Here is a 70,374-nt window from a genome sequence, read left to right as displayed (position 1 = left end):
TGTGGAAGAACGAGATAATCAACTGATAATTAATACCTTAGGCGCACCTAGCAAGAACATTTCTTTGGCTCTCGGGTGTGCATCGCTATCCCGGCAGCAAGCCAAAGAAACTTATTGTTACAACATAGCAAATACTTGTCTTAGCCAATTACACAGAGCAAAAGCATGTTGACAGTCATTCTAACCAATCAACATAAACACACGTAGCTTGGGTTAAAACAATGCTTGCTTGTTCATTTATAAGAAGACAATGCATAAAACCCTGTTCATAATTTTAACTTTTAATTTGTAGAAACTTTTTGCAACTTAGAAAGCTATTGTGAAACACTAAAACATAGATCTATTGTTCTATTCCTCATGTCTTCCCTACAGCTTACATGATGCATCAGCAATATTCATAACTCTGCTGCAACTGAGGCCTGTCTTTTTCCCACCAACCTGAAACCCTCTAGCTTTATGGATTCCCACATTTCCCCCTCTCTCTTGACTCAAAAAGAAACGTTCATAACTTTGTTGTTTACTGCTTGCGTTTCATAACTATACTATAATATTTTTGCTTACTATCTCCTTAAGGCTTGTTCTTGCTGCTTCTAAGCATTGCTATATTACAACACAGCAAATTAATGCTGTGAAGGCTTAGTTAGTGTAAAAGATAGAAATCACATCTGACAATGGGCGCCGCTGCAGCCCAAAGCCGCTGCGAGCCGGGCCGAGCCGGGAGAGAAAACAGCCCGAGGCTCCAGCGCCGCTGCTTCACCCGCCGGGCCCGTGCCCGCGGAGCCCGGCTGGGGAGGAGTTCAACGCCGGGCGAGCCCCGGGCTTTCATCTCCTTGGGACAGCCCCTGGTTGGCTTTGCCCTGGGGGAGAAGCCGGTGCCACCTGTACCCCGTGTCGTGAGCGGGGATTTCTCTGGCATTTTGGGTCTTTTGTCCCAGGGTGTGTGTGGGGGGTAAGGTCTGACAATTTAATATCTAGCAGTTATTTACTCTTATTTGAATTATTCTTGCCTTGTGGGCATTCTGTTTGTTAATAAACTGTTGGAGTTTTTTTCACTTTCATCTATTAACATTCATTTCCTGTTGGTGGAAAGGGATAATTGGAACCCTGTAGAGGGGACAACACTCACTCCAGAGTGTCCTCTTTTAAATCGTCTCTCAAGCTGAGACACCCTACAAGTGCTTGGAATGTGGAATGAGCTCCAGCCAGAGCTCCCACCTGGCCCAGGATCAGGAGATCCAAACCAAGGAACATCCCTGCTGGGGCTTGGAATGTGGGAAGAGCTTCATATGGAAGTCTGACCTGGTTAATCCTCGTAGGATCCACCTCAGGGAATGGCCCTACAAGTTCTTGGAATTCGGGCAGAGCTTCCAGTAAGAACTCCCACCGCATTAAGGTCAACAAGATCCACATCAGGCAATGGCGCTGCGAGTGTGGGGAGTGTGGGAAGGGCTTCAGCCCGAGCTCCAAGCTCATCACCCGCCAGTGCATCCACACCAGGGAGAGGCCCTGCAAGTGCCCCGAGTGCGGCATCCCCAGTGACCCCCTTTGGGCAGAGTCCTGGTGATCCGTGGTCCTGATGGTCCCCGTTGGGTGTGGGGAAGGTGTTGGAGAGATTTCTTTCTCTTCTCCTTGTCCTGCTGTGATTTGGTTGATAATAAATTTACTCCCTGTGCCCAGGCTGGGTCTGATGCGCCCGTGCCGGTTCTCGGAGCGGGATCTCTCCCGGTTTTTCTTCCAGCTCCTGGGCCTCTCCTCAGCCATTTAGAGAGCTAATCAGAGCGCGCGGCGCTGATGACTCCCCAGTTGCCAGGCGGTCCCACAGCGCCCAGAGCTCCTCACCCGGACTCCACCCGTGCTCCGCCTCGCCCCCAGGCTCTACCGCCAGGGCAATTTGTGCAGGGGAGAGGTGTCAGAGCCTGCCCGGCCCCGGCCATGGGGCGAGGGGCGGCAGCTGGGGCCCTGCTGGTGGCACTGGTGGTGCTGGGAGCGCCCCCGGCTGCGGGCGCGGAGCTCTCGGGTGGGGGGTGGGGGGGCGAAGGGAAGTGTTGGGAGTGGGAGAGTGGGAACGGTGGGGGGAGGGAAAAGGGGGAGGTGGGACCCTCGAATTGATGTGGGGGGTAGAGCTGGCGACTGAGGAGTTATGGAAAAGGGGGATGAAAATACGGAGAAGAGTGGAAAAGAGAAAGAGGGGCCGCGGGAAGAAAGGGCCTACAAGGGGTGGCACGTGGGGCACACGGGGTGCAGAGCGTGGATCCGGGGTTGCCTCTGAGATCTTCGTTTGCTGTGGGGTGCTGGGGGCTGCTGGAGGGGCACCCTCTGACCTGTGTCCTGCACTCATAGGAGTGTTCCAGGAGATGGTTCAGTCCGAGTGTCACTTCATTAACTGCACCGAGCGGGTGAGGTTTGTGAAGAGGTTCATCTACAACCGGGAGCAGTACGTGCACTTCGACAGCGATGTGGGGCACTTTGTGGGGGACACCCCGTATGGCGAAGAGGTTGCCAGGTACTGGAACAGCGACCCGGAATGGATGGAGCACAGACGGGGTGCGGTGGACAGGCACTGCCGACACAACTACGAGTTGTCCACCCCGTTCCTCATGGAGCGCCGAGGTGAGCGCGGGGCAAAGCGGGTCCCCCTCGGGCCCTGCCCTGGCAATGACCCCGGAGCCCCTCAAACCCTCCCTGGGAATAACCCCAGACATGTCAGCCCTTCCTGTGCCCATTCCCGTGGGCGCTTGCCCACCTCGCAGTGTCCCGGAGCTCTCCCTATCTCTCCCACTCCATCCCAGTCTCTCCCAGTGCTCCCCGCTTGTCCATCTCGACGGTGCGTGGAACTGCCCCAGCCAATCAGAGCGCGTGTCTCTGATGACTCATCAGTTGCCAGGCAGACCGGCAGCGCCGAGTGCCCCGGGCTAGACTCGGCCTCGCAATGCCGCGCACGCCATCCCCAGTTCCTCCCAGTGCCGCCCCAGGCCCTCCCAGTGCCACAGAAATCCCTCCCAGTGCCAGGCACTTCATTCTCAGTCCCTCTCAGTTCATTGAAATTCCATTCCCAGTCCTCGGTCCACCCTCAGACTTCCATCCTCTCTCCCAGTGCCCTCCCAGCATTCTCCAACCCCCTCCCAGTCTCTCCCCAGTCCCTCTCAGTGTTACCCGAGTCCTTCCCCGTGTCTCCCATTTTACCCGCATTTTAGCCCAGTGTCTCCCCAAACTCTCCCAGTGCCCCCCACCGTGTCCATCTCACTGGTGCCCCCCTCGAGCTCCCAGCCTGGCCCCGGCCGCCTGCTCTGCTCCGTGATGGATTTCTACCCTGCTGCCATCCAGGTGAGGTGGTTCCAGGGCCAGCAGGAGCTCTCGGAGCACGTGGTGGCCACCGACGTGGTTCCCAACGGGGACTGGACCTACCAGCTGCGGGTGCTGCTGGAAACCCCCCCACCGGCGTGGGCTCACCTGCAGCTGCCCGGTGGAGCACGTCAGCCTGGAGCAGCCCCTGAGCCGGCACTGGGGTGCGGCCCGGCCCCCACAGCACCGGGGGAGGGGGAGTGGGACTGGGGGGACTGAGAGGGGAGTTGGTGGTAGCTGGGAGTAATTGGGAGGGAGTTTGAGGGAGGCAGAGGGTAACTAGGAGAAGGGTTTGGATGGCCTGGGAGGGCAGAGAAGAGTTTTGGAGATGCTGGGGAGACTGGGATGCAGTTAAGGGTTTCTTGGTGGCTTCTGAGAGGGAACATCCTGGTGGTGCTGGATGTAACTGGAAGGGAGTCTGATGGAGCTGGAGGGGCTGGAAGCAGGTTTGGGATGTAAAAATGGGGCTGGGATGGGAGTTGAGTGTGCTTCAATCTACTGGCAGTGATGTTGGTGAGTCCTGGTGGGACTGGGAAAAGGTTTGGGGGATCATTGGAAGATGGGTGTCAACTGGGAGGGGGTTTGGGGTCTTGGAGGGACGGGGAGGGAACTTGGGTGGTACTAGGGAGGGTAGATGGGGATAGGAAAGAGGTCTTGTGGTCTTGGGTGGGCTGGAGGGGTATGAGGGTGCTTGGAGGGGTTCGGGGTGTCTGTGAGAGGTTTTGGGGGTGCTGAGCCCTGCGTACCCCCCCAGAGATGCCACCGGACACCGCCCGCAGCAAGATGCTGACGGGCATCGGGGGCTTCGTCTTGGGCTTCGTCTTCCTGGCGCTGGGGCTTGGCTTCCACCTGTCCAAGAAGGTGAGGGGGGGTTCCCAGGGGTCGTGTCCCCCGTCCCCCGGAGCGTGTGTGCTCCCCCCGGGCCCCCCAGCCCGGTGTCACCCCCTTTTCTGTGCCCACAGAGCTCCTGATCCGACGGCGGCCGCAGCCCCTCCCCGTGGGCTCGGGCCCGGCGGGGACCCCCCGCTCCATCCCCGCTCCGCTGATTTTGGGGGGGTCCCGTGTCCCCCCAGCCCAGCTGGAACTCTGTCCCTGTCCAGCTGCTCCCAGTGTTCCCAATAAAGCTTCCCAGTTCACCCTGATCCCATTTATGGGGGAGTTGTGTGGAGGAATTTTGGGGGAACCCACAGGGATAATGTGATGGGAGGGGGCAGAATCGGCCCCAAGATGGATCAGGAATGGGGACGCCTGTGAGTCCCCTGTGTGTCACCCCACACTGGGTGCTGGGAGCCCACCCTGGATTTGGGTGAGGAGCTCTTGGGTGAGAGGGGGAGCAGCACAGGGAAGATGGGAAAGGTGTTGGGGGGGGACTGCGGCAAAGGGGTTCCCCTGGGAGTCCCTTCCTGTCCCCATGACTGGATCTCTTGAGCTTTTCTTGGGGTTCTGGGGGGGTGTAAGCAGAACCTTGCTTGGGGGGGTCCCCAACCCCCCATACCTCCCTGGGGGGCTAACAGTGGGGTGACCCCACCCAGCAGTCAGTGCTGTGGTGACCATGGGGCAGAGGGGGGTGGGAATGGGGGATCCAGGGTGGTCCCTTGAGCCCCCAGCCTGCTGTAGGGTGATGGGGTCTGTTGGGGGATCAAGGGAGGCACCCCCTCACCTGTCTGGGTGAAGTTTGTGGACAAGAAACATCCACAACTGGGAGTAATTTGGGATCGGGAGATACCCCAAAATTTTGAGGTAGGATTGAGTTGTTTGGAGGTGGAGTTGAGCCATTTTCAGCGGGATGGAGTCGTTTAGAGGCACCACCTGTCCCTGTGGGCTTTTGGGGAGCAGAGCTGTGAGGGACTGAAATGTTCCGGGTTAATGGCTCGAACCATTGGCAAAAGCAGAGGAGGCTTTGCTGGCCATGGGCATGGGAAGTGCCCAGGGGCAGAGGGGGTGAACACCCAGCCCCGGACTGGACGAGCTGGGCTGGGAGCCAAGGAAGGGAAGAGGCCGATCAGAAGCAGACGCTGGCCAGGCGGGACAGGGTCGGCGATGGAGAGAGACAGGGAAGACTGATTCAGTGATCAGAATCCCATTTTATTGTGGGATTCAAACGCTCATATACTATTTCAGGGAGACTAGTAACGTGTACTGCAATGATTAGGTTAAAATCACATACACAAACTTATGCGTATAACAACATCTCTTGCCTGCAGAGTTTAATGGGATTTTCTTTTTCCGGTAAACCCGTTTGATTGAATCTTCTTGCAATCCAGGTCTAATTTCCAAAGTTCCATTTGTTTTTCCCAAGGCAGCCCAAGAGTTATCAAATCTCTTATGTTAACCAGGTCCAAAGTCCATCATCTGCCTTGTGTCCCCCAACATTCCAACAGGACAGGGCTTTGGACCAGGGCAATGCCCTCCCTGACACAACTGGTTCAGTTCTGGAAACTCCCCTGGGGAAGGCCGGGACATTCACACAGAGGGCTGGAGGTTTTCATCCCTTCCCATGGGCCATACCTGGCACAGCTGCGCTGCTGGGAGAGGCAGGGCTACATCTCAGAAGGGGCCATAAACCATCAGAGCCCTGGGATCCACAGTGTGACATCAGACAGTGTAAAACTCCCACCAGAGGAGATACCTGGGCATTCACCCAAACCTGAATCTGTACTGACTTACAGAACTTGGTGTTTCTGGGGCTTTCCCAACCCCCAAGGGATCCATCCTGGGGCCATCACTTAGACCAAGGACAAGGACACTGTAACAAACTATTTTTGTTGCAGGATCCAGGGCTGGTGACTGTGTGTCTTTCTACTCTTATACTTACTTTCTTTTCCTTTATAAGTTATTATAAGTGTTATTTTCATGCTCCTATATTGCTAGAGATGGTAACCAAAAAGAGTTCCAAACCTGCTTTACATGGCAAAGAAACTGTTCTAAAATAAACCCAACAGAGATATATTTATAACCCACAGATCAATCACTGTTGTCACTTTGATCTCTGCCAGGGATCCATGAACCAGAACCTGGGTTACCCTCGCCTTCGGGAGTGGATCAGAACAGGAGCCAAACATGGGGGAAGCTTCTGGAAGCTCCTCACAGAAGCCATCCCTGGAGCACCCCTGTTTCCAACACCTGATCACACAAACCCAATACAGTCCCAGCACGGATTACCAGGAACATGGGTCACTAGGTCTCTGCCCAACGGGGCTGACTGTGGATCATCCAGCATGGGTCTTCCAATGGGTAATGGAGTTGGAGCAGCTTTTGAAGCCCTTCCCATACTCGGGGTACTCACAGGGGTTCCCTTTCCAGTAAATCCATTGGTGTAAGGTCAAGGTAGAGCCCTGGGTGAAGCTTTTCCCACAGTCAGGACACTCCTAGGGCCAGTGCCCAGTGTGGATATTCTGGTGGTGAATCAGGCGGGAGCTCTGGCCAAAGCTCCTCCTGCACTCCCCACACTGGTAGAGCCATTCCCTGGAGTGCAGGCACTGGTGGCTGATGAGGTTAGAGTGGTCACTGAAGATCTTCACACATTCCCTACACCTGTAGGGCTGTTCTTCCATGTGAATTATCTGATGGTGGGTTGATGGGGTCTCTGGTGTCAAGATGACCCTGAGGTGTTAGGAAATCTCTTTTTCTTAGCTCTGAGACTGAAGAAGACAGGATTCCTTGGCTCTCATTCTCAAGGTTGTTTATTTTTTGTTATTTTAAAATTCTTTCTCTGACTTGCTAAGATCTGTTTAGCATGTTGGTTCATTGCACACTGACTGCTTTGGGGCGGTGTTATCTTTTATCATTTTATCCTAAAAACTATGTGTACATTATTTACAATAATTTTCTAATACTTATCACCTATGTTAGGCAGTTTGTCTCTAAACCAATCTAAAAGTGCTACTATCACAGCAGAAGATGGAGGCAAAGAAGGAGGAGAAAGACTGGACACACTCAGATTTTTCTATATCTTGCTTCCTGAACCCCCATTCTAAAAACCTCAAAATTCTACATTTTTCACTTGGTGATAAATTTAGTAACATTTTACTCAAATCTTTGTGGCTTGTAACTCCTCGCACGAATTTGTTAAGTGTTTCTATGGGTTAAAATCGGAGGCACAGGTGTCTTTGACTCTGTGCCAAGGTCTCTGAGCCTCCAGGGCAGTCAGAGGAATTTCTTGGGTTCCGACAGTGGATCAGACAGGAGCTCTGGCTAAAGCTCTTCCCACATTCCAAGCACTTCTAGGGCCGTTCCCCCATGTGGATCTTCTGGTGCCAGATCAGGTAGCAGCTCCATCTGAAGCTCTTGCCACTTTCCAAGCACCTGTAGCACATCTCCCCAATGTGAAACCATGCAAGGACCACCAGGTCCGAGCTCTGGATGAAGCTTTGGCCACCTTCCTGACACAGGATAGGCCTTTCCTCCTTGGAGCACTGTGGGCTGTGTTTGGAGACGCTCCTCATGGGATAACACTGTAGCTTCTCCTCCCCATTGTATTCTTGTGCCATGGAGTCACTCAAAATGGCCTTTCCACGAGGTTCTGATGGAGGGATTTGTCCTCCCTGGTCTCTGTCAGTGCCTGGGGAAGGAGAGAGAGGAGAGAAAGGAGAGGAATAAAGGAGGGAGGAGGGGATGGGATGGGATGGGATGGGATGGGATGGGATGGGATGGGATGGGATGGGATGGGATGGGATGGGATGGGATGGGATGGGATTTGCCTCCGTGCCAGAGGGAAGGGAAAGGATATCCCCCAAATCCATCCCTGGCAGGACAACGTTGGTTGTCCTGCAGCTGGGGGCAAAGCTGGGCTGGGAGATAGAGTAGAGGAGAGGAGGAAAGGGGCAGTGACTTCCTCCTCACCTGCCTGGGTGCCCCTGTCTGGTGTCTCCACTTTGGTTTCCCTCTGTCTGGCCTGCTGGGGGTCTCATGTACATTGGGGATCCTCCATCTCCAGGGTTCCTCACTTTCTAGACTGCTGGAGGCCCTTGGAATCCCTGGGTTCAGCCTTCTCCAGGATCTCTCCTTCTCCCAGATTACTCCTCACAGAGCTTTGCCCCTCTCTGGGCTGTCAGGGATCCCTCAGTTCCAGTATTGCCTTATTGTGGCAATGGTCCCCTGAACAGGGAATAATTAACGTTGGCTCCATGAATGCAGAAGGCTGATCAATTGCTTTATTAAATTATACTACATTATACTATACTCTTAAGAAACTTGTAACCCTTACTGAACTGTCCAATACAGCTTTAGCCTAATTGGTCAATCGATCCAAACACCATCCAGTGTCCAATTAAGAAATCACCCTTTGGTAAACAATCTCCATAACAGATTCCACACGTGCACAACAAAAAGTGCAGCAAATGGAGATAAGAATTGTTTCTCATTCTCTTCTCTGAACTTTCTCACAGCTTCTCACAGCTTCCCAGGAAAATCCTGGGAGAGAACTATGTCTCTCTCTGTTCACAGGATTTGTGATTACCACATTGCCTCTCTCCAGGGGTCCTGGCCCTCCCCCAACCCTGGCTCTCCTGAGGAGTCCCCAGAAAGGGAGTTCCTGGTCCCCCTGCCCTGCTAGTGGCTGATCACCACGCAGCTCCAGGGATTCCACATCCCCGCCATGGCTCGGCTGGCAGCAGCCACCAGGAGTCGCCAGACAAAGAACATCTCTGGAATCCCCTCAGTATCCCCCGAGGGGCATTTGCAGATCAGCTTTGGAGTTCTGCAAAATCCAGATATTGTCTCATAAAGAACAAATACTGAGAGACACGCCCCATTCCCCCTGGATATTTGAGGCAAGAGGGGGGATGATGCCCCCAGGCTGGGGACGGCTGCAGATATGGGGAGTGGTGGATCCATGAGCTTCCTGCTATTCCTCCTCCCCTTCCTCCTCCTCCCTAATTCCATCTCCTTTTCCTCCTATTTCAATTAGTACAATTACAACTCAATAATACAATTCCGCTTCTCCAAGGCCCCTGGGTGTCTTTCAGAGCGACGGACTGGAACGAAGACCAAGATTTCAGACACAATGGGGTGGAAACTCCTCAAAGAAATTCTCTTCCACCCACCCAACCCAACTCCATGGATATTCACACAATGCCAACATGTAAGTACTTTTGTTTGGCCTTAATTTTCTTTTGATTCCTCTTCATCCCTTTAAAACCCCTGAAAGTGGGGTAAAAATAAAGAAGTTGAGAAAAGACACGTAAAACCCTCCCATTTTACTGCTTTTTGGGGAGAATTTGGAGTTCAGGGGGATATTCCAGAGTATCTGGGGATTCTGTGGGGATGTAGGGGAGTCTTCTGCATCGGTGTGCACAGCAAAAGCCAGGAGGGATTGACCAATCATCTTAAAACAACACAATCACACTGAAAATGGCTCCATGCCCCCCCAGAATCTCTTGATACAAACCCCAAATGGCTTAATTCCACTTTCAAAAGATCTTAATTTGAGTGGAGCCTCTGGACAAAGTTTGGGCAGACACAGGGTTTCTCCCCAACATGGATCCTGCAGTGGGAGATCAAGTCCGTGCTCTGGCCAAAACTCTTCCCACAGGAGACCAGTCTCTTGCCATGATGAATCCTTGGGTGGGAGCTGAGGTTGGAGCGGTCACTGAATCTCCTCCAACACTCAGGTCACTCGTGGGTGGGTGATGGATCAGGCTGTGTAAGGACCCGAGGAGCAGAGCTGCCCATCTCAAACACTGCCAAGGCCACAGAAGGGCTTTGCCATGAGATGAGCACACAAAGGAGTAACAGGAAGGTGCTGACTCCAGGCCTGGCAGAGGTGACATCTGGGTGGCACATGCTGGGAAATGCATGCCCACAAAAATTCCCACTGTGGCAAAGTGTGTAAAGAAGCAACTGCTGATGTGCACATCACCGGTCAAACGAAGCTCACCCCAAGTTATGGACACAATGGCAGTTGCCACCTCCAATGACCACTGAATCCTCCCTCCCCCCTCTCCTCCTGACCTCCCCTGATATTCTGATATTCCTCAGTGGATACCTGGCACTTGGACTGTAGGTAAGATCAGGGTGGGACAATTGTCCAGGTGTTATCTCAGGCCTGGGGGAGGTTAACAAAGCTGGGGGAAGAGAATGGATCGCTGAGACTGGACACAAAGATTGCAGAATTTATAGGCCACAAGGAAAGCCCAATCCAGCAACTGCGTGAAATCAGTTCTGACTGGGTCAAAGGGAATTCTGGCAGGGGCAGACAGTGACCACTGACTCAGCACAAAAGACACAACTTTAAGAAATAAGCATAATTTTCTATAGTTCAAAAGAGCAAAGAATTAAAAAAGGATAAGTAATGCACCAAATAATTAGTCCAAAAGATTGCCTATAGTGATTAATAAAGATCCTTGAATGACTGACCCCATGGAAAGGTGACCCACATTGCAGCAGTTTGGGCAGGACTGTTGCCCCTGTGATGGACTCATGTTGCAGCAGTTTGCACACAGCTGTTGCCCATGGGATGGACTCACTCCAGAGAAGTTTATGGAGAACTGTCTCCTGTGGTAGGGACCCCACAGCGCAGCAGAGGAACAACTCCTCTCCCTGAGCAGGGGGAGAAGCCACAGATGATGAACTGACTGTAACCCCTATTCCCTGTCTCCTTGTGCTGCTGGGATAGAGCTGGGAAGGAGGGAAGGCTGGGGGGAAGGTGGTTTTAAGGGCTTACTTTATTTATTATCCTGCTCTGATTCTGTTAGTTCATTTCATATCTCAAAACTGAGCCTGTTTTACCTGTGATGGTGCTTGGTGAGGGATGACTCTCCCGGTGCTTATCTAAACCCATGAACCCTTTGTTACATATTTCCTCTCCCCTGTCCATCTGTGGAGGGGAGTGAGTAAGTGGCTTTTGTGGGTGCGTGGCATCTGGCCAGCATCAACCCACAACATTTGGGTTCCACCCAAAACCTGGTCAGGGCTCAAGAAGGAACCAAGGGAGCTGGCTTTGATGATGTACCTCCAAACAAGGCCACATATCTGATTTCATTGCTTTGACTGTCCCCTAAACATGGAAAGATAAATATACTTTTATCACATTACATATTTCACTAATGATCATTGATATTTCACTAATTAGCAGATGCAAGTATCATATAATATTTGGTTGGAAGGTTCATCTGGAGATCAACTTTGGTGCAGGGACTGCTGTTCAGGCCTCAATGCTTCAATTACCAATGTCAGTCCCCATCCTGATAGAAGTTTTCCCCTGCGTTCATCCAGGTGCCCAAAGACCACCAGCCAGGTGTCTTCCCAATGTGGATCATGTGGAACATAGGTCACCAGGTTTTCACCCAACATGGATCACCAGGAATGTGGATCACCATGTTTTTTCACAATATGGGTCACTGTGGATAATGCAGCTTGGGTCCTCTAGTGGGTGATGAAGTTGGAGCAGGAGATAAAACTCTTCCTGTAGTCAGGGCACTTGTAGGGCTTCCCCTACTCATGGGTCCATTGGGGTGAAATCAAGGCAGAGCTGTAGGAGAAGCTCTTCCCATGCTCAGGACACTCGTAGGGCCTCTCCCTGGTGTGGATGCGCTGGTGCGTGATGAGAGTGGAGCTGTGTTTGAAGCCCTTCCCACAGTCGGGGCAGCAGAAGGGCCTCTCCCCTGTGTGTGTTTGCTCACACCTGGCCAGATGGGAGCGCCTCTGAAAACTCTTCCCACACTCAGGACACTTGTAGGGCCATTCCTTACTGTGGATCTTCCGGTGGCAGATCAGATGGGATCTCTGGCTGAAGGTCTTTCCCACATTCCAAGCACCTGTAGTGCTTCTCACCCATATGATGCTGCTTGTAGACCACCAGGTCTGAGTTCTGGCTGAAGCTCCAGGTGCCTTCCTAGCACAGGGTGGGTTTTTCCTCCTTGGAGCACCCTGGGCTGGATTTGGAGCCCTTCCTCATGGGATATCTCTGAGGTTTTTCCTCCCCGTTGGACTCCTGTGCTGTGGAGGCGCTCAAAACAGCCTCTTCCACAATGTTTTGCCAGGGGGATTTCTCCACCCTGGTCTCTGCCTGCAGCTCAGTGCCTGAGGAGAGGAAGGACAAGGAGAGGATGGAATTTGCTTCTGTGCCAGAGGGAAGGGGAAGGACTTCCCCCAAATCCATCAGGATGGTGTCGGCAGCAAGGTTGTCCTGCAGCCAGGGGCAATACTGGGCTGGGAGATGGAGCAGAGGAGAGGGGGAAAGGGGCACTGGCTTCCTCCTCACCTGCCTCAGCGTCCTGGGGCATCTTCCTCTTTCTTACAGCGTCCTTCTCCATCCAGTCAAAGCTTAGAAATGACAAATCCTGGTTTTGGGGGAAAACAAGGTATGGGACTGTTGTGTAACAAGGTGTGACAGTGTTGGGTTGGGGTTTCCTCCTGTCCAAATCCATCTCCAGAACTCACCAGGCATCCTGTGCCAACAGAAACCTCCAAAACAAGATGCAGACCAAAAACCCCTCCTATAGGAAAAGGAGGGGCACCAGTGAGTTTTACAAGAAGCAAGAGCACACACAGCTGACTGTGCTTGTGAATGAGCAGCTGCTGGATTTTTGCAATTCCCTTCAGTGGGTACAAAAGCCCATTGCTCTGCTGCTTCATTCTTCGCCTTCTGTGATCTGCACAGGACTGAAGCTGAGCGAGGTTATTCAGCTTTGCCACTTTTCAGCATCTGTGCTACACGTATGCACTGTGACATCTCTCAGGGTCTTTTGCCTTTGCGAGGCTGTAATGTGCCCACTGGTACAAAGACCTTTCTATGGTCTCCTGACTTTGGGGTTCTGGGGGTGTCCCCTATACAGGATGCTGGGGGTCCTGCATGTATTTAAAATTAGATCTCTACAGGGTCCCCAGCCTCTTCAGACTGCGTGTGTTCCTGGCAATTTCAGGTGTCTTCCCTCTATGGTCTTCCCACTTTGGGGTTTTTGAGGTTCCCCTTCTCTGGGCTGCTTGGAGGTACAATGGGTCCAGGTGGTTCCCCTTCTCCAAGGTCCAGCTTATGAATGCCCAGGGTTTGGGGCATCCCAGGGGTTCTTTCTCTCCTGACTGTGTGCCAGGGATCCTCCTTCTCTGTGCTGTTGGGGATCCTGGCTTCCCTCCTACGTTGGTTATCTCTCCTATCAAGACTGTCTTGGGTCCTCCCTCTTAGGATTCTGGTTTCAGGGCCCTGGGGCTCCTCCCTCTTTCTCCTGCCCCTCCAACCTTCTGGGGGTCTCCCAGCACCAGTCTGGCCCCTCTCCCCATTCCAGAATTCCGCGTTTCCCCCTAGCCTGGCTCTCCCCAGGGTCTCCAATACTGCTGTCCTTGCCAGCACCCCTCAGTGCTTCCACATGGGCTCCGGGAACCCCGCACTGCACCACCCACCGCAGGGACTCTGCCGGGGAACCCCAGTATCCCATTAACGAGCATTTGCAGCTCAGCTTTGAAGTCCTGCAAGTTGAAAATATCCTATTCTGCCCAAAAAAGAGTCCCAGGGATGCCCCAAGATATTTGGGCTGAGCTCCTCTTACCCAGTTACCTGTGAAACACAGGGAGGGAAAAACACAGGGGCGAGCTGGGCTGCAGAAACAGCGACCACTGCAAGATGACTCCTTTTCCCTCTTCCTCCTCCTTGTCTCTCCCTACTCCTCCTCTTTCTCCTTCTTAATCATGCTTTTTTTTCTCCTTCTTTGTCCATCCTTTCTCTTGCTCCTTCTTCATCCCTCCTTCTCCATCCCTTCTCCTCCTCCCCCCACAACCAATACGACTGCTGCATGGAGCAGCTCCTGCCCCTCCTGCACTGCCTTGTATGTTTGCAGAGCTGTTCTCTTGGGCTCCAATGTTTTAAGGTCACTTAAAGAATCACTAGGAAGCCCATCAGCAAAAACAGACCTCATAAAAAAATGACCCTACAACAAAGTTCCTTGGCAAGGTTCGCTCTGCCACTTACTGGATGCTTAAAGCACTCTGAGAAACAGCAAAAATCAAAAATTAATCAATCCAAACTGAAATAAACCCAAAAAGATTTTACTGGATGCTGGAGGCGGGGCGGGGGGATGGGACAGAGGAGCGGGTGAGAGAAAAGGATAGAAAAAGGTAGGGATAAAAGGGAATATGGAAGACGCCACTGTTGAGTCACAAGGGTCAGAGTTGACACCTGTGCAGAACTGAGCCTGGATTTCAACAGTTTAGGCTTAAAAGCCAAATAGCACTTAACTTAAATTTAATAGCACTTAACTGAAACTTAATCACTAACTTCACATAGAATTTATTACACCACAACAGGAACATACCCACAGGCCCGATTGACTTACATATCCTAAGTACTCTGACTCCAGGAGAGCAGCATTCCCAGGACATTTGCTGTGGCATATTCAGCGTCACACACGTAGGGACCGAAGGAGTCTGTACGAGGTCCCTGTGGGAAATTCCCCTGGAATCCAGTAGAACTCTCCCTTCAGTTGCCTTTGCATCCTCCCACCAGGTGCAGGGCAGAGCCTGGAGGAGGAGTGGGGGGCTCAGCCCAGGACCATTGGGGGTGCCCCAAGTGCAGCAAACAGGAGAGTTCCCAGCTCACAGAGGCCCCAGCACAGGGAGGTTGCTGTCGCAGCTGCTGCAGCCCAGGAGAGTTCCAAGGGTGTAACGTGGAGTCGGTGGTCAGAGACAGAGACACACTTCACAGTTGCAAGTGGCAATAATAGAGAGAACTTTATTGTCTGAACCCAGCTTTATACAGGGGGTTTGAAAATGCCCCAGTCTAAACTGCTCATTGGTCTGATCTTAACACCTCTCAGTTCTCTGAGAAGTGAGATGTCTGCAGCTTAGGGTGCAGGTGTGATTGGGTGAAATTGCCCAGTACAAGCCAGCTTGTACTGTAACTCAAGGGTCTCGCTCACTCAGGGCTGCTGTTTATAGGGCCCAAGGGATGGGCTTTATTCACAGACATTTTCCATCCCGGCCCAAGCTCAGGCCAACGACTTTCTGGGAAAGGTTGAGAACTAAAATATGACCCCATTTGGGATGTTATTCAAGCGAAAAAAAAAAAAGTTTCCAAGGCTGTTAGTTAATAAGCAGGAGCTTTTTGGACAGCACCAGTCCCTGGAGCAGATAGTGCTTGTGGTAATCGCCAAAGGAGCTGAGCCCAGGGTTTGATCATCAAGGCCACGGCCTAAATAGCATTTCTCAGATCATGCTTTGGCTTGGGGAAGGGTGGACAGACTCTTCCCTGAGTGTGTCCACTGATGCTTCACGAAATCTGAGCTGCTCCAAAACCTCTTTCCTCGTTTCCCACACTTGTAAAGGTCGTTCCCCATGTGCTGGTGCTGGTAGGCAGCGAAGGCAGAGGGAGGTGTCCCTGCCACTGTGCCCGAGCTGCTCCTTGGTGTAGATGTTCCTGTCGATGAACCTCACCGGCTCAGGGTCCTTCAGGGAGTGGCACTGGGCCTTTCCCATCCACTAAAGACCCCTCTATGGGCAGAGAGGCAGGTCAGTGGCACCTCAACCCCCAGCAACCCCCTGCACCCCACAGCAGGTTGGGAGCTCAAGAGGCCACCCCTGCCCCCTTTTTCACACCCCACTCTGCTACGTGCCTGCCACAGCACTGGCTGCTGAGTGGGGGGAACTCCCCCAATGGATGGAGGTTTGGGAAACCCCCAGAGTGGATCTACCCCCTCGGAGGCCCCCGGAACCTCTCCAGGGATTAAGTGATGAGGAACACGAAGGAACCCACATAAGAGCATGTTTGCACTGACCCATCACCTCTTATATCCCCTCCACAGCCCCAGTTCCCCTCTGATCTGTTTGGGGGTGGCCTACCCTCTCTCTTGCTCCTTTTGGGGATCCCCCCCATATTTCCCCCCTCTTCCCCCATTTTCCCATCATGTCCAGCTCCCCCACTGACCTGAGAGCTCCTGGCCCACAGACAAAGGGATAGAGGAGGAGGAAGAGGAGGAGGAAGTGGGAGGAGGAAGAGGAGAGGGGAGAGGAGGTATCAGGTGCATTCACCATTTACTGAAACTGCAGCCCCTCTGCCCCAGGATGATTGGCCCTTCACATCCCTCAGGTGACCAGGGAGAGGGAGCTTGTCTCAGATATCTTGGGCAGTCAGCAGGAGTGTTGTTTTTGGGGGGCATCCCGTGGCTGCTGCTGGCAATTGCCCGGTGCTGGCCAGGGGTGTGGAACGCTGGTTTTGGGGACTCCCTGGGAGAGCCGAATGTGGGAAAGCCTGGGACCCCTGGAGTGGGGGAAATGGAAATGGGCAATACTGGAACTGTGGGACCTCTGGCAGACTGGAGGTGGGGGTAATATGGATAGGGGAGAGCCCCGGGCAGCCCAGAACTCGGAATGGGGGGCCGGGAGAGGAGGGAGCCCAACAGCGCAGAGGGGCACAGAGCTCCCTGAAGTGTAGGCTGGAAAAAGGGGGAGTCTGAAGAGGGACAATTCCTGGGACTGCTAGCAGGCTTGAGACGGGAACCCCTAATACACGTGGGACCTTCAGCAGCTCAGGCAGGGGGATCCCCAAGAACCTCAAAGTGCAGAGATCAGAGATGGGTTTTGGGCTGAATCTTGGTGTTTTGAAAATCTCTATGGGCCCAAGATGCCCAGTGACTTCTAGAGATAGACTTGGGAGGAGGAACCTCCAGCCCAACATGCTCACACCTTGTTTATCCTCCCAGGAAAGGATTTCTTATTCCAAAACTTGGCCAGATGGAGGAGGAGGCTGCAAGGAAGAGGAATGTAGGAATGCAACCAGCTAGGATGAATAGTGGTTTAGTCTCAGTGGCATATACAGGAGGCATGAACCCTAGACCATGGGAAACAGGATACTGAAAGAGAGCTATCAGGTCAGGTCATGGTGAGAAGAGTGTGATCATGGGAGTTAGTATGTTGATGGTATGTTAATGGAACTATTCTATATTAAGTCGTGTTCTTGTTCTCAGTTGGTTCAGGACCTGTCACATATAAGGTCATGTTCCGAGTTTGTGCTGCTGATTGGACCCCTGCCCTAAGAATACCCCTCTATATTGTTATGTTCACCACACCCCCCCATCACTGGATCTTACCCCTCAGATCCTGTGGTTTCTGTGTTTGTTATTTTGTTGTTAAAGTGCTCTATTTTTCAGGCAAATCCATCGTTCCCGTCCCTCTGTTTTGCCACATTGCCCCCAGCTGGACTGGACTCGGGGTTGCAGTGAGCCTGACTGCGATAGAGGAAGATGCCCCAGGACACCCAGGCAGGTCAGTAGGAAGTCACTGCCCCTTTCCCCTGCTCTATCTTTTAGCTGAAAATTGCCCTGGGCTGCAGGACAACCCCGCTGCCGATGCTGTCCTGTTGGGGACGGATGGAGGGATCTCCTTCCCCTTCCCTCTGCCATGGAGGAAAACACCATCCTCTCCTTGTCCTTCCTTCCCCAGGCTATGAGCTGTAGACAGAGACTAGGGAGAACAACTCCCTGCATCAGAACCTCGTGGAAGAGGCTGTTTTGAGTAGCTTCACGGCGCAGAAAATCAACAGGGAGGAAAAGCCCCAGAGATCTCACACGAGGTGGGGCTGCAAACTCAGCCCAGGGTGCTCTGAGGAGGAAATTCCTACCCTGCACTTGCAAGGCAGCCAGAACTTCAGCCAGAGCTCTGACCTGGGGGTCCAGCAGCATATTCACACCAAAGAGAAACCCTCCTCCTCATCCACCAGTGGGTGCACACAGGGAAATGGCCCTATGAGTGTGAGGAATGTGGGAAGAGCTTCACTCAGAGCTCCACCCTGATCCTCCACCAGAAGATCCACACAGGGAAATGGCTCTATAGGTGTTTGGAATGTGGGAAGAGCTTCAGTGACTGCTCTCACCTCCTCTGCCACCAGAAGGTCCGTACTGGGGAATGGCCCTGTGAGTGTCCCAAGTGGGAAGAACTTCAACTAGAGCTCCCTCCTCATCACCCAGAGTGATGCCTTGACCTCACACCAGTGGTCCCACATGTAAGGGAAGCTCTGCAAGTGCCCTGTGGGAAGAGCTTTGTCCAACTTTATCACCCATCAGAGGACAAATATTGGATGATCCACGGTGACCCCCACTGGGCAGAGACCCAGTGGTCTACACTGGAAAAAGATACATTGACCAATTTTCCTGCTGAACCACACTGGGCAGAGACCTGTTTACCCATGTTCCAAGTGATCCACATTGGGAAGACATCTGGCTAGTGGTGTCCACATCCTCCTTGTTCCCCACAGGCACCCTGATGAATGCAGGGGAAGGAACATCCATTAGAATGCAGACCAACATTGGAAATTCATTGGGCAGAGCAGTCTTGTTGACTTTAGACCCCAAAAAATCTCACCAACAGCCACCACTCATTTCTTCAGGAGGCATCAAGCAAAACTGGATGATCTTTGAGGTCTTTTGCAACCAAGAGGTCTTTTTAATTCAATTGTTCTAATTCTTTATGGCCCACAGTCATCTTCCACAGACAAGTGGTGATGGATTGGTGCAAAGACCAAACTATTCAAATCAAAGGCGCCAAAAAGGGCTCTTCCTACCCAAACAGCCCAGCTACAGAGATACTCACATGACACCAACATGTAAATCCTTCTATTTGGGCCTTCGTTTTCTTTTGAGCCATTTTATTCTCTTACAAACACATGAAATTGGGGCTAAAATAAAGTAATTAAACAAAGATCTTCAAATCCCAACTATTTTCATTTGATTTCAAGGAGAATTTGGGATTTAGGGGGATAATCAGGAGGATTTGGGGATTTTTGTGGCGATTTTGGGGTTGTTTTCCTCAAAAATAGGGCTGCTCATGCCAGGTGATTGGGGTGTGCCAACAGTATGTGTCCCTGTACTGCAGTACCTGAGCCCATCTCTTCTCCAGTAATTCCAGTTGGGTGTTCCAGTACTGGGCATGGGTGTTCCCATATGGGGTATCCCCTCAAAGTGCCCAAATCACTGTTGAAGTGCTGGAGCTGCTTTAGGTTATAGATGTTCTTGTCCATGAACCTCACCCACTCAGGGCCGTTCAGGAAGTGACTCTGGGCTTTTCCCATCCACAGGAACACCACTGTGCGGGGAAGGAGGCAAGCTGGGGGATGCACCCCTCTACCCCCACCACCCTACATCAGGTTGGAAGCTCAGGGGGGCCACTCTGGACCCCCCTTTCCAGCCCCCAGTCTGCCACACGGCCACTACAGCCCCAGCTGCTGTGTGAGGGAAGTCCCCCGCTCCTGAGGGATGGCCAGGCGGATTGGGGCCCCTCCCTGCGGATCTCACCCCCCTCAGAGCCCCAGGGAATCGCCCCAGAGATCAAGTGATGGGGGACACGAAGGGTCCCCCACTGGGAACCCTTTTCCCACTGTCCCACCTTCCCTTACGGTGTCCTCTCAAACATCTTTCAGTTCCCTCCCCCGCCTCCCTGCTCAACCTAGAGTTGGGGGGGGCTCCCAGCACCACCAGTGCCACCAGCAGGGCCCCAGCTGCCGCCCCTCGCCCCATGGCCGGGGCCGGGCAGGGAGCAGCAGCCCCAAAGCAGCCGCGCTGCGCTGGGAGCACCAGGCCGGAGCAGTCCGGAGTGTGGGGGGCATCAGCCGTGCCTGGGCAGGGCCGGGCCCCCACCCGCACTCCCCCGCCTCAGCCGCCCCCTCCGGGACAGCTCGGGGGGCCCCCCCGGCGCCCTCCACGTGTTCCCTTCCCAAATTCCCCTGGCAGGGAGCGCTGGGGGTGGGGGTCACAGCTGGAGTCCAGGCTGAGCGCTGCGGGTCTGCCTGGACCCTGCCGAGTCACCAGCACCAAGTGCTCTGCTTGGCTAAGCGCTGCCTGAGGGACTGGGCTGCAGCAAGGGGGGACACCCTGCTCCAGGGGGGATGTCCAGGGACCTCCCAGGCCACTACCAACCCCCTCCGGCGGGCTGACCCTGACTGGATGCAAGGTGCCACCAAAACTGCTTTGTCCCTGCCCTCTGCACCTAAACAGGGGAGAGAAAATAAAAGGAAAGGTCCAGGAATTCAGATAAGGACCAGGAGGGATTGCTCCCCAAACACTGTCACAGGCAAAACAGACTCACCCTGGGGAAAGGACCTCAATTTATTACCAACCAAATCAGAGCAGGATAATGCACCTTGTTCCTCCTCCTGCTGCTCAGGGAGGGAAGTTGGGAGTCCTTCCCCTGCCCCAGTGTGGGTCCCCACAGGCCCTTCCAGCAAAGCTGTTCCAGCGTGGGCTCCTCTGCCCAGGGATCCACAGGGCCCTCCATGGGCTCCATCACGGGCTTCCCACGGGCTCACATCCTTCTTTTTGGGCATCCCCCTGTTCCAGCATAGGCTCCTCCAGGAGCTGCAGGCAGCTCCGGCACCTGGAGCAGCTCCTGCCCCTCCTTCTGCACTGCCCTGGGTGTCTGCAGAGCTGTTCCTTTCACATGTTCCCACTCTTCTCTGCACCCGATTCCATCTGCACAAGAACTTTTTCCTTCTTGAATCCATTATCCCTGGGGTGTCACTGCCCTCTCCTACGGGCTTGGTGTTGGTGAGCTGTGGGTCTGTCCAGAAGCTGGTGCTGGCTTTGCTGGACACGGGGAAATTCCTGGCAGCTTCTCATAAAAGCTACCTCTGTAGCTCCCTACTTCCAAAACCTGGCCACACAAACCCAGTACACGGGCAACCTGGAACATGGATCAGCAGGTCTCGGCCCAGTGAGGGTCACTGTGAATCATCCAGTGTGGGTCCTCTGATGGGTGATGAAGTTGGAGCAGCAGATGAAGATCTTCTCACAATCAGGGCATTCTCAGGGTGTGGTGGGGCATGCACAATGAGCCTCTGTGAACAACCTGCATTCCCAGAACCCAGAGCAGGCTTGCTTAAACTGCTAACAAACAGCCTTTGTGTGGAGCTCTAAACCTGGTTTATTGCTATGAAGAGGGTCCAAGGACAGACGGCTGAGGACAGGGTTTTATATGGGGGGGAAAAAGAGGCAGATCCGAAGAGGAGGGGCAGCAAACTGGGAACCAATGAGGTAACCAGGGGTGGAGCACCACAATAAACCAGGACCGACAGGGGACAAGAGAGGGGAGAACATTCTAGAGGCAGTACCTATAAAGAAAAAAGGGCAGTTGAACTGGCTGATACCAATAAAGCCTGCTACATTAACATGAGCCTGGAAATGCCTATGGGTGAGACCACTGTATTCAGAGGGAGTCTGTCTTTGACCCTGGTCACCTTTGCCCTTCCAGGGCTGAGGTATTACAGCTCCAATGGTGGGCCCCTGGGCCTCCACAGCAGGGCTTCCCTTACAAGTGGGACTGTTGGTGTTGGGTCAAGCCTGAGCTGCTGGAGAAGCTCTTCCCACACTCAGGACACTCATAGGGCCTCTCCCCGGTGTGGATGCGCCGGTGCAGGGTGAGGTGGGAGTTACGTTTGAAGCCCTTCCTGCAGTCGGGGCAGCGGAAGGGCCTCTCATCCGTGTGAATGCGCTGATGCAGGAGGAGATGGGAGCTGGTCCGAAATCTCTTTGCACACTCAGGACACTCATAGCGCCGTTCTCCACTGTGGATCTTCTGATGTTGGATCAGGTCAGACCTGGTGCTGAAGCTCTTCCCACACTCCCAACACTCAAAGGGCCGTTCCCTGGAGTGCAGGCGCTGGTGGACGAGGAGGTTGGAGCGGTCATTGAAGCTCTTCCCACATTCCTTGCAGTTGTACGGCCGTTCCCCTGTGTGAATTACCTGATGGCGGATCAGACAGGAGCTCCGACTGAAGCTCTTCCCACATTCCAAGCATTCATACGGGCGTTCCCCTGTGTGGATCATCTGGTGGCGGAGGAGGTGGAAGCTCCGGCTGAAGCTCTTTCCACATTCCAAGCATTTGTGGGACTTCTCCCCCACGTGAGGCTTCTTCACCAGCTCTGAGCTCCAGCTGAAACTCTGGCCGCCTTCCTGGCACAGGGGGTCTCTTTCCTCCTTGGAGCACCCTGGGCTGGGTTTGCAGCCCCTCCTTGTGTGGGATCTCTGGGGCTTCTCTTCCCCATTGGCTTCCTGTGCTGTGGAGGCACTCAAAACAGCCTCTTCCTTAATGTTCTGCCAGGGGGATTTCTCCTCCTTGATCTCTGCCTTCAGCTCAGTGCCTGGGGGAGGAAGGACAAAGAGAGGATGGGATTTGCCTCCGTGCCAGAGGGAAGGGGAAGGAGATCCCCCCATCCATCCCTGGCAGGATGGTGTTGGCAGCAGGGGTTGTCCTGCAGCTGGGGGCCATGCTGGGCTGGGAGATAGAGCAGAAATGAGGGGGAAACAGGAAGTGACTTCCTCCTCACCTGCCTGGCTGTCCTGGAGCATCTTCCTCTTCCTTGCAGCCTCCTCCTCCATTCAGCCAATCCTTAGGAATGACAAATCCTGGTTTGGGGGGAAAACAATGTGTGAGTGTGCTGAGCTGAAGGTTCCTCCTGCCCAAGTCCATCTCTAGAAGTCACCAGGTATCTTTTGTCCATGAAAACCTCTGAAACACCATGATGCAGAAAAAACCCCCTGCAAAATATTAAGATTCAGCACAGGAGTCCTCCAAGATTCCCCCATCTCTGGTCTCTCCATTCCGGGGTCCTGGAGGTCTTCCCTCTTCTGGGTCCTGCTTAGGGTTGCTGGAAATTTTAGCGGTCCTAGGGGGTCCCTTCTTCTCTGAGTCTCTGTTTCGGCTGCTGGGGGTCCCAGGGTTCCCACTCTTCAGGCTCGCCCCACTCCACGATGTCGGGGACGTCCCCTCTCCCAGCCCCCCATTTCAGGGTCGACGGAATCCCGCCCTCCCCGCTAACTCTGTGCTTCCGGGGCTAGTCCAAACACGTATCGCCCCTCTCCGGTCTCCCACGCCAGGGACAGCCAGAACCGTTGTCCCCTGCTCCCGCCGGGCGATCTCCAGCTGGCGTGCGAGACCCCGCATCCTCCCCTGGGCTCCGCCGATAGGCACGGCCGGGATCCCCCCTGGAACAAAACACCTCCCGGGGACGCCCAAGATTCCTGGGGTACGTTCCCCCTCTCTCCCCAGTCACCTGCGGGATGCGGCGGGGCAGATGCTCCACGGGCCGGGAGGGCTGCGGACACAGGGCGCGGTGGACACGCGAATTTCCTCCTCTTCTTCCTCTCCCGCTTTCTGCTGCTTTTTCTTCCTCTCCTTTGCAGAAGATCAGACAGCTACAGAAGCTGACCTCCTGACACTGGTACATAAACTCGAGGCAAGAACAAAAACGTAGACCCCGTCCTCCTCGTCGTCTTTCAGCTTCTCCTCCTTTTCCGGCTCCTGCTCCTCCTCTTCCTCTTTCCTTGCGCTGCCGTCGGCTGCGGGCCGGGGTCTGTGGGAGGGGCGGGGCGGGACGCGGTAAGAAGGGAGAAGATGGTAGAGGAGGTGGGTCAGCCCCGAACCGAGATGGGGAGAGCTGGGATTTGGGGGGGACGATGGGAACGGAGTGGGAGAGGGAAGATGAAGGGAGGTGGCGCAGCGGGAAAGTGGTTCCCAAAGGGGGTCCCTTCATAGCTCCCTTCCGTAATCCTGGAGGAGTTCCCTGCGGCTCTGAGGGGAAGCGGATCCTCACTGGGGGGTCTTGGGGGCTGTGAAAAATGCATGTATTTTATGATTGGCTTTTCGCAAATATTAAAATGAATATTATATGTGTTGTGTTAGAAAGTAATGCTGTATTAATTCTCTTAAGTAGTGTGTTAAATATAGTTTTAGGTTATAAAAAATGTTAAAATAGAAACTATGCTATGTAGGATACTTTTTTTAAAGAAAGGACTCGCAGCGAGATAGCAGCCACAGGACACCTAAATCTTTCAGAGAAAAAGAATTTATTGCCCTCTTATCAGAAGTAATGAACTTCTTCCCGCCTGGAAGGCACTGTTAGGATTCGGAGGCAGAAGCTGGCAATGACCAGACAGAATCCTGTGTTTGAATGGAATTTATGCATCATGTATGAAGTGTATGAATATGCAACGGGCTATTGTTTTTAAGGGTTAATCCTTTGTTAACGGGTGTCCTTTCCGGCTCGTGCTGCCCAGAAAAAGGTACCCAGACATCTGTAACTCTTTGTCTTTATTGTCTCATATTGTCCTAATTCAATTTGTCCAAATTATTATTACTCTAATTGTATTACTATTTTTATAACGATTTTATTACTATTAAACTTTTAAAAATTTAAAAACAAGTGATTGGCGTTTTTCACAGGGGGTTCCCTGCACCCAGCAGCCGGTGGGGCAGAGGGGAATGGGAAAGGGGGGTCTGGCATGGCCTCCTGAGCTCCCAGCTGGCTGTGGGGTGCTGGGAGTCGCTGTGGTGGGGGGGCACACCATGACCTGTGTCTCTGCCCACAGAAGGGTGTTCCAGCGGACGGGAAAGGCCAAGTGCCCCTTCCAGAACGGCATTCCAGAGCGGAGCTGGACAGGAACAGCTCGGGCACTCCATTGGAAAGCAGCTCTGCATCATCCCATGCTGATTCTTGTCTATGTCTCACCCAGCTCCGGGCTCTGGAAATTCTCTTCTTCCATCTGCATTCATCACCCACCAGCACCACCACACAGGGGAATAGCCTTACAAGTGTGAGGAATGTGGGAAGAGGGTTCAGAGCATCTCAGATCTCATGAAACATCAGTGGACACACTTGGGAAAATCTCTCCCTAGCTCCCCCTCCTATCAGGCAACACCATGATCTGAGAAATACTTGTTTAGGCCTTGGCCTTAACAAGCAGCCCATGGGCTCAGCTCCTCTTGAGTGTATCACCAACATTGTCTGTTCCAGGGACTGGTGCTGTCCAACGAGCTCCAACAGCCTTGGAAACTTTTTTTTTTTTCGAATAACATCCCAAATGGGGTCATATTTTAGTTCTCAACCTTTCCCAGAAAGTCGTTGGCCTGAGCTTGGGCCGGGATGGAAAATGTCTGTGAATAAAGCCCATCCCTTGGGCCCTATAAACAGCAGCCCTGAGTGAGCGAGACCCTTGAGTTACAGTACAAGCTGGCTTGTACTGGGCAATTTCACCCAATCACACCTGCACCCTAAGCTGCAGACATCTCACTTCTCAGAGAACTGAGAGGTGTTAAGATCAGACCAATGAGCAGTTTAGACTGGGGCATTTTCAAACCCCCTGTATAAAGCTGGGTTCAGACAATAAAGTTCTCTCTATTATTGCCACTTGCAACTGTGAAGTGTGTCTCTGTCTCTGACCACCGACTCCACGTTACACCCTTGGAACTCTCCTGGGCTGCAGCAGCTGCGACAGCAACCTCCCTGTGCTGGGGCCTCTGTGAGCTGGGAACTCTCCTGTTTGCTGCACTTGGGGCACCCCCAATGGTCCTGGGCTGAGCCCCCCACTCCTCCTCCAGGCTCTGCCCTGCACCTGGTGGGAAGATTCGGGCCTGTGGGTATGTTCCTGATGTGGTGTAATAAATTCTATGTGAAGTTAATGATTAGGTTTCAGTTAAGTGCTGTTAAATTTAAGTTAAGTGCTATTGGGCTTTTAAGCCTAAACTGTTGAAATCCAGGCTTAGTTCTGCACAGGTGTCAACTCTGACCCTTGTGACTCAACAGTGGAGTCTTCCATATTCCTTTTCATGCTTACCCTCTTCTGTTTTTTTTCCCTCACCCCTTCCTCCCCCAGAACCTCCTGAGATACATAAATTGTTTTGGGTTTATTTCACTTTGGATTGATTGATTTTGGATTTTTGTTTCCTTTTTCTTGGTGTGCTTTAGCCAGGTAATCTTCTCCTCCTCTATCCCTCCTTCTCCTCCTCCTCCATCCCTTCTCCTCTTCTCCCCAGGCCCAGCACCCATCCTTGGTCTCCTGTGCCTCTCAAACCTACAACATCCCACGACAGGGGCAGGGATGGAGCTGGGGCAGGTTGGGCTGGGGCAGCGCTGGGCTCTCGGCTGCTCCTGCCTGCACTCGGTCCCCACTGCAGCTGCCACTGCCACGACAGTGCGGGGAGGCCCGGCTGGATGCCCTCCATCTTCCCCCTCCTCAAATTCCCTTCCTGGGGGGCGCTGAAGGTGAGGGGGAGTTCAGGTGGGGTCCACGTGGCGAATGTTGGGCACTGTGGGTCTGCCTGGCAACTGGTGAGGCATCAGCCAAACCCATGCAGAACTGGGGGATACCCTGCAACCCCTTCAGGAACGGGGTCCCCCTGGGCCTCCTCATTGCCAATCTTGAGCTCAGGTCTCATTTCAGACCCCATCCGACCCCTCCTAATCCCCATCCCACCCCTCCCAATTCACATGACACTTCTCCCAAATCTCCTCTCACCCCTCCCAATCCCTATCCCGTCTGCCCCAGTCCATATCCCACCCCTCTCGATTCACATCCCACCCGTCCCCATCCCCTTCCTTCCCCTCCAGGGTTTGCAGCGCTGTGGGATTGAATACTTTTGGGGTGGTATTGAGTAATTTTGAAGTGGGATTGAGCCATTTTGGGCTGGGATGGAGACACTTTCAGTGGCATTGAGTGGTTTTGAGGTGCAAAGTAATGGAGGAAGCTCCTCCAAATGCCCTCAAAAACCCCAAATCCTCCTGAATATCCCCCAAACTACAAATTCCCCCCCAGTCCCTGTAAAATGGTGGGGTTTTACACATCTCTGACAAGGTTGTTTATTTTTACCCAATTTTGGGTGTTTTTAAAGGATAGATCACAAGAAAATCAAGGCCAAAATTAAAGAATTTACATGTCAGCATTGTTTGAGTATCCGTGGGTTGGATTGGGTTGGGTGGGTGAAAGAGCCTTTTTTGGAGGGGTTCCCACAAAATTGTCTCCAAAATCTTGGTTTCTGCCAGTGCTGGATTACCATGTCTGTGACCAACTTGAATCACCAGGTTGATTCAAGTGCCAGCATGGTCACCGTAGATAACACAATGTGGGTCCTCTAGTCGGTGAACTTGGAGCAGTGAACAAAGCTCTTCCTTCAGGCAGGGCACTCACAGGACTTCCCTTACCTGTGGGACTGTTGGTGTTGGGTCAAGGCAGAGCGGCAGGAGAAGCTCCTCCCACACTTGGGACACTCATAGAGCCTCCTCATGGTGTGGATGTTCTGGTGGCAGATCAGGTTGGAACTGTCACTAAACCTCTTTCCACATTCCTTGCACATGTAGGGCTGTTCCCCAGTGTGGATGCTCTGGTGGCAGACCAGGCAGGTGCCTCACCTGAAGCTCTCCCTGCATTCCAAGCATATGTAGGGCCGTTCCCTAGCGTGGACACTGGTGGTAGATCAGATGGAAGAGGAGGCTGAATCTCTTTCTGCATTCCAAGTACAGGGGGTAGGGCCATTCCTCAATGTGGATCTTCTGGCGGCACATCAGGCTGAAGCTCTGGATAAAGCTCTTCCCACATTCCAAACACCTCTAGGGCTGTTCCCTGGGTGGATCTTCTGGGGGCAGCCCGGGCTGGAGCTCTGAGTGAAGCTCTTCCCACGTTCCTCACACTCATAGGGCCGTGTGCACCCAATGGGGGATGAGGTGGTTGGACCTGTTGCTGAAACTCTTCCCACATTCCAAGAAGCCCTTGTAGGATTTCTCCCCATCATGAAGCTGCTGGTTAACCACCAGGTCAGCTGCCTTCCCAACACAGGGTGGGTCCTTCCTCCTCAGAGCACCATGGGCTGGGTTTGCAGGCCCTCCTTGTGGGGGATTGTCCCAATCCGACCCAGTGGTACGGGAGATGGGTTTGATTTTAAGGTGCAAAAATAACCGATAAAGGCACAGAGGATTTACAGCAACAAAATCAGATACAGTTTTATTGAAAATCACAACAGAATAGCGTTGGTGAAGGGGGGAACCGGAGAAAAGAGGAAAAGACAAGGAAAAGAGGGAGGAAAGAAAAGGGGTATGGGTTATAGCTACCGAAACCGTGGTGTTGCTTCTCACGGTCCAGCCGTCAGAAGTTCAGCAGGGTACCAGGTTTTGGGGAGATCTCAAGGGGACGGCTGAACTGAGACCCTAATTATACTGTCTTTCGTTGGGGGAAGGGAAGCGGTTTCACAACCAAAATCACAAAAAGAGGGGGAAGAGCACAGAACTCGGGGTGCAGGTACACAGAGTCCCAGTAACTAGCAGAAACCATTGTTTTCGTGCTTCAGTGCTCGTGCTTCAGTTCTGGGCAGCCTTCCACCTCCCAACAGCACAGCTCTCCCTCCCCACCACTGAGCTGGGGGTGGGGGGGGTGAGTTTCTGAAGTTCAGTCCCAGTCTTTAGAAGAAGGTACAAGGGGGTTTCCTGCAGAGGGATGTCTTGTTATTTGTAATGATGATTGAAGGCAGGCCGGGGGTTTTTTATTGGAAAGGGGCCATTTCTACAGTTCAAAGCCAGTTAGGCCGGGAGGTAGGGAAGTCCAGATCCATTGTTCTAAGTCAGGGCGGAATGTCCCATCAAGTTCAGCATATGATAGATAACTACCTATGGAGACGGGTAGCTAAGAGGCAGCACCCCCTCCCCCTGTACTGGCTCAACAGTTTTAAGCTTTTCCGTGGTCTTCCATGGCAATCGTGAGGCAGGAAAATGCAGGATTTCGGACAGACTCTCACAGGGATCTCCATGACTTTTCCTCCCTGTTGACTTCATGTGCTGTGGAGCCACTAAAAATGGCTTTTTTCTTAAGGTGCTGCCACAGGGATCTGTTCTCTCAGGTCTCCGTGGGCAGCTCAGTGCCTGGGGGAGGAAGGAACAAGCAGAAGGAAGAAACAGGACAAGGAGAGAGAAGAAGGAAGAAGGTGAGAAAGGAGATTTGCTTCCATGCCAGAGGGAAGGGGAAGGAGATCCCCCCGTCTGTGCCCAGCAGGATGGTGTCGGCAGTGGGGTTGTCCTGCAGCCGGGGGCCATGCTGCGCTGGGAGATGGAGAAGGAGAGAGGGGAAAGGGGCAGTGACTTCCTCCTCACCTGCCTGGATATCCTGGACTATCTTCCCCACAGTCTTCCCCATCCAGCTGTTTTGGCTGAAAAAAATCAAGGTATGAGCTCATTGAATTGGGGTTCCTCCTACCCCAGTCCATCTCATGTATATCTATATGGTCATCTTGTATATCTAAATGCCTCAGAAACATGAAGACTCAGTGTTAAAAACCCTCACAGCAGTTCTCCCTTTCTAGTTGTCTCTTTCTGGGGCTCTGGAGGTGCCCCTTCACTGGGCTGCTGGGGCTCCCATGGGTTCTGGGCTTCCTCTCTTCTTGGGTGCTGTTTAGAGATGTTTGAGGTGTCCCAGGGGTCCTTTCTCCCCTAACTCTCTACTTAGGCATGTCTGGGGTCCCAGGGACCCCCTGATAAGAGAAATGGGTCTTAATGTCTTCACAAAAGACTAGGTCTGAAATAACCAATCAGGTTCTGAAAGAATGTGTGAGGAAGCCCTCATGAATATCCAGCTGTATGACTTTGTTGCAGAACCCGGAGAGTTTGAACTTCTGAGCTTTAGGGGAATATGCAGTAGGTGGTTCGGGAAAGCTGTACCTCAGGCAATGGGGAAGCAAAGATGGCAGTACGTGGCCAAAAGTTTAGGATAAAAGGAGGTTGCATCCTCCTTTTATGAGGAGAGTCCTCACAGGGGTATGCTCTAGCGGACTCTCTCCCTTTGTTCGAATAAGGTTGCAGGGCTCCTCTGTCTCCTTTGTGAGCACTGGCTCTTCACAGCCAGGGATTTTCCCACACACCCGTCTCCAGGCTCCCCCTCTCCAGGCTGCCCGCTCTGTTCTCCCCTCTCCACTCCAGACTGCTGGGGATTCTGCCTCCTCCGTGCCCCCATGTCTTGGTTTGGAAAGACAGGAGTCTGCTAAGGAAGGCAGGAGCCTCCCCTGAAATGGAGAATGTAAACCCTCCCCACCCCTCCGAATTGCTATAATTTTAAATTAAGGGGCTCTCAGGCAAAGATATGGGAGCAGGAAATAACAGTTCTTTAATAGGGAAGAAATAAAAAGAATAAAATAAACAATACAGTCCACTGGAACAACACTGACAGAGTCAGAACCCAACCTGACACCCTGTTGGTCAGGGTGTTGGTGGCAGTCCGATTGAAAATGTGGCTGCAGTCCTCTGAAGTATCAGGTGTGGTTCTGTTGGAGCAAGGGGGTTCTGTAGAGAAGGATGTAGTCTTCCTCTGAAGATCCAGGAGGAAAAGGCAGCTGCTGTTCCTCTGGGGAATCTCGTGGAGAAACGCTGAGTTGCAGTTTCAGAATCTCAGACTATATCGGGGTAGCAGTGCTTGGCTCCTCCCTCTGGGCGGAGCATCTCACAATGGGATGTTATAGTTCTTATCAGTCATGCACTGATATTCAATAGTCCGTTATCAGCAGAGGTCCCCTCCCGAGGAAGGTGTGAATGTGGTCATTCAAAGAGAGAGATAAGGCAAACTGCTCACTTGACAAGGTAATCAGCCATACAGATGGTAATGGAAAACATCTTGCATGCAATCTTCAACACCCCATTTCAGGGTGCCGGGGTTCTCCCCCTCGGCTCTCCCAAACCGCGGCGTCGCCCCCACTGCCGGCACTGTGCGATCACCGTACGGCTGCGGGACCCTGCATTCCCCCGCCCACCGCCACCGGGACACCCCAGAAAAACCCACCTGCAGGGGATGCCCTGAGATGTTTAGGGCGAGCTCACCTGCAGAACGCTGGGGGGAAGGAGACGATGCTCCCGGGGGAGGTACAGTGAGCGGTGGACCCCCGAGCTTCCTCCTTCTCTCTGTTTTCATCCCTCCTCTTACTTCTTGCTCCTCCTGGTCTTGCTCCTGCTCCTCCTCTTCCTCCTCCGTGGCCACCCTTTCTCCCCCTCTGCACCACGGCCGCCTTAAGCTAACCCTAACCCCACGACAGCACTGGCTACGGAATGGGGTAACCCCCCAACACCCCCAATCACCTCCACAGGGATTGACCGGGAGCTTGGGGACTCCCCTCCCCAGTGTGGATGCGCCTCTGTCCTCCCAAGCCCGAAGGAGCAGCTCCGAGGCTCAGATGATGGAGGACAGCAGGAGGTCCCCATAGGAACCTCTTTCCCACTGTCCTACCTCCCTTTATCCCCCCTCTCCCACCCTTTCCTGACGTCCCTCCAAACTCCAGCTACCTTTCACCACGGTTTAGGGGTGACCAACCCCACATCTACCTCCGAGTGTGGTTCCACGCCCCGTTTTTCCAACGTTTCTCCCATTACCCCTTCCCACCCGCAGTCACGGAGGCTCCCCGTGCCACCAGCACTCCCAGTACGGCCCCAGCTCCCCCGCATGCTCCATCCCCAGCACCAGGCAGGGCCGCAGCCCCAAACCCGGTCCGGACCGGTCCGGCCCAGTGTGGAGCGCGGGGGCGGCACCAGCCGTGTCTGGGCAGGGCCAGGCCCCGCGGGGCTCCCACCCGCACTCGGCCCCCGCCGGGACAATGCGGGGGGGCCTGGTCTGGGCACCCTCCACCTGCCCCCTCCGCAAACACCCCTCCTAGGGGAAGTCCCCAAAACCTGTTCATTATGTCCAAAATTCGTGGAAAGCAGCACAGTCCTCCCCAAAACGGGCTCTCCAAGGGGCCCCCCTCCAAGCGTCAGAACCATGTGTTCACTTCTGGAACCGGGTATACCTAAGAATCCACTCAAGACTGGGGGATACCACAAAACAACTTACTACTTGGGGGTTTATTCTGAAAGCTCTCCTTGTTCTTCTTTCTTCCTTCCTCCCCTTCTTTCTCCTGTTCCTTCAAGTTTCTTCCTTCTCTTTGTTCCTTTTTCTCCTCCTCCTTTCTCCTTTTTTCTTCTTTTCTTTCTTCCTCTCCTACTTCTTTCTTCACCACTTTTTTTTACATGTTCCTTCCTCTCTTTGTTCTACTTCCTTCTTCTCCTTACCTCATTGCTCATTTCTCTCCTTTTTCTTTTTCTTTTTTCCATCCTCTCTCTCTTCCTTCTCTTTGTTCTTTCCTTTCCTTTCCTTCTTCCTTTCCCAGACAATTAGCTATGGATGGTGACCAAAGGGGACAAATTCCCACAGCAGAACCTTGTGGAAGAGGCTGTTTTGAGCAGCTTCATGGCTCAGGAATCCAACAGGGAGGAAAACCCTGGAGATCCCACATGAGGAGGGGCTGCATGCAAACCCAGCCCAGGAGCTCTGACTAGGAAAGACCCTCCCTGTGCCAGGAAGGCAGCCAGAGTTTCAGCCAGAGCTCTGACCTGGGGGTCCAGCAGCGGCTTCATGATAGAGAGAAGCCCTACAAGTGCTTGGACTGTGGGAAGAGCTCCAGCTGGAGCTCCCACCTCATCCACCCATCCATGCTGCGAATGGCCCTACACATGTGGGGAATGTGGGAAGACATTCAATGACGTCTCCATCTTGGCCTCCCACCAGCGGCTGCACACTGGGGAACGTCCCTACAACAATGGATAATGTGGGAAGACTTTCAGCCAGAGCTTCAAGCTCCTCGCCCACCAGAGCCTGCATACAGTGGGATGGCCCTTAAAGTGCCCTGACTGCTGAAAGAGCTTTGTCCACAGTCCCACCTGGTCACCCACTGGCACTTCCACAGTGGGGAGAAGCCTTATGAGTGTCCCGAGTGTGGGAAGAGGTTTTGAGCAGCTCAATTCTCATCAGACATCCACAGACACACATGGAAGAGAGACCTCATGAGTATCCTGACTACGGCTAGAGGTTTTGGAATAGCTCACATCTCATCAGGAGACACACACCAGGGAGAGGCCCTACGAGTGTCCCGAACATAGGAAAAGATTCAGCCAGAGCTTTGCCTTGATGAGACACCAACAGACCCACCAGTAAGGGAAGCCCTACAAATCAAATGCCATGACTACAGGAAGAGCTTGAGTTGAAATTTTGAGCTCATCACCCACCAGCACCTGCACACCGGGGAGAAACCATACAAGTGCTTGGAATGTGGGAAGAGCTTCATCTGGAGTTCCAGCCTTATCACCCACCAACATCCGGGCACTTGGGAGCAGGTGTGGGGAAGGCAGGAAGAGCTTTAGCTGGAGCTCTTGCCTGATTTGCTACCAGAGAATCCACACAGGAGAACCACCCAGTGTAAGGGAAGAGTTTCACTGATGTCTCCAGTCTCATCACCTACCAGTGTCTGCACACTGGGGAATGGCCCTACAAGTGTCAGGAATGTGGGAAGATGTTGGGAAGGATGCAAGTTTGACAAGAAAGTCGCACAGATATGTGTGCTTGGCAGAAAGATTTTTAAATATATAGTCAGATGAAGGAATAGAGATGGAAGCAAGTTTTGATATAAAAGAAAATTGCTGAGTCAGTCTTACTGGATAACCAAGAAGGCAAAGGGTGTGTTAGTTAGAAGGGGTTTTTATGACTTAGAGCAAAAGATAAACCCACCTCAAACAAGGAGATGTTTTTACCAAGCAGAAAGATAGCACAGGCAAACAAGTCAAAGTTGCAAGTAGAAAAAAGGTCTCAGAATTTTCCACTGCAAGAAAACGGAAAAATAACTTCTAGCTTAAACTGTAATGTACTAACTTTTAGTGATTGGAGAATAGTAACATGAATATGGAATTTATAGTAGTTATGAAAGGCTATGGATAATAGTTAAGGTATAGATTGGTTCTACTGTATTAAGATGCTCAGCAAAAAAAATATGCACTGTATATAATGCACTGTAACCAAAAGCAAAGGGTCTCCAGGCCTGCCTGCAGCCAGAGCTGACAGCTGTAGGCACAGCTCTGTCACCCACAACCATGGACTTCTGTAACCTCTTGGATGGAGTAAACCACATTTTGGAGAGCTGCCTGGAGTCCCACATCTCTCATTTAGGCTCTTATAGGAAGAGCCTTAGCATCACCTACTACCTGATCTACCACCAGAAGATCCATACTGGGGAACAGCCTTATGAGTGTCCCTAGTGTGGGAAGAGGTTTCAGAATGGCTCAAATCTCATCAGGCATGGTGCACAGGCAATGCACACAGAGTAGAGGCCCTTCCACTGTACCAGCTGTAGGAAGAGCTTCAACTATAGCTCCAATCTCATCACCCACCAAGAAATTCACAGCTGGGTGAAACCCTATGAGTGTTGGGAGTATGGGAGGAGCTTCTGCAGCTCTGCCTTGACCTCACACTGCACCCATCAATAAAGGAAGCCCATGTGAGTGCCCCAGTGGAGAGGAGGGGGGGAGACCTTTGGTTATTGGTCCAACTTTTTCACCCACTGGAGAACACACACTGGATGATCCACAGTGACCCACATTGTGTGGAGACCTGATGATCCATCCATATGCAGAGCTGGGATGCATTCAAGAAGCAGCTGGTTTTTTGAGGCCTGTGATGAACAGGGATAATTTGAGGAATGGGATGTTCCCCAAGTGACCACCAGAGACCCTTAAATGACCCCCAACTCTAATGTAAATGAGTTTCAAGAAGTGATTTAAATATGTAAAAGAATTTGAGGGGAATGTTTAGTGTCACCCTGGGTTTTTAAGATTTTCTAGGCCTTCTGATATTGACATTCTTGTGGTGAACTTTCTCAGACACTTTCTGTAAATAACTGATTGTTTTGTCTTCTTTTATGGAGGAGGAAAAAGTTGATGGACTGTTGGTTTGACCAGTGTTATTGGAGAGGTGTCACTATCACTCTCTGTTGAAGATTGCATGCAAGATGTTTTCCATTACCATCTGTATGGCTGATTACCTTGTCAAGTGAGCAGTTTGCCTTATCTCTCTCTTTGAATGACCACATTCACACCTTCCTCGGGAGGGGACCTCTGCTGATAACAGACTATTGAATATCGGTGCATGACTGATAAGAACTGTAACATCCCATTGTGAGATGCTCCGCCCAGAGGGAGGAGCCAAGCACTGCTACCCCATATACTCTGAGATTCTGAAATTGCAGTTTCAGTTTTTCTCCACGAGATTCCCCAGAGGAACAGCAGCTACCTTTTCCTCCTGGATCTTCAGAGGAAGACTACATCCTTCTCTACAGAACCCCCTTGCTCCAACAGAACCACACCTGATACTTCAGAGGACTGCAGCCACATTTTCAATCGGACTGCCACCAACACCCTGACCAACAGGGTGTCAGGTTGGGTTCTGACTCTGTCAGTGTTGTTCCAGTGGACTGTATTGTTTATTTTATTCTTTTTATTTCTTCCCTATTAAGGAACTGTTATTGCCTGCTCCCATATCTTTGCCTGAGAGCCCCTTAATTTAAAAATTGTAGCAATTCGGAGGGGTGGGGAGGGTTTACATTCTCCATTTCAGGGGAGGCTCCTGCCTTCCTTAGCAGACTCCTGTCTTTCCAAACCTTAGTGGAAGGTAACGCGAGGGCTGATAAGTTGGCTAACCCAGCGTGGGTAGCGCCTCAGCCTGATACACTCGCGCAGGCCAAGGCATCCCATGGGTTTTTCCACCAGAACGCACATACCCTGCAGAAGCAGTTTCAGCTGCCGCCAACTGAGGCTCGTGACATTGTTGAGTCATGTGATGACTGCCATGCACTCGCTCCGCCTTTGCCGGCAGGGGTAAACCCCAGAGGCCTTAGGGCCTTGGAGCTTTGGCAGACCGATGTCACCCAGATTGCCGAGTTTGGCCGGCTCAAGTATGTGCATGTCACTGTGGACACGTTCTCCTCTGCCATGTGGGCCTCGGCTCACACTGGGGAGAAGGCCCGTGATGTCCTCGCCCACTGGAGGCAGGCCTTTGCCGTTCTGGGCATACCTTCTGCTGTGAAAACCGACAATGGTCCTGCTTACGCATCGCAAAAGGTGCGGCAGTTCCTGCAGTTGTGGGGTGTCTCACACAAGTTTGGTATCCCTCATTCTCCAACTGGTCAAGCTATTGTAGAACGTGCTCATGGTACTCTGAAGCGGGTTCTTCAAAAACAAAAACCAGGAATGCAGGGTGAAACCCCGCACAGTCGGTTGGCAAAAGCTTTGTGCACAATCAATCATCTCACTGTGCCGCAGAACTCAAATAATCCTTTTATTTTGAATCACCATCTCTCGTTGCAGGCTGCGGATGAGGCACATCAGCCTCGAGCGAAGGTTCGGTGCGGAATTTAGTCACCAAACAGTGGGAAGGTCCCTATGACCTTATCGCTTCGGGGCGCGGGTATGCTTGTGTATCCACAGACACTGGGGTGCGCTGGGCACCTTCGAGATGTGCTCGCCCTGAGCTGCGACCGCAGAGGCAGAATCCAGCCGACGAGCAAGATGGAGACCGTGACCAACCTGAAAGGCATCAAGCGGGTGAATCATTGAGTGATGACTCGGACGCAGATGATGAGAGTGATCACTCCGATGATTCCTCCGCAAGTGGACGCTGAATATTGTTCATGTTTCCCTTTTCACATGGTTCATTTTCTTTTCCTTTTTTCTTTTTTAAACGGAAAAAGGGTGAGATGTCACCCTGGTTTTTTAAGATTTTCTAGGCCTTCTGATATGGACATTCTTGTGGTGAACTTTTTCAGACACTTTCTGTAAATAACTGATTGTTTTGTCTTCTTTTATGGAGGAGGAGAAAGTTGATGGACTGATGGTTTAACCAGCTCTCACACTCCCTTCTCATCATACCTCTCATCTCCAGGTTTCCCCAGAACTTGGTTCGGGGCTGCCACCTACCTCCACTAAATCTGGGGGTTTGATGTGCCCCTTTCTCTGACTTCTGTGGATTCCATATCCCTCCCACTCCGTTTATGGGTCCCAGACCAAACTTTCCACCTCTTTCCCATCGCCCTCAGATCCCCAGCCCACCATATCCCGCTCTGCGTGTGGGGAGGTCCTACCCCACCCTTTTCCCGTCCTGTCCTCACTGCTTCTCATCGTCCCCCTCCCTGCTTCCCCCGCTTCTGTCACAGACATCTTTTATATGAAAAATCCTTTCCTTAGGATTTTTCCTCCTGAGAAGCTGAGGCCTCAGGAACAAAATGTAAGCAATGGTTATCTGCTGCTGTGGAATGCAACAGGTGGACCTTTGATTGGCCAATGTTAGTTGTTTCTAATTAATGGCCAATCACAGTGAGCTGGCTTGGACAGAGAGTCTGAGCCACAGGCCTTTGTTATCATTCTTTCTTTTTCTGTCCTTAGCTAGCCTTCTGATGAAATCTTTTCTTCTGTTTTAGTATAGTTTCAATGTAATATATATCATAAAATAATATATCAAGCCTTCTGAAACATGGAGTCAGATCTATGTCTCTTCCCTCATCCTAAGACCCCTATGAACACCGTCACACCCTTCCACCCCCACCCCGTTCCCCCAAGCGCTCCGTGCCCGCAGCCGGGAGTTCTCCCAGCGCCACGAGTGGCCCCAGCAGGGCCCCAGCTGTCCCCAGCAGGGCCCCAGCTGTCCCCGGCTGTCCGATCCCCAGCGCCGGGCGGTGCCGCCAGATTCAAGCACAGCCGCCTGTGCAGCGGGGGTCCCAAAGCGGCCCCGGGAGCACCAGACTGGACCTGCACGGAGCATCGGCCATGCCCAGGCCCTGTGGGGACAGCGCGGGGGGGCCGGCCTGGGCGCCCCACCTCCCCCCTCCCCAAATTCCCCTGGCGGGGGGTGCTGGGGCCGAGGGGGGCTGCCTGACACGGGGAAGTCATCATGGGCTGAGCACTGCCGCAGGGCCGGGCTGCAGCAAGGGGACACACTCTGCTCCAGGGGGGTGCCCTGCAATCGGGAGACCCCACAAGCCGCTTATAACCCCTCAGCCACCGGAGGAACCATGGGGTCACCCCAACCTCCCAAAATGAGGGTAACGGGCCTCCACAAGCCATTTATAACCCTGAAAATCGGCAGAAAACAGCAAGATCCTCGCCAAAATGGGATCACGTCATCCTCCCATAACGAGGGGACATCACCGCAGCCCCCAAGAACAGCGGGGAGTCAGCTCAACCCCCGAAAATAAGCAGTATATTCCCAAAAGCCGTTCATAATACTTCAAAACTAGCAGAAAGCAACATGGTCCTCCTCAAAATGGCTCCCTTTTCCAAGTGGAGAAGATCTGGAGCCCCTTTTCCAAGTGCCAGAGCCACATCTCCCCCCTCTCCCACCACCCCCAGGATTCTGGGTACCCCACAAACTCGCTCAGGAAGGGGGGTGCCAAAAAAATCCTCTCAGGAATGTGGAATATCTCAAAATCTCTTCAGGAATGGCAGATACCCCAAAACCTCCACAGATTTGGGGGATACCCTGAAACACCCTCAGGGACATGGTCCCCCCATCCTTAACATCCCCTATCTTTTGCTATCTTATTCCACATCCCTTCCCTCCCCTCCCAAAATTCATTCCAGCCCCTAACCTGCATCCCACCACTCCCAGTCCCAACCCCAATCCCAATCCCAATCCCACGGCTCCGAGATATGAAGATCCCCTTTCCAAACCCTATTTCCTCCATCCCATCCCACCCCTCCCAAACCCCATTCCTCTCTTCCAAACTCCATCCCACTTCTCCCAGTCTACATCCCACTCTACCCCAAACCCCATCCCAACCCTCCCAATTCACATCCCACCTCTCCCAATCCCCATCACACCCCTCCTGGGGGTATTGAGGGTGCTGTGGCATCACATGAGTTTTGGGGTGGAACTGAGCCATTTTGAGGTGGAATCATGCCCTTAAGAGGTGGGTCTGAGCTATGTGAGGTTGGGATTTAGCCATTTTCAGCAGGATTGAGTAATTTTGATGTAACAGATTGATCCCTCTTGGATTTGGACTGCAAAACAATGGAGAAAACTCTCCCACATTTCTCCAAATATCCCCTATAACCCCAAAATTTCAGTAAAATGTTGGCAGTTCAGAGGTTTTATTCAATATTTTTTACCCCAACCTTGGGTGTTTTTAAGAGATAAACATGAATCAAAAGAAATCAAGGCCAAAGTAAAAAGATTTACATGTCAGCGTTGTGTGAGTGTCCATGGAGTTGGCTTGGGTGGGTGGAAGAGCCTTTTTAAGAGGGGTCTCTACCCCATTGTGTTCAAAATTTTGGTCTTTGCCCCAGTCCATCACCATTTGGCTGCGCAAGACACCCATGGGCCAGAGAGAATTAGAATAGTGGAATTATTTAGGTTGGAAATGACCCTAAAGATCATCCAGTGTTGCTTGATACCAGAGGAAGAAATTATTGGATGGAGCAGATGAGATTTTTTGGGGTCTAAAGTCAACAAATCCACTCTTGCCAATGAATTTCCAACATCAGTCTGTGTCCCAATGGATGTTCTTGCCCCTCTGTTCATCCAGGTGCCCATTGAGAACCAGAAGGATGTGGAGACCACAAGCCAGATGTCTTCCAATGTGGATCACCAGGGACATGGGTCACCCCCATGCTCTGCCCAGCATGGATCCTCCAATGCTCTTCCTGCAGTTGGAGTGCTTGTAGGGCTTTTCTTACCAGTGGGTCCGTTGGTGTGAGGTCAAAGCAGAACTCTGGGTGAAGCTCTTCCCACACTTCAAGCACCTGTAGGGCCTCTCCCCAGTGTGGACGCGCCAGTGCTTGACCAGGTCAGAGCTACGGATGAAATCCTTCCTACAATCAGTGCAGCGGAAGGGCCTCTCCCCTGCGTGCGATCCGCTGATGCATGAGGAGATCAGAGCTGGTCTGAAACCTCTTCCCACACTCATGGCACTCGTAGGGCCGTTCCCCAGTGTGGACACGCCTGTGGATGACAAGGCTGAAGCTGCGGTTGAAGTTCTTCCCACACTCCAAGCAGTTATATGGCCGTTCCCCGGTGTGCAGCCGGCGGTGGCTGATGAGGTGGGAGCTCTGGATAAAGCCCTTCCCACATTCCAAGCAAATATGTGGCCGTTCCCCAGTGTGGAAGCGCTGGTGGTATGTGAGGCTGGACCTCTTGCTGAAGTTCTTTCCACATTCCAAGCACCTGTAGGGGCGCTCCCCTGTGTGAAGGCGCTGGTGGACCACCAGGTCAGAGCTCTGGCTGAAGCTCTTCCCACATTCCCCACATGTGTAGGGCCGTTCCCCAGTGTGGGTCTTCTGGTGGCGGATCAGGTGGGAGCTCCAGCTGAAGCTCTTCCCACACTCCAAGCACTTGTAGGGCTTCTCCCTGCCAGGAAGCTGCTCATGGATCACCAGCTCTGAGCTCTGGCGAAAGCTCTGGCTGCCTTCCCGGCACAGGGTGGGTCTTTCCTCCTCAGAGCTCCCTGGGCTGGGTTTGAAGCTGCGCCTCATGGGGGATCTCCAGGGCTTTTCCTCCTTGGTGACTTCCTGTGCTGTGGAGCTGCTTAAAACAGCCTCTTTCACAAGGTTCTGACATGGGGATTTGTCTTCCCTGGTCTCTGTGTGCAGGTCATTCCCTGAGGGAGGAGGGAAGAAGGAGAGGAAGGGAAAGGAGAGGAAGGAAGAAGGAATGAGTGAGTCAAAGGAACAAGGAGAGGAGGGATCGAGGAGAGATAGGAAGGAAGAAAGAGCAGGAACAGGGAGAGGAAGGAAGTGAGGAAGGCAGAAGAAGGAAGAAGAAGGAAGAAGGGGAGGAATGAAAAAGGAGGAGGAAGGAGAAGAAGGAACAAAGAAGGGGAAGAAGGAGAAAGGAGAGGAAGAAATGAGGAAAAGGAAGTAAGAGGAAGGAGCATGAACAAAAAGGAGAAAGGAGAGACAGGAAAGAGAAGGAACAAGGAAAAGAAGAAAGAAGAAGGAACAAGGAGAGGAAGGAAAAACCAGAAGAAAAGGGAGGGAGAAATAAGGAGAAGGGAGAAGGAAGATGGAGAGGAAGGAGATCTGCCTCTGTGCCAGAGGGAAGGAGAAGGACATCCCCCCAAATTCATACCCAGCAGGACAGCTGGGGTTGTCCTGCAGCCAGGGGCAATGCTGGGCTGGAAGATGAGGCAAAAGAGAGAGGGAAAGGGGCAATAATTTCCTCCTCACCTGCCTGCCTCTGGGTGTCCCAGAGCATCTTCCTCTTCCTCGCAGTCTCGTCCTCCATCTGGCCAAACTTAGGGAATGATAAATCCTGGTTTTGGCAGAAAAAACAAGATGTGAGTGTGCTGGATTGGAGATTCCTCCTGCCCAAGTCAATCTCTAGAAGTTACTGGGCATCTTATCTCTATAAAAGTCCCCAAAACACTAAGACACAGCCCCCCAAACACCAAGATTCAGCCAAAGTCCACTCTAAAATAGAAAATTTAGCCCGAAAAACTACAAACGGCCAAGATTTAGCCCAAAAACCAATAAAAATACCAAGATCCACCCCCAAAAACGTCAAAACATCAAGATTCTGCCAGAGAAAAATCTCCCTGGAGGTCTCCCTCTCTGGTCTCTCCACTTTGGTGTTTCAATGGTCCCCCTTCTCCAGGCTGCTGGGGTTCCTCCGCGTTTTGGGGATCCTCATTCTAGGATGCCAAGGGTCCCGAGAATCCCAGAGGTCTCGCCACTTTGAGGCTCTGGTGCTCGCTCTTCTCTGGGCTGCTGGGGGTCCAGTGTGTCGTGTCCTCCCCCCTCCCCGCTCCGCCGTGGTCCCCCTGCTTAAGGATACCAAGGATTTTGGGAGTCCTGTGGGTTGTTTTCTCCTCTCACTATCTGCTTCAAGATGCTGGGCATTCCAGAATTCCCCCCCCCCACCCTGGGTTTCCCACTTTGGCTTTCCTTGGGGGAGCCCTCTCCAACCTATCCCCCTCCCCTGGATGCCGGCGGTACCCCCTCTCCGGGTCCTCCGTTTCTGGGCACGCCCTCTCCAGGCTTCTCCCTCTCCGTGCTCGACCCCTCTCCAGGCGGCTGGGGATCCCCCAGCTCCAGCACGCCCTCTCTCCGGGGCTCCCGCCCCCCACCTCGGCTCTTTCTAAGGGCCCCCAAAACCGGAGTCCCATCCCCCGCCAGCACCGGGCGATGGCCACGAGGGCGGTCTGACAATGAGCAGAAACCCGTCTCGCGGCTCCGGGAGCACGGCACCCCCGGCCCCGCCACCGGGACCGCTCGAAAAAAACTCCACCTCCCGGAGACCCTCCACTATCCTCTCAAGGGGCATTTCCGGCTCAGCTTTGGATTCCCGGAAGATCCCAAGATCCCCCTCCCAGAAAAACTCTACCAGGACCGCCGCGAGCTCCCCTCCCCCATCACCTGCGGGATGCGGAGGGCAGGACCGACGCTCCCAGGGCGGGGGTGCTGCAGTTCCGACGAGCTACGGGCTTGTGGCTCCTCCTTTTCCTGCCCCTCTTCCTGCCCCTCTTCCCTTCCTCTTTCCCGCCTCCTCCTTCTCCTCCGGCTACTTCTTTTTCTGCTGAATCTTTGTTGTTCCTCGTCGTCCTTCTTGCGTCCTCCCCCTGCTTCTCCTTGTTCATACCTTCTTCTCCTCTTCTTCGTCCTCTTCCAGGCACCCTACCTGTGTGTATAGACTGGGAAAACAGAGGCTGGAGAGCAGCTGCGGCAAGGGGCCTGGCGATCCTGGTCGATGCCCATGCGGATCCGAGTCAGCAGTGCCCTCGAAGCCAGGAGGGCAGTCCGTGTAGTGGGTGCATCAGGCCCAGCATCGTCGGCTGGACCAGGGACTGCACTCACAGACAAAACATACTGGTGGGGATAGGAATTGAATTAATTACCTGTCAAAATAACAGCCGGATAATGAAAAGTAAAATGGATTCTATAAACACCTTCCCTGCCCCCTCCTCCCTCCAGCAGCACTGGGAGATGGGAATGGGTGTCGTGGTCAGTTCATCGCACCTAGTTCCTCCTCCTGCTGCTCAGGGTGCGAAGCTGGGAGTCCTTCCCCTGCCCCAGTGTGGGTCCCCACAGGCCCTTCCAGCAAAGCTGTTCCAGCGTGGGCTCCTCTGCCCAGGGATCCACAGGGCCCTCCACGGGCTCACATCCTTCTTTTTGGGCATCCCCCTGTTCCAGCATAGGCTCCTCCAGGAGCTGCAGGCAGCTCCGGCACCTGGAGCAGCTCCTGCCCCTCCTTCTGCACTGCCCTGGGTGTCTGCAGAGCAGTTCCTTTCACATGTTCCCACTCTGCTCTTCTCTGCACCTGAGAGAGTGTGCAAGAACTTTTTCCTTCTTGAATCCATTATCCCTGTGGTGTCGCTGCCATCTCTGACCCAGCCTTGGCAGTGGTTTGTCTGTCCTGGAGGCAGCTGGTGTTGGTTCTCCTGGACACAGGGAAGCTTCTGGCAGCTTCTCACAAAAGCCACCACTGCAGCCCCCACCCCCCGCCACCAAAACTTGGCCACACAAACCCAATACAGGCACTAATGAAAGAACCCTGGAAGGCCCTTGCTATCTCTTTGGGAACTATTGGTCAGGTCATCCCTCAAGTCACAGGTCCCACCTGGCCTGCCCCATTTGTCCAGCAGGACAGAAACAAAAGAGAGAAGAGAAAAGCAGGAGGTAGGAGAGAAGGAGGTAGAGAAAAAGCCAGAAAATGGGATCCTGGGAACAAAAGAGGGATGGGGAGATGCACCAGAATGTCAAGAGAGACAGAGACATGGAGAGGGGTATCTGTGGTTATTGCAGGCTCTGCTTTTTGCACAGATGGGTGGCACCAAGTTCTGCTGGTGGGCTCCTGAAGTGAATGTCAGTGCCTTTTCTTGGGAAGTACAACTACCTGGGCCCATTGTTGCTGTGGAGTTGACAGCCGCCCAGGGGAGGGAAAGACCAGCAACAGCTTTCTGTCCTGACACCTTTTGTGTGGGAGCAATTCCCAGGCTTACTCAATTGTGGGAGGTGGGCTCAGGAGGAGGTAAGAGCAATCTCAATAACCCACCATCAAAATTAGGAGTCCAGCTCCGTCATCACCTCAGAGTGTGGCAGTCATGCACAGGAGACAGACCAGGAATGCCCCTTATTCCCCCCCCTTCCTCCTGCTCACCTTGTGCAGATAGAAGAAGGATGATGAACCCAAGTATTAATCGCCCCACCCCTGTTGCCATCTGACTGCAGCTGCACCCTGAGCACCCCAGGGAACTGTTGGTGGAGGTAAGGGAGGATGTCATGAGACCCCCTCCCTTCACACCATCTCATTTCCTCTTTTCCACCCTTCTCCTATGCCTTTTCCATAGTACCTCCAAGCCCCCTGAACTCCGTTTGAGATCCCAGCCCTCTCCCATTCCCCACACCATGGATCTGAGCTCCCCTAAGAGCTCCTTACCCACACCTGGATGTGCTCCCAGTACCACCAGTGCCATGTACAGCTCCAGCTCCCAGGAAATGGAAAGCAAAGAGGTGATTGGTGACAGTCAACATGGTTTGCAAAGGGGAAATCATGCCTGACAAATTTGGTGATCTTCTATGGCCAGTCTACAGCATTGGTGGATGGGGCAGAGCAGCTGATGTTTTCTGTCTAAACTTATGCAAAGCGTTTGACACTGTCCCTCACAACATCATTGTCTCCAAAGTGGAGAGACATGGATTTGATGAATGGAGCACTAGACTGATAAAGAACTGTCTGGATGGCTGCATGCAAATTGTTGTAGTCAATGGCTCATTGTCCGCGTAAAGAGTAGTGATGAGTGGAGTCAATACTGGGGCCAATACTATTCAGCATCTATGTTGGTGATGTGGACAGAGAGATTGAGGCACCTGCAGCATGTTTGCTGATGACACTGAGCTGTGTGGTGCAGATACACTGGAGGGAAGGGATGGGCCATTCAGAGTGCCCTTGACAGACTTGAGAGATGGGGCCAATGAAAACCTCATGTTCAACAAAGTGAAGTGCAAGGCCCTACACCAGAGTCATGGCAATCCCAAACACACCAACAGGCTGCATGGAGAAATGATGAAGAGTGGCCCTGTGGAGAAAGACTTTGTGATGATGGTAGATGCAAAAGTCAGCAGGTGCTGGCAGTGAGCACTCCCAGCCCAGAAAACAATGGAGTCTTGGGCTGCATCCAAAGGACTGTGGCCAGCAGATCAAGAGAGGTGACTTTGCCCCTCTACTCTGCCCTTGTGAGACCCCACCTGGAATCCTGAGCACAGATCTGGTGTCCCCAACATGAGAAGGACTTAGAACTGTCAGAGACAGTGAAGAGGACGTCATGAAGTTGGTAAGAGGACTGGAACATCTTTATGGATACAGGGTGAGAGAGCTGAGACTGTTCAGGCTAGTGAAGGTGAGGTCATGTGGAGGCCTCAGAGCACCTGTGCTGGTTCTGGCTGGGGTGGCTCAGTTTCCTTTGCATGGGTGGTGGTGGAGCTGTGTTTGGGGTTGTGCTGAACACAGGGCTGAGAACACAGACATGGGTTTGTCCTTGCTGAGCTAGGCCAGAGCCAAGGACTTTCCTGCCCCTTGTATGGCCACAGTGGAGATGGAGTGGGGGTACATGGGAAGTTGGGAGAGGTCACAGCCAAGACAGGTGACCCCATCTGACCCAAGGGATATTCCAGACCTTATGGCATCATGCTCAGGATAGAAAGTTGGAGGAAGGGGGAGGAAGGAGTGGACGTTTGCAGTGGTGGCATTTGTCTTCCCAAGTTACCATTCCATGGGATGGGGCTGTGCTATCCTGGAGGTGCTGAGCACCTGCCTGCCCTTGGGAAGCAGTGAATGAATTATTTGTTTTGATTTGCTTGTATGATGGTTTTTGCTTTCTGTATTAAACTGTCTTAATCTCAACTGACAAGTTTTCCAGCTTTTACCCTTCCAATTCTCTCCCCAGTCCTGCTGGGGGAAGCATGAGCAAGCAACTGTGAGGGGTTTGGAAGCTGGTTGGGGTTAAATCACAACACTGTCCAAGGTGGTTTTTTACTGAGAAATACTACAAGCAATAGATGGCAAATATCTGTTTGGGATGGACTTCAGAGATCATTCCTTCTGAATAAGAAAGAAATGGGAAGTGAAGAGCAGTGTCAGCCATCACCTTCCAGGCACATGGAGAACCCAGTCTACATATTTTGGCAAGTAACACTCTTGCAAAGGCCCATGATTTGCAGGACTCTAAGCAGTAACAATGCTTTAGCGCATTTGCATAAATGTATCATTTCTCTTTCCTGAAATCAAACTCCTATAGCTGGAGATGAGAAGGAATTTTCCTTCATAATCTGCATCTCACTCACTTTTGTCCCACGGGTGAGCACCATGATATAGCTGGAAGCTTGTAATCAGAAAATATTTAAAAATAACAGGATGACATGGATGGCTGAAACACAGTGGCCTGTGAAATTCATGAATCTCTCCTGTTCATGAATCGCTAATCAGCAGAAACAGTGATCCTGTATTCCTTCGTTTCCCTCCATCCTCTGGACTAATTAGGATATAGAACTGTTACATAGGGATTTAATCCAGACTGGAGAATTTATAAGATATTTATTATTGTATACAATGGATCAGATAAACTGATAATGCAGCCAGCATGTCAGGGTGGAGAAGAAAAAGGTGAGTACTCAGAAGTTAAGTGCTCCAGCAATGCTCAGGTGATAACCAGTATTTTAATGATCATCCGAGAAGAATTTGAGTAGCCCAAGGGAGCTGAAATCTCCCACTGTGCTGCAATCAGGATCAAAAAACCCCTTCTCAATAAACAGCTCCATCATTTCCAGTTGGAAAAAACAAGGGGCAAGATTTGTACAGTGTGACATCTAATGAAGGCACATTTACAACACATGCCAAAGATTAAGTTTCTCTAGAAGTGACTGTCTTGTAAGACAGAACCCAGTTACAACAACTGGCAGGAGGAGATGTCATTATGTCTTAATGGGGGGAAGCTCACTTGGTAGTGGAGTGAGCTCAGCTTCAGTTCTGTATTTAGAGGGCTTTTCTTTTTTCTTTTTAAAACTTGTATTAAACTGCCTTGGCCATTCTCCAGCCAGGCCATTCATCAGCCAGCTTGAATGTAAGGATGGGGCTCAGGTTTCTGTAGTACCACATCAACTGGAAGTTGCTTTTATGTGATTTTGGTATCAATGAATAAACAGGTCACTTGAAGTGTTACTTATTTCAAAAACAAACCCTTTTGTCTTCACAAAAGATACATGAAAAAGGACACTGTTGGTGTCAAGCAGTGTAGGGCTTAACACTGGAAGACTACAACTTCCTCTGCATTGTCCATGTGTTAAGGAAACTTCAAGTCTGGGAAATGGGTCTTCCTCATTCTGAGACTCTCTGGCCATCATACGCCCACTTCCAGAGACTTTCACTGCTGGGATCAGAGCCCCTTCACAGTGGTGGCTGAAGTACCCTGACAGGACCTGCAGGACCCTCCCATAACCCCCACTCTCAGTCAGACCAGGTTTCCTCACTGGTTCCATCCCAGGTTTCCTATGGCAGTCTCAGATGTTTCATTCCATAAAGCAGTTGGTTCACAGTGCTGTAACCCAGAAACAGCCCCAGCTGGTGCCTCCCAGGAGGCACTCCCAACAAAGGAACACATTGGCTTTATCCTCTCACAGTCCAAGTGTGCCCCAGTCTCAAGTCTCAGCTCTTGCTCCTGCAGTATCTCTCAATGTCCCTCCCTGGGCTGCACCACAGGCCCCTGAGACCTTTATTGTGCCAGTTCAACAGTTCATGGCCTCTTGTCTCTCTGGACTCCCCCCAGGGTTCAACCTGCAGCTCCACTGCAGCTGCCCCTGAGCCACCTGCACCAGGTGTGTTCACAACCCTGCAGGGTTTCCTGGTGCCCAGGGGATGCTGTGACACTGCAGGGCGTCACGGAAACAAGGGAATTGTATTGGGTTTTCATGGCCAGCTTTTGGTAGTGGGGGCAGGGGGCTACAGGAGTGGCTAATGTGAGAAGCTGCCAGAATCTTCTCCCATGTCTAGTAGAGACAATGCCAGCCAGCTCCAGGATGGATTGGCTGCTGGCCAAGGATGACCCCATCAGAGATGGTAATGATATTTAAGAAGGAAAAAAACCCCAAACCTTCTTGTACAAATGGAATTGGGTGCAGAGAAGAGCAGAATTAGAGTATGTGAGAGGAACAGCTCTACAGACACAAAGGTCAGTGGAGAAGGAGGGTCAGAAGCTGCTCCAGGTGCTAGAACAGAGATTCCCTTGAGACTGGATGCCCAAAAGAGGGCTGTGAACCTGTGGAAGGTCCATACTGGAGCAGGTGGACACTTTAAAAAGGATGTGATGACTTGGGAAGACCGTGTTGGAGCAGACACCCTGCAAGGACCTGCAAACCTGCAGAGAGAAGAGCCCACAGTGGGACAGCTTTGCTGGAGGGACTTGTGGCTCTAGGGGGGACCCATGCTGGGGCAGAGGAAGGACTCAGACTTCTTTCCCTAAACAGCAGTAGGAACAAGGTGTGATGAACTGACCACGACCCCCATTCCCATCTCCGTGCATTGCTGGAGGAAGGAGGGAGAGCCCAGGAAGAAGGGTGGGATAGGGAGGTGGTGTTTTTAGGATTCATTTTATTTCTCATTATCCTGCTCTGATTTGGTTTGTAAAAAATTCAGTTCCTAGTTCCAGGCTGTCTGTTTTGACCATAACTGTGGTTGGTGAGGGATCTCTTCTGGTCCTTATCTCAACTCTTGGGCCTTTCCTTTTATTTTCTCTCCTGTGTCCAGGTGTGGAGAGCAAGGACAGAGTAGTTTTGGTGGCACCCAGCATCCAGCCAGGGTCAACTCACCACCAAATCCTACATGGTCCAGGACTGCAGGAAAAGCTTTGGAAGAAGCTCCAAACTCATCAGGCACCAGTTGATCCATACTGGGGAGACCCTGTGGATGCCAAAACTATGGGAAGGGCTTCACTGTGAGCCCAAAGTTCCTGGAATGCCTCTAGACATTCTCCTCCATCTGGAGGAGATCTCTATAAGTCCTCTGGCTCCAGGAAGAGGCACAAGGAGTCAAGGTCCTGCCAGAACTACCATCTGAAGTAGAAGGTGGTGACAAGCCTTAAGCCCAGGGCCCCAGGAGCACCTGAGGCTTTCCAGCTAGACTCTGCTGAGCCCCAGGAAGGGGCTCACAGAGCCTCTCATCCTGCCTCCAAAATCCCTTGGGATCCCCCAGCTACCTCTGCATTCCCCCCTCCAAGATCTCGATTCCTGAGATGAGCACAAAGGAGTGGAAGTCTCCGACTAGGGAGGCCATAAACCCCAAAATTTTATCTCCATTCACCAATTTTCTGTTTTCCTCTGCTTTTCCCATTTCCGTGTTCTGCCACAGGAGGTGGGAGCAGCCAAGAGCCCAGCACTGCCTATCCAGACCTGCCCCAGCTCCATCCCTGCTCCTCCTGCAGAACAGAAAGGGTTTTGGGGGGAAGGGTAGGCGCTGGTTGTGGGAGGAGGAGGAGAAGGAATAGAGGAGGAAGGATGAAGAAGGAGCAGGATAAGGAAGGGAGGTAAGAGGAGAAGGAGGCGGGAGTACAGAGGACGAGGAGAAGAAGCGGAGGTAGGAGGAGCAGGAAGCGGAAAAGAATGAAGTTCACGGGGCCGCCGCTCAGTGTATGTGCCTCCACACCTACATCCCGCAGGTGACTCGGGACGGCGAGCTGGCCCCAAATATCTTGGGGGAGGGGGTGTGTGTTCCTGGGACCATTTTTTTTTTGTGGAGGGGGGAGAGATATTTCAAGTTCACCCCAAATATCTTGGGGTGGGTCTCATGTTTCTTTCGGGGGGTGGGGGGGGATATTTCGTCCGTGCAGGATTCCAAAGCTGAACCGCAAAAACCCCCTGGGGGGATTCTGCGGAATCTCCAGGGGGTGTTACTTTGGGAGGACGGTCCCCGTGGCGCCTGCCGGCGGTGGGAGGGGATCACCCGGCCTGCTGGGGCTGCGCCTTCCCGGCTCCGGCCCCGCCGCCTCCGCTGCCAGCCCAGACCCGCGTGGCGCTGCCGATGGCGCCCGGGCGGCGGGGGAGGTGTGACAGACGCTGGTTTCGGGGACTCTCCCGGGAGAGCCGGGTGGGGTGTGGGAGCACTGGGACCCCCAGAATGGGGACAGTGGAGAGGTGACATACCGAAGCTTGAGGACCTGTATCAGCCTGGAAGTGGAGGAAGAATAGAGAGGAGGGGGCCGGGTGAGGAGGGATCCTGGAAAGGGAGGAGTCTCGGGACCCGCCGGGACCCTGAAGTAGGGAACCTGGAGAGGGGAAACCCCTGGAAGCCTAGAGGGGAGGGAGGAGCCTGAAAGGGGAAAGCATGGAGAGGGGGGACCCCCGGGAGTCTGGACAGGGAGATCGCCTTGTAGCCCTGAGAGAGAAGGAGGGAACCTGGAGAGATGGGGAGCCCTTGGATCCCCGGGAATGCTGAAAAGGGAACCCTGGAGATAGGGGACCCCCAGGGGCCTAGAGAGTGGGAACCCTGAAGAGGGGTGGTTATGACCAGCCTCTGAAGATTTATAGTGGTGTTTATCTGTCTATCTATCTATCTATCTATCTATCTATCTATCTATCTATCTATCTATCTATCTATCTATCTATCTATCTATCTTTTATGCACATTTTTTTTTTGAGAACTCGCCAGTTTGGATGCAATGGAAAGGAGGTGAGCAACCATTTTGGTTATTATTGTATACAGAAATGCAACAATATAAAAGCATAAAAATAACATGTAAGAAAACATATAAGGAAAAGAAAGAAAGAGAAAAAAAGGATAAGAGTAGAAAGGTGTAACCATCTGTGGATCCAGACGTGGGACTTGATTGTTGCAATTTTGCTGTCAGTTGGTTGAAATGATGGTCACTGTCTTGATTTGTTGAGGCTGGGTGACGCCTATGAAACACAAACTTCACTGGGTTAATATGCACTTGGGGTTATGCAGGAAGGTCCACGTCCTTCCCCTGGAAGGGGGAGTTTGCACGGTCTGTTACAACACTGTGGGTTTATTGCAACACTGGATCATATGCAGTCCTCTGGTGGAAGGCTCCAGAAATGAGTCTGGGGCACTTCAGAGATCTTTGATGGTTTATGACATCTGTTAAGACATGACAGCTGTCTCTCAGTCATTGTAATTGAGCTAATTATGCCCCATTAGAAGGGATGAAAACCTTCTACCCTCTGTCTGAATGTCCCAGTATATCCCTCAGGGAGACGGGAGTTTTTACAACTGAGCTAGTTATGTTAAGGATGAAATTGCCCTGCTCAAAAGCACTGTCCCACCTCGCTGGATCAACTGCCTATAGGATTTTTCCCTTATTTGGCTCAAAGCCCAGCTTCTTGCTAAACCAAGGTTGATTTGTTGTGGTCATCCTCTGGGGCTCATACCCTCTGCACCTGGGCTGTTCCCTTGCACATAATCAGCAAAGCCCCCCTGCTTTTACAAATGGCCAATTGTTCGAGCCATTAACCCAGAACATTCCAGTCTCTCACAGAGAGACCCTCAGAACCACTAACAGCTCAGAGAGGAGGAACCCCTGGGACCCCCAGCAGCCCAGAGAGCAGGGAGCCCTGGGATTCTGAAATGGTGAGCCTTTAGAGTGGGCGACCCCCAGCAGCCTGGAGAGGTGGGGAGCATGGAAAGAGGGGAGCCCCAGGACCCCTGTCATCATCCACTGGTAGGGGGTGATGTTTCTTATAAATTCCCATCAAGCTAAAGAAAGACCCAGAGACATCTTATGTTTTGTTGTTCTCAACACTTCCATGAATTCTCTGTGCCCACCACAAACTCATCCAAGGCACTGGCTTACAAGTATGTGGAGCAGCACAGCTCCACAGTGTCCCCAATCCCACCACGGTTCATGTGGAGAATGGGAGAGGTGTGCTTTGCCCAGGCACAGCCAGGGAAGGAAGCAAAGAATATTTCCAGTACTTCAGTCCTGTGTTGGTGCTGCCATGTGGATGGGCTGGAGCTGGGCAGAGAAAAAACAGAAAGAGAGGGGAGAGAGGAGAATAAAGAGAGGCAGGGAAAACAGAGAAAAGAGAGTGAGGGGGTCTGATCTGCTCCCTTTTTCAGTTCACCTGGTGCAGCCTCTTGTGTAAACCAGACTTTTGGTGGGTTTTGTTCCTGTGGACACAGGTGTTCTTCTCCAGTGGGTGAGACAGGGAGGCTGAGCACAAATCTTGGGGCAGAGCAGGAAGTTCCTAGAATCACAGAGTAGGCTGAGTTGGAAGGGACCCATCAGGATCACCAAGTCTAACTCCAGGACTTGCACAGAACACTCCAACAATCCCACCATAGGTTGACAGCATTGTCCAAATGCTCCTTGAGCTGAGACAGATTTGGGGCTGTGACCACTTCCCTGGGCAACTTGTTCCAGTGCCTGACCAACTGAGGTAAAAACCTTTTCCTGATACCTCACCTAAACCTCCCAGACTCAGCTCCAACTGTTTCCTTGAGACCTGCCACTGATCACAAGAGTGGAGAGGCTGGTACCTGCTCCTGTGCTGCTCCTTGGGAGGATGTTAAAGAGCTCAGTGAGGTCTCCCCTCAGTCTCCTCCAGCTGAACAGATAAAGTGACCTCAGTTGCTCCTCATAAAGCTTCCTCTCCAGACCTTTCCCATCCTTGTGGCCTCCTTTGGATGCTTTCCAGTGGCTAAATGTCTTTTTTGTGTTTTCATGCCCAAAACTGCCCCCAGTACTCAAGGTGAGGCTGCCCCAATGCAAAGCAGAGGACAATCCTCTCCCTAGCCAGGCTGGTGATGCTGGGCCTGATGACCCCAGGACACGGATGGCCCTCTTGGCTGCCAGGCACTGCTGATTTAGATCCAACTGGACATTGACCAGGACCTCCAGGTCCCTTCTCACAGCTGCTCTCCAGCATCTCATTCCCCAGTCCATACACACAACCAGGGGCGCCCCATCTCAGGTGCAGAATCCTGCACTTGCCCTTGTTAAACTTCACATGGTTGGTGATTGCCTACATCTCTAATTTGTCGAGGCTTTTTGCAGGGCCGCTCTGCCCTTGCAGAAGTTGATAGCTCCTCCCAATTTAGTGTTGTTGGCAAACTTTGTTGTTATTCGAGTCCTGCCTCCAAGTCATTTATGAAGATGTTGAAGAGAACTGGGCTGATGATGGATCCCTGTGGAGCCCCACTAGTGACTGGTGCCAGTCTGATTTCACCTGTCACTGTCACCCTTTGTGCCCAACACGTAACACAGCTATTCAGCTGTTTCACAGAAGGGTCCTGGGAGAGACAGTATCAAAACCTTTACTGAAGTCCAAAAAACATTCCATCTCCTGGCTTTCCTGGATCAACCACATGGGTTGCCCTGTCTTAGAAGAAAATCAGGTTCAACAAGCAGGACTTTCCCCTCATGAAGCTGTGCTGGCTGCGACCAATAACTGGTGTCTTCCAGGTATTTTTCAATACCTTCCAGAGTAATCTTTTCTGTTGCATCATTGGATACTGAAGTGACTCTGACAGGCCTGTAGTTTCCAGAGTCCTCCTCCTTGCCCTTTAAAATTGGGACAGCATTTGCCAGCTTCCAGTCAGCTGGGACCTTCTCGGATATCCCAGGAATACTCAAAAATCATCAAGAGAGGCCTTGCAATGCCATCAGCAGCTCTTTGAGTATTCTTGTATGAATCCCATCAGACCCCATAGATTTGTAGGGATCCAGCTGGATCAGCAGATCCCATGCAAGTTCAGGGTCAACTTGGAGTTGATCATTCTTGATCTCCTGCACTGAGATTCCCTTGGTCTGTCATCTGTGTTGAAGACAGTGGCAAAGAGTGTATTAAAACACATCTGCCTTGTGCATGTCCATGTTTGTGAGGTGACCATCCTAATCCTGGAATCGGACAATGTTATTTCTACCCTTTGTTTTCCCATTAGTATATTTGAAAAAACTTTTTATTGTTCCCCACATTTCTGGCAGCTTCAATTCCAACTGAGCTTTGGTCACACAGATTTTCTCCCTACAGTGTTAAGCAGCATCTCTGTATTCTTCCTGTGCTACATGACCTTTCTTCCACTGGGCACACACCTTCCTTTTTTCCTTATATCCAAGGGGAAATCCCTGTTCAGCCATGCCAGTCTTCTACCCTGCCTGCTTGACTGCCAGCATTTAGGAATTGCTGCTCCTGTGCCCTTAGAAGATGATGAAGTGCTGGGCTCTAGCACCTGCAGAAGTGCTGGGCTCTAGTACCTTTCCCAGGGTACTCATTTGTTCCCTGAACAGCCTGAGGTCTGCTTTCATGGCCAGAGTTGAAGTTTTGCTGGCACTTTACCTCCTGTCAACAGAGATGTAAACTTGATTGCTCTGTGGTCTCTGTGGCTAAGATGGCCACCAATCTCCATTTTGCTCATGAGATCTCTCTGTTGAGAAGCAGCAGATCTCGGAGACCATCTTTCCTTGGAAGTGTCCCTTAGTTCCTCAAAGAATAACCACTATCCTGGGTCTGACTGGGTGGTCTATAGTAGACTCCCACTGTGGCATCTGCATTATTTGTTTTCCCCTTTATTCTCACCCACTGTCAACTGTGCCGTTGCCAGCTGTGAGCTCCAGACATTCCAGCCCTTCCATTACATGCAATGCCACCCCACACCTCTCCTGCCCTGGTTACCCTTCTGAAAGAGCCTTTCATCATCCCATGGGGCACTCCTATAACAGAGTTGTCTCGTGCCACCAGGTTTCACTTATGCCAGTGATGTCAAATCTCTGGCAGTGGGCCAGAGCTTCCAGCTCTTCTTGTTTGTTACTCATGCTGTGAATGCATTAGTGTAGAAATGTTTCAGGTGTGGTACATTGTAGCAGGATTGAGGGATCCTATCAGTGCTCCTTTCCTCAAGCTTTGTCACTCCATCCCATTGCTGTTCATTGGTGAGCCTGATTTTGTCCCTTTCCCTCTTAAAGGTAAATCCTGTCAGGTGTCAGTAGGCCAGGTGTTGAATAAATCATCCCATAGTCAAATAACCCATATTTTTCCAATTGCATCAGCCTTGGACACATGCATTGATGTGACAGATCTTTTTATTCCTGTCAATATTATTCCCTGTTACCAGAAGGATCAAGGAAATCACTACCTGTGCTCCTGATCCTGTGCCCAATTGTCTCAAGGCTTTGAAATCTCTTTTGATTTCCCTCGGACTTCTCTTTATTACTTTGCCAGCCTGAAAAACCAATAGCAGATAATAATCAGAGGGCCTTAATAGGCTGGAGAGTTTTCCAGTAATGTCCCTTACCCAAGCCCCTGGGAGACTGCAGACTTCCCTGTGAGTTGGGTCCTGTCTGCAAATCAGGCCTTCCATTCTCAGAAGGGAGAATAGTCTCCTATTAAACGTCCCTTCTTTTCCTCTTGACAGAGTAGATTGTGATGCCGGGTACAGGTGGTGTTGCTTTAGGAGACTCCTCTATCCCAAAAGCACCTTCACCCACCTTATCAGTTGTCTGGCAGCCGAGTTCCAGGGTCTCTTACTTGTTGTAGAAGGTACCTGTCCTACTTGTCAGGTTTTCAGAAGGAACCTCCCTCCTGGGAGCTGAAATTACTCTCTTCCAGCCTTCATCTTCAACAGACCCTTGACCTTACAGGGTTCTGAGTCTCCACAACAACAAAGGTTCAAGTCTCTGAGAATCTGGAGACTGGAGTGTCTCTGAAAATAACTGGTCAAAGTTGGGATTCTTGTGTTTAGTGTCTGTTTAGGATTTCAGTGTTTTGTACTCATTTTTTCTATGCTGTGCGGATCTTCAGGGCCATGCTGAGGATCCCGTCTGAGCAAGGACAGCACAAGGCCATGTGCTTCCCTCACCTGTCTGGTCTCCCTGTTATCAGCACTTCCATGTTTGTTTACCTGAAGCCCCCCTTCACTTCCTCCCCACTCTTACATTTGGTGGTGTCAGTTCTGTACTCAGTGATGCCTCCAGCACTGAACCCCCTTATCTACAGCCTGAGGAACCAAGAGCTGAAGAAACTTAGGATTGGATGCATTTGAGCAGCCACAGCCTGCCTGTTGTCCTCTGTCAGTGACTCCCAGTGCATGTCATGACAGATAAGTCTGTCTTTCCTTATTTACATATTACATATTTTTCTTCTCCACTTGTGATGTTGTTGTCTTTAAAAAGAAGTGTCATTACTCATCCTTTCCTCCTTCAGCATCCACCAAGCTTGTGTGACCCAGAGACTTTGTGTAAATAGGGAGACTCACACTGTATTTAAATGAAATAAATTAACCTGCAGCATTTTTTTTTAGTCTTGAGATCCATCCCCAGCAAAGCAGGAATGAATGGGAAGTGAGAACAATTTTCTTGCGGCACCAGCCTTGGAACATGCCCTGGGCCTGGAGTAGGAGCAGCTCTTGAGGGCCCCAAGGCTGGGGCTCTTGTGCTGCCCTGGGCAGATGGGATGGCAGCAGGGGCTGCAGAGCTCTCAGCACCTCAGGCCGAGGGGAGCAGGGCAGCCAGGGAGCCTCCTTTGGCCTTGGCCAAGCACCTTCCCCCATGGCTGGGGCTGAGTCCTGTGGCAGCTGCAGCTGCTGCTGTGCCCTTGCCAGGGGCTGAGGCCGTGGGGCCAGTGCCCACAGCAGCCTGGCCTGAGCAGAGCTGTGGGGCCAGAGCCGGCTGGGCTGGGGAGAGGCCCTTGGTGCTGCCCAGAGCTCAGGGCAGCTGGCAGAGCTTGCAGGGAGCTGGGCTGGGCTCAGAGAGCCTGGCCCAGAAACCATCAGTGTCCATCCCAGCCTGGCTGAGCGTGCAGGGGCAGGACTCAGGCCAGGCCTTGTGGGGCAGGGCCAGCGCCTGTGTAAGGCATTGAAAACAGGCAAGTGGCCCAGAGAGGAGGCTGCTCTGTGCCCTTGGTGGCACAGACAGAGCAGGGAGGGGGCCCAGGACATTTGTCAGTGCCGGCCTCTGTGCCCAGCCCTTGGCAGCCCTGGCTGCTGAGCGCAGCTTTGGCCTGGGCTGTTTGGCTGTGGCCCAGCTCCATCCTCCTGCGGGGCTCAGGGCCTGTTCCCGGCCATGGCCAGCCCAGAGGCCGGCAGAGCCCGGGCCAGGGCTGTCTGTGCAGCCCCACAGGTGCCAGGGGCTCTGCAGGAGCTGGCAGAGACTGCCCAGCAGGGAGGCCATGGGGCACAGAGCCCCAAGGCTGCTGTGGGCACCACGGCACAGGGGCCGATCCCAGCCGCAATGCTCCTGGCCTGGGCTGGGCCTGCACAGGGGCTCTGGGGTCATGGGAAGGGAGCAGCGCTGCAATGTCACAGGACAGGTTACAAACAGGAGCCGTGAAGACACTGGGTAACAGCAAGGCCAGCAACAGACAGGGAATTTCTCTGCATTGTTTGTGCTGTTCAGGACTGCTTCAGAACAGGGAGGGGGATTTAATACCAGCAAACACTGATACTGATGTTGAGGGATAAAATGGCATCTTTGCCTGAGTCTTTGCTGGAAAGGTCTCTCAGATCTCTGCATTCAGTGAAGGGCTTCAAAGAGGAGGAAAGCAAGTATTGTCAGGAACCTCACTGAGGGGGGAAGGGGTTAAAAGCAGATGTGGCAAGGAAGAAAAAAAATAAGAAAAAGTAGTATTTTCACTCAAAGATGACCTTGCAGCTGAAAGATGCTAATATTCGGTGGGAGAAATTTCACATATTGTGATTGCTTTGGGTTGTTTTCTGTCTGCTTTGAGAAGTGGAATTTCTGCAGAAGACAACAGGATGTTGTAAAAAAGTCCTACAATGCATTTTTCGCAGGCCTTAGGCCTCCTGGTGAGAGGCAAGAGAGATAAGAACCTGGGAGATTGCAAAAGCAAGGCCTTGTGAAGGAATGTGCCTTTGATGGGCCCTGTGGTATGCTATGGCAGGGGAACAGGCTTGGCATGTGTTTTTTTGCCCCTGTTAAGATGGAATAAGCTTAGGACTGTATATGTCCCCTTTTCCTAGCATGGCAATAGAATAAATCTACTCTTTACACTTCAGCTGTGGATTTTGGCTGTCTTGGTTACCTGCATATATTCAGTTCACACACTCATGAAATTCATGAGAGAAGGATAAATGCCAGTATCAGCCCCTGCAGTGGCTCCGGCTGGAGCTGCCTGGCTGGGAGCTCCCTGTGGGAAAGGACTTGGTGGACTGGGAGCTGGAGGCAGCCATGTGCCCCGGCAGCAAGGAAGGCCAGGAGCACCCTGGACTGTGAGGCCAGGAGATTAAAGATATGGATTATCCAGATTATTGTGCCTTGGTTTTGGTTCCTCAACACAGGAAAGATGTCTGTAAACCTGAGCAGGTTTAGTGAAGGACCTTCAAGGTGAGGCTGGAGCACCTTGCCTGTTAGGAGGCTGTGGAAGCTGGACTTGGATTAGATCCAGCCACACCTACATTCCCTTCTGAGAAGTTTAGAAAGCCAGGGGGTCCTGGGTAGGTTTGGGGGTGTTGGGGGTCCTTTCTGTATATCTCAAAAGAAGCTTCTCTAATGAACTTTGTTTGAAGCTCCCACTCTGCCCACAATGAGGGGAGCACTGCAGGATGGCACTGGGTCACTGGGGAGCAGTGATGAACACTGTGAGCAGTGGGAGGAAGCACTGGGAGCACCTGGAACTCTGTCATATCCCCTGGTTGCCTCAGTTCAGCTTCCTAGTTTGTATGGGGGCTGTGCGGATCCCTGTGGTTTTAGGGTATGCCTACAAGCAGCAAGGGTTTGATTGACAGCTGGCATTTATTGGGGAGAGGAAAATGGAGTGGGGGGTGCTGAGGGAGCTGGGGGGTAGATGCTGGAGATCTCCAGGTGTGGAGTTGCTGGGGTTGTCCAAGTGCAGGATGCTGGGTGACAAGCGTGTTGGGGATGGCCACATAAGGGATGCTGGGTGTACTGGATGTTCAGATGCTGGTGGTTCTGTCTGTTGAGGGTGCCCAGGTGCAGGGTGCTGGGAGTGCTGGTGATGCTGAGCGGGTGCAGCTCCTGTGCTCAGATGGAGATGCTGTTCTCCGTCTCCAGTGGGTTCAGGTAGTTGTATCTCAGCTCAGCCAGGTGGTTCCTCTCCTCAATCCGGTCCCGGATCTCCTCCAGCTGCCCTTGGAACGCCCGGATGAGCCGCCGGGGTTCCGCCTCCGTGAACCACTCCTCTGGGTACTGTCCCAGGAGCCTCTGGAGGGAGACAGCAACATGGACCCTTCAGCTTCAACCTCTTGGTGCTATTCAGGGGTTCTCCAGCACCCTGGTAGGTGTGGAGCAATGGTGGCTGTCCCCCAGGCTTGGTGACACCAAAGGTGGTGACATCCACCCTTGTGGGCACCTCTTGCAGTTCCCCAGGCCCACAGAGCTGTTTGGGGGGGCACATGGGGACTGTGGGGCCAGACTCACCCTGTCCTTGAGTTGGGAGCTGAGGAGAATGAGGGCAACCAGGATGTTAGCAGTGGTGGCCACCTCAGGAATGGTGTCGAGGAAGTGCTGGAGGAAGGCCCGGCCCTTCTCGCTGGGTGGTGGGTGGCGCATGGAGGATGGGGCGTTGGGGACGAAGGCCCCCAGATCATACTGCAGGGGGAAAGATTACTGCAGAGAACATCCCCCCAAAACAGCAATGGGATGGGTGGGGACATCCTCCCAAAACAGCGAGGGGACAGGTGGGAACATTCTTTGGCCCAGAGAGGGGGCAGATGGGAACATCTCAGCATGGCAAGGGAGATGGATGGGGACATCTCCAGTATGAAGAGGGGATGGATGGGGACATTCTTCTGGCATGGGGACCCATCGGATGGGGACATAGGGTGAGGACATCCTTCCAACATGGAGATAGGATGGATGAGGACATCCTTCTGGCATGTAGAGAGGTGTGACATAGACATTGGTTCAGGATGGGGACATCTTTCCTGCACACAGAGGAGTGGGAGGGGGACATGTCCCCAGCATGGCTCGAGGACAACTGAGGATATCCTTTGGGGCCCTGCCCATGTCCCACCTGCCCATTGTTGACAGCCGCGTGCTGCGCAGAGCAGGTGAACATCACCATGGTAAGGAACTTGATGAGCTCCATCACTGTCTGCAGCGACGAGGGAATACCTGGGTGGGGATGGGACAGCCAAGAGCCTCAGGGACATGCCTGTTCCCTGCCTCCCCTGGGGACATCCTGTGGCAGCCACAGGTGTGCTACCTGAGGAGGTCCTGCCCAAGAAACCATTGGTGAAAATGTCCATCACCCAGGCCTGCAGCTCGGTGTCCCCGCTCACCGCTGCATCCCCATCATAGTAGAATGTCACAATGCCGGTGACAAAGCTGCCGTAGGGACGAGGTGATTGTGAGATCCTGGGGCATGCCAGGACCACCCTCCACCCCCTGAAACCAGTCTCACCTCTCAATGGCTTCCCAGAGGCTCATCCCATCGTCTCGGTAGTGGTAGTTGGGGACATGGGACATGCCACGGTGGCGGATGTCATCGGGGAGGCACAGGGATGTGTAGGTCACCTGCTCCAGGCCTCGCTGCACCACCAGCAGCAGCCCCTCATAGGTCACTCCGGAACCCTGGGAGGAAGGCCACCCATGGTTGGGGAGGGCAGAAGGTGCCAGGTTTCAGTGTCGCCCAGTGCTCCCGATATACCCCAGTACTCCATACTGGTCCTAGGTTACAAGTACTCCAAGTACACACCCAGTGCCCCTGGTACTCCCATATACCCCAGTGCTCTCCAGTGTCCTCCACACCATGTTCTCTAATGTCTCCCAGGTCTCTCATGCTTCCCAGTGCCCCCTATTGCCCCCAGTACACTGCAGTGTTCCCCAGCAATTTCAGCACCCCAGTACTACCCAGTGTTTCCAGTAGACTCCAAGGTTCCCAGGAGACCCCAGTGCCCCCAGTAGAATCCAGTACCTCCAGGAGACCCCAGCACTGCCAAGACTCCAGTGCTCTCCAGTGTCCCAGTGGACTTCAGTAGACCCCTAGTGTCCCCAGTACACCCCTGTGCCTCCCAATACCCCAGAGCATTCAGTGCCCCAGCAGAGCTCAGTGGCCTCAGTCCCCAGGGCTCACCTTGTCAATGAGGCCACCCTGGTTTATGAGGACACTGCGGGCCAAGGTGTTGATGTGCAGTGTGAAGTGGAAGTGGGGAATGAGGAGCTGAGGGAGGAATAAACACCTGGCAGGTGACCATGGACCCCTTCATGGAGCTGGGGGGCTGTCAGGTGGGGCATAACTGCCCTCAGATTTGGGGACGGGGAGCAGCAGGTGGCCCTAAGGGGGCACCTTACCTTGAAGAGGGGGTGACAGGTGGGCAGGTGGCGCAGTGTGGCGATGGCAAAGACCTCCCCAAACAGGTGGGTCCTCAGCAGGTGGGTGAGGAGCTGGTGGCTGTAGAAGTCAGCGTTGCGCACCCAGGTCTTGGCCAACAGCCAGTCCCACTCATCATCACTCGGCAGGAAGATGGGGCTGCGGGGTCCTGGTGTTTGGCTGAGCTGTGGGAGACCACACGGTGGTATAGAACCATTGCCACCCTCCTGATAGCAGGATTTAGAGTGGGACACCCCTACCTGGATGGCGATGGGGCGCAGGAGCCCATCAGTGCCTTGGTGAAGCAGGCAGAGTGGGGCCGCTACATACTGCTGGCGCCCATAAATGGTGTCGGTTGGGATGTTCTCCAGCACCTTGTAGTCCACAATGAAAATCCGACCTTCTTGTAGCTCCTTGCCCAGGTCAGTGCCACCTCCCAGTGAGCCAGCAACCATCTCTGGTGTCACTGGGAATTTGAGTGGCAGTGTGGTGCAGCGATGGATGATGATGGGGTTGTTGCCATTGAGGAACTGGGAACCGAAGAAGTCATCTTCTTGCCAGTGCTTGGCCACATACTCAGGGACTAAGGCAATGGTCAGACATCAGCACCCACTTACCCACCCTCCAGGCACCTTGAGTAAAACAGGAGGAAGGGCAGGGGACAGCACAAAAGGCACTCACCGATGTCCCTGCCCTGTGTCCGGGAGAAGATGGTGCGCATCTCATCCAGGCTGTTCCAAGAGCTGTGTCTCAGTAGGAACCCTGAGAGAAAGTGGGAGGCCCCTCTACAGGCCAGAGGGGGGACCTCAGCACACTTCTTGCCTTCTCTGGCCCCTTTCCCTGCCATTACCCAAGTCCTCCATGGCCTCAGGGCACTGCTTACTGGAAGATGAGGAAACCAGTGAAGTTGTTGGCCCTGATGCGGGAGAACTGGATGTTGGAGTCCAGCTCGAAGATGGAGTCCACATTGAGGCAACGGGGCCAGCCCTGGGCAAAGTTCTTCCACCTAAGCGGGGGGGAAAAAGGGAGCAGACATTAGCATCACTGGTGACCAACCCACCTGGCCAAAGCAGGCCTTGTCCCCATATCCCTGCTGTCACCGGTAAGCCTCCTGCCGTGCTGCCAGCTCCCGATGACGATGTTCCTTGAGGATCTGCAGCTTGTCATCCACCATCTTCTTCCCTAGAAAGAAAGGGGATGTCAAAAGTCGGACCTCTGGCCATCAGAAGAGGATGGGGACAGGGTGGGTTCTACCTGAGCCCTCTCGCACTTCCACTGTGGTGACTCCCTCCAGCCACTGGTAGCAGGGGAAACGATACAGGGTGCCATTGGGGGCTGTCACCCGGACGTCCTTGCAGAACCAGGCATCCTCCAGGAAGAGCCGCCACTTATGCAGGCGGATGAGGACAATGGGGCCCAAGTCCTGCCCACAGTGCACAGACAGGCTCTTCTCCTGGAGAGGAGGAAATGGCTTCTGGGGGAATGGGCAGATCCTCTGTGGTGGCACCAGGGACACCAGCAGAGAAGCGGCTCAAAGCATCCCCACTTGCTTCCATTGCCTCCAGGATCCTTATCCTCCATCATCCCCTCAAAGTCCTTTTCCTCCATCCTCCCAGAACACCATTCCTCCAATCCCCCCAGGACCACTACCCACCATCCTCCCCAGATTTTTTTCCTCCAGACCCTGGAAACTCTTTCCTCCATCTCCCTCAAATCCCTTCTCACCATCCCCTTGTACCCCCAGGACAGTCCATGCAGCCCCTCATGTCCCCAGGACAGCTCTACCACCCCTTGTGCCTTTTGTCCCTATCCCCATGCCCACCTTCCCTGGCAGGGACAAGAAGGAGACGGTGGTCTGGCGGCTCTCGCCATAGCTGCCCACCAGGGTGATGGAGATGGAGTTGCTGGTCCCAGCTTCCACCATGTCACCTGTTGCCACTGTCACCTTGTAGGTGGCCATGACAAGCTGCAGTGATGTCCTGGAGATGCTGTCAGAAAAAAGTGAGGGGCTGTGGGGTGCAAGCCTGCTGTTTTGGGTGATTTGGGTGTTGCAACCCCCATGGCCGTTGTGTGAGCGGGTGACGGGTCCTTCCTCCTCAGGGAGGTGTTATCAGACCACTGCTACTGTCCAGCATTGAGAACATCTAATCTCAACTGATGTGGCCATGGGGACATTACCCAAGTGATAGCCCCAGGGGTGGCTGTGGGGACATTACCCAAGAAATGGTCCTGAGTATGGCTGCAGGGACATTACCCAAGCGATGGCCCTGTGGGTAGCTGTGGGGACATTACCCAAGTGATGGCCCCGGGGGTGACCATGGGCACATTACTCAAGAAACGGTCCCATGTTCCTGGCTATGGCAATGGCCCAAGGGTGTCAGGATCCAGGACATCCCTCTGGCTGTCCTGAGCAGCCAAGACCCGTGCCAGGGGTCTCAGAGACCCTGGCACAGAGCCCAAGATACTGGTGGTTTTGATTATGACCTGTGGAGCAAGTTACCAACCTTAGATGAAGATCTGCAAGTCATGACAAATTAAGTAGAATGATAGTGAATTTATCACAAGGTGAAAAAGTAGATTTTGGGGTTTTTGGTATGGGGATTCAGGGGCGCAAGGTGGAGGTATCTGGGTGTGTCCAGCCTTTCTCCTTCTTCTTCTTGGCCTCCATCTTCTGCTGTGATGTTGGCACTTACAGATTGGTTTAGAGTCTAACATAGGTGATAGGTATTGGAAAGTACTTGTAAACATTGCATATGTAGTTTTTAGTGTAAAGACATAACACTGCCCTGGGGGCAGGCAGAGTGCCTGGAACTGTCCTGCTGGACGGACCTCAGCAGGGCAGGAGAAAATTTTTTATAGATAAGATACAATAAACAACCTTGAGACCGAGAAATGAAGAGCCCTGACTCCTTCTTCAAGCGCTGGGCTGGGAAAAGAGACTTTCGAACTTTTCTCGGGGTCTCTCTGACCAGCTAAAGATCCTGACACAAGGGGGTGGTTTGAGCCAAAGGAGGGGCATTCACTGTGGGCCAGGAGCTTTATGTGCCCCCACCCAGGGTCTCCTCCGTCAAGAACATCCCCAGCTGCCGTTGGCAGGCAGGAAAACAGTGGCGCTAATCGGGGGCCTGGAGGCGGCTCTGGGGGCCAGGCCGCAGTGGAGCAGCTCCATCGGTGGTTCCAGTACTGGGTCTGGTGGCACTCCTGGGAGGTGGTGAGGGGTGAGTGGGACCCCTGGCATCGGAACACCCCTGAACCAGCATTCCTGGGAATCTGAACTGCTATTGCCCAAAACCATGACCCCCATGAGCCCCACATTCCTGTGCATCGAGACCCCCCTGCACCCCACTGCCTGGCCCTGGCACCACTCTCTATCCTCTTTCCCAGCCATCCCACCTCTCCCAGCCTCCAGCCTCTTCCTTTCCCTTGAATCTGGCACCCTGTGCCTATTCCTGCCTTTCCCAGTCCCCAAACCCTGCTTTCCTCAACCCCGGTGATGCCCTGAACCCTTCTTCCCAGAGATCTTGCCTCTCCCCACCCTTATCCTCACCTTTCCTTACCCTGGGAACCCCCCAAAGTGCAATTCCCAGCACTGGAAACCTTGAACCACAATTCAAGAGCACCAAGATGGCCTGATCCACCGTTCCATGCACAGAATGACCCTGAACCCGCTTTCCCAGCCACCCCGTCTCTCCAACCTCCAGACCCTCCTTTTCCTTTGTCCTGGGACCCCCTGCACCCCCATTCCTGCCTTTCTCCTTTCCTTAACACTGGGGACTGTCACAATCCACTAGTACAAGTGGGGGTTGTGATGGTTTGTTGACTGATCTCAGAGTGCAAAAAACAACACAGAGGGGATTTCATAACTGTGTATAGGTGCGATGAGGGGTTCGGCAATTAATTTACATGTTATTGTAACATCATCACCTCGTTATACCATAAAGGGAGGGAAAACATTATTTTTTGTCATCCAACACTAGTGTTATCATGGTTTATCAGGTCTTCATGTCCCTCAGAGTTCTTCTGTGAAAAAGTAAATGCAACAGAATCTGCCACCAAGAGGCATGATGGAATTATCCAGTGTATATTTATCCAATGCTCTTTCCCCAGAGCATCAGGGGCTACCCATGCATATTTATTCAGAGAGGTTTCTAGCACAAGTGGTACTTGCCCTATAGTAAGGGAGGTCCATCAAAACAGGTTGTCCAGGGTAATGTGCTGGATTATTAGGATTATTTGGTACACAGCATAGGAGTCAGTGTAGATACAGACGAGAGAGGTATTCTGTACCTCACGTTGGAAAACACTCCAAACAGCTATCAGGTCTCCAACCTGAGCACTGCCTTCTCCCTCGGTAATAATTTGTTCACCAGAGGAAATGTGGAGGGCTGCTGCCCTGTATCTCCACACCTTCCCCTCTCGTTTAGCAGAGGCATCAGGGAAACAAGAATTTGCTGATTGTTCAGGGGAGAAAGGTGGGGCTATTTTAATTACAGAGGCAGGTTTATTTTGGCTGCTACCCAAGGTTCTCAGTTTCTTGTATCCCTAAATTTTTTACAGCACCTTCTGTTATTGAGAAAATGTTACAGTTATGTTCAATCTGAGCATACCAGTTTGTAACTGAGGCCCTCTGGGCCACCCCATCGGGGGAGGGCGCGGGTTCCAGTAGTGACTGTCTTAATAACTTTGAAAAGGGCCTCTCAAGACAATTGGTTGTTGTCGTGCAATTTTTTCCACTTCTAGGAGAGCTAAGCTAACCACAAACAACCCCTTTTCCCAGGTAGTGTATCTTTTCTCAGTATCTTTGAAACCACGGGAATAGAAACCAACAGGCCTTGCTGGACCGTCAGGACCCTGCTGCCAAATGTGTACTGACAGCCCTGAGGAGGCAAATGCTCATTCCACCTGAAAGGGATCTGTGGGATGGACAGGGTGCAGTGCTTGGTGAGCCATTGCTTCAAAAATCAGCAATTGCAATGCTTCCTCCTGAGAAGGAGTCCAATCTCATTTCACCCCTTGTTTTTGCCTGAGAGCCCCCCTTAATTTCAAATTTATAGCAATTCAGAGTGAGGGGGTTTACATTTTCCATTTCAGGGAAGGCTTCTGCCTTCCTTAGCAGACACCTGTCTTTTCAAACCAAGACAGAAACTTATAATTAAATTTATAATTTGCTGTATAGTCAAGTATGTTAAACACAGATAGTTCTTGCTTCACCACAAGAGGACTTTGCTTCTTTGCTACCATAAACAAGACTTTGCATATTCGTTTAAAACTGATAAGCAAGAAAAAACTGGATCTGTAGTTTGGACTATGGCCAGAAGCCTTGGAAAACAACCAGCTACCCAGAGAGCATGCGCAAAGACCAGGTTCATCCAAAGCGCACCCCGAGGAAGACTTTTACCTCATTGACTTCATCTGACGACCCCCGCCCAAGACCACCAGAAGATAGTACTTAAGCATAGAGCTATAAGAAGCTGATTACCATACAAAGAGGCGGGGAGGAGGGGAATAGGCTATGGATATGTATAGGTGATGTTGAAATCTTTGCAAATATGTATGAGCTTATGGATATATAAACAGAGTCTGGATAAGCACGCTTGGTGAAAATATTCCATGAAAATATTCCCCTGTGTCCAGCGCTGTAATATACATACCTGCTTCACAACTATTTATTAGTTGTGGAGCTCTTATTCCACCTGTCAATAGGGTGGGGGTGGAGGGGAAAGGCTTTGGGTGTGTGTTGGAAAAACCTCTGGCCAGAGGCATAGTGACCACCCACCCTACACTGTGCAGAGAAGCCCAGCTGAGGTTCACAGGGTGGAGAGACCTGTAATCACTGGGAAAGGGAGTGCAGGGGGTCCCTGGTGTGAAGGAAATGAGGTCCAGGAAAGGTAGGATCTGGCGGATCTTTGCATGTTGCAAAGCAAAGAGGATTGCCCCTTGAATGTGGTGATAATACAAGTTTCAGGAGCAAGTTCCAGGCAAGCACATTGTCCCAGCACAAATCTCTGTGCAAGATGTAGCCAAGAAGCTTTCTGTTTGGATTCAGATGATAAGAGAGGCTGAACGTGGTGGTACGTAGTGCTTAGAAGGAAAGTGCATGGCCCAGGTCAGAGAATAGATGAGGATTCACCTTGGTGAGAATGAAAACGTGACAGTTCCAAAAGGCGAAGAACGAGGCCACAGAGCACTGCGCTGGTGTGTGCAGCGTACTGGCTGCCAGAGGAGCGTGGCTGCCACTTGCTTGCCTGCCAAATTCACGTTGGCAGTCGTAAGGGGGAAGTTCAAAGATAAAGCTTGTTCAAAGACAAGCGCTCTCCTGGCTTGGCTCCATTCGTGTTGGGAGCAGTTCAGGGAAGAGCTCCACTGTGGATCCTGGCTCTTGGCGACTGACAGAGGGCGATCCTGAATGTAGCAGGGAAGGAAGAGGAATTGTTGTATTGTTGGCTATGCAGTTTATAGGCTGAAAAAGAAAAGGCAATTGCAGCACGGTCTCTTTCTTTTCTGTGCAATCAGCCACTCAACATGTAACTGACGCCCACTGAACTGCATCCACCTCCCTAGAGATATGCACTTTCCCTTAAGCTCTATGTACCATCTATGTACCTGTCATTGTCACAGATTCAAAACCCTTTCAAAATGTACAGCAGCTGCTTGCCAAGTAAAAGTCCCAGAACGAAGAGCCAGTGCTGGCTTTCATAGTCCCTTTGCAGTCTGTAAACTACACAAAATGCACTAGTGATTTCACACTTTCCTTTTCAACTATATGTATAGATAGCATCAGCACATTCTCTCAAAGTGGCAGAGTCCATTGTTACAGTGAAGCGTTTCCAGCTGCAGTTACTACTGAGAGATGTCCCAGGACAGAAAGCATTTTCTGCACTTCCCTCTTCCCTGGGAAACCTGATATTCAAGTGCAATCACTTTCATACACCTTCAGTGTTCTTGAGTGCAAGCAGCTAGAGGTCACAGAGAAGGAAGGAAATGTCAGGGCTGACTAAAGAAGCCATTTTTCCTAGCAGCATTTAAATTACGCACAAAACACTTGGGACTATGTACCTCCTTTTAACATATATGGACGTTTTTCACTCTTGCAGTTTTGTTGCCAACTTTCAGCAGCTGCTCCCGTCAAGTAGACTGTAGAAGACAAAGCCATTGCTGGGCTGCCCCTTCCCCTAGCCTCATGTAAGCCACATCAAACTCACTGGTGCACTCTGTGTATCCATTCTCTGCTGTGTCTACTGTCGTTATCTCTGGATCTCAGGACCTAAAGATAAGGGCAGTGGTTTTCTGATAGGGCTGGAAGAGGAAGAGGTAGCAGCACAAGCTGCTCTTGTTGAACTTCCCACTTGACAACAGCTATTGTGAATTTGGCAGACATGATCCTCTGGCAGCCAGTACGCTGCGCACACCATCCCAGTGCTCTGTAGCCTGGTTCTTTGCCTTTTGGAACCTGTCCTGCTTTCATTCTCGCCAAGGAGAATCCTCATCTATTCTTGCACAGAACACTCTGCCTCTCCTAAGGAGTGCACTCCTAAGCATTGCTTCTGCCAAAACTGACCTGGGCCATGCACTTTCCTTCTAAGCACTATGTACCACCACATTCAGCCTCTCTCATCATCTGAATCCAAACAGAAAGCCTCTCGGCTTCATCTTGTGCAGACAATTGTGCCAGGACAATGTGTTTGCCTGGAGCTTGCTCCTGAAACTTGTGGAAACCTGTATTTGCACTACATTCAAGGGGCAATCCTCTTTCTTTTACAATGTGCGAAGTGCTGTTAGATCTCCGTGCTCTCTGCATGGTCCTTCTTAGCTTGAAGTACTACCGCACACATTACAGCCTCACAAGGACTAAAGCTCCAGAGAGATATCTTGCACAGAAAAATGTGCTGGGACAAAACCATGTTCTTCCTGTCTCCTTCTCGTTGCTCAGATTATGGTGCTGTGTCAAATGTCTTGGACATGGAACAACTAATGCAGCAAGTCCTTCTCTCCCAGCACTTTTCACTGAATGAAAGCTCTATGGACAGTTTGGACTTGGTGAAACAAAAAGGATATGAGTGTACCTAAAGCTGAGGAGAAACCGTGCGTAGCACACTGTGGGTGAATGTAGTACACATAGGGAGAAGTGGCAAAGCTGAATGCCATCACTGGGCTTCAGTCCTGTCCGGATCACATAAGGTGAAGAATGAAGTGGCAGAGCACTGGGCTTGTTTGCACAGTGAACAGAATTGCAAAAGTCCAGCAACAGCTTGTTCTCAATTTGAATCCACTGAGAATGCTCTTGTTGCTTGAAAAGTAACATGAAGCCATTAGACTTTATCACAAAATGTGGAGATCAGCTCTTTTTTATACTCTCAGTGTTGCAGAGTCGATGATAACCAAGTCCGTAGATCACCTAGAAGCACATGTCAAAACAGAAGGCATTCTTTACGTACCCCTTCTCCAAGCAGCCCTGAAGCTGCGCACAACACACTGCATCTCTGTACTTTCTTTCTCAGATATCCATGCCATCACATTTTCCATTCTTGCAGCTACGTTGCCAGCTGTCAGCAGATTCTGTTACAGAAAAAAGCTCAGTAAGTCAAAACAAGTGCAAGGCTGCACCATCTGCTTGCCACGCGTAAGTCACATCAAACTCACCAGCGCACTGGGTCCTTTCCTTCTCCGCTGCAACTACCATTGTGTTGTCTGCATTTCGGAGCCTAGATGAAAGCACAGTTGTTTCCACAGAGGGCTGAAAGAAAAATTGATAGCAGCAAGAAGAGCTGTCCTTAAGATTCTTGCTTAAGACTGTAATGTGAATTCAGCAGGCAAGAAAGTAGCAGCCACCAGCTTTTTGCAAGTTTATGCTACACAGGGGAACTGGACTCGAGCAACTGGGACACATGATGGGGTGTCCCTGGCTTCCAGTGCCCCCTCCTGGTGCTCCCAGTGCCTCACCTCAGTGCTCCCAGTTCTCTTCAGAGCTCCGTGTAGGACTCCCTGGTTCCCCTTCCTGCCCCCAGTTCCAGCCAGTGCTCCCAGCTGACTCTCAGTTCACTCCTGGTGGACTCAGTCTTGCTCCCTGCAGCACCATCCCTGTCTCACCCCAGTGCTTCCAGTGCCATCCCCGTGTCACTCTCAAACTGTCCCAGTGCTCCCAGGGTCACCCCCTGGCTCCCTCCACATCTTTTCAATCTCTCTTGTGTCTTTGGCTCACCCCAAACTGACTCCAGCTCTTTCGGATTCAAGGCCAGAGCAAAGG

At 52.3% G+C, this 70,374-nt stretch overlaps 1 protein-coding gene and 2 pseudogenes across 1 annotated transcript; 1 reads left to right on the top strand and 2 right to left on the bottom strand.

Annotated features, from left to right (window-relative positions):
- The first annotated feature begins 1,932 nt into the window (after positions 1–1,932).
- On the top strand, positions 1,933–8,896 carry LOC115916566 (annotated as a pseudogene).
- An 11,080-nt stretch (positions 8,897–19,976) lies between these two features.
- Positions 19,977–42,294, bottom strand: LOC115916562 (annotated as a pseudogene).
- Positions 42,295–58,840: 16,546 nt separating this feature from the next.
- Positions 58,841–63,090, bottom strand: LOC115916563 (hydroperoxide isomerase ALOXE3-like). The gene is made up of 13 exons (XM_030970290.1): positions 62,953–63,090; positions 62,385–62,583; positions 62,231–62,312; positions 62,014–62,136; positions 61,812–61,915; positions 61,391–61,713; positions 61,112–61,315; positions 60,894–60,980; positions 60,222–60,391; positions 60,024–60,145; positions 59,832–59,932; positions 59,237–59,407; positions 58,841–59,020 (listed from the first exon to the last, which is right to left on the bottom strand). The coding sequence occupies exons 1-13, from the start codon at positions 63,088–63,090 to the stop codon at positions 58,841–58,843; spliced, it is 2,004 nt and encodes a 667-aa protein (XP_030826150.1).
- Between the last annotated feature and the right edge of the window lie 7,284 nt (positions 63,091–70,374).

The sequence above is a fragment of the Camarhynchus parvulus genome, unplaced genomic scaffold, assembly GCF_901933205.1.
Source record: "Camarhynchus parvulus unplaced genomic scaffold, STF_HiC, whole genome shotgun sequence".
Lineage (NCBI taxonomy): Eukaryota > Metazoa > Chordata > Aves > Passeriformes > Thraupidae > Camarhynchus > Camarhynchus parvulus.
This window is presented reverse-complemented; position numbering and strand designations above follow the sequence as displayed.

What these genes read in the sequence shown, in the direction of transcription:
- LOC115916563 (XM_030970290.1), bottom strand. Translation starts at nt 63,090, where the DNA reads ATGGCCACCTACAAGGTGACAGTGGCAACAGGTGACATGGTGGAAGCT. An exon ending in TCTTGTCCCTGCCAGGGAAG is followed by an intron (nt 62,584 to 62,952) that starts GTGGGCATGGGG and finishes CCTCCTCTCCAG; the next exon opens with GAGAAGAGCCTGTCTGTGCA. An exon ending in GGAAGTGCGAGAGGGCTCAG is followed by an intron (nt 62,313 to 62,384) that starts GTAGAACCCACC and finishes CTTTCTTTCTAG; the next exon opens with GGAAGAAGATGGTGGATGAC.